Source organism: Mobula hypostoma, chromosome 8, assembly GCF_963921235.1.
Source record: "Mobula hypostoma chromosome 8, sMobHyp1.1, whole genome shotgun sequence".
Lineage (NCBI taxonomy): Eukaryota > Metazoa > Chordata > Chondrichthyes > Myliobatiformes > Myliobatidae > Mobula > Mobula hypostoma.
The window spans coordinates 150,552,772-150,624,696 of NC_086104.1; the positions used below are offsets into that span (position 1 = coordinate 150,552,772).

Here is a 71,925-nt window from a genome sequence, read left to right on the forward strand (position 1 = left end):
GCTTATTCAGAAAGTTAGAAGGCATGGGATCCAGGGAAGTTTGGCCAGGTGAATTCAGAATTGGCTTGCCTGCAGAAGGCAGAGGGTGGTGGTGGAGGGAGTACATTCAGATTGGAGGATTGTGACTAGTGGTGTCCCACAAGGATCTGTTCTGGGACCTCTACTTTTCGTGATTTTTATTAATGACCTGATGTGGGGGTAGAAGGGTGGGTTGGCAAGTTTGCAGACGACACAAAGGTTGGTGGTGTTGTAGATAGTGTAGAGGATTGTCAAAGATTGCAGAGAGACATTGATAGGATGCAGAAGTGGGCTGAGAAGTGGCAGATGGAGTTCAACCCGGAGAAGTATGAGGTGGTACACTTTGGAAGGACAAACTCCAAGGCAGAGTACAAAGTAAATGGCAGGATACTTGGTAGTGTGGAGGAGCAGAGGGATCTGGGGGTACATGTCCACAGATCCCTGAAAGTTGCCTCACAGGTAGATAGGGTAGTTAAGAAAGCTTATGAGGTGTTAGCTTTCATAAGTCGAGGGATAGAGTTCAAGAGTCGCGATGTAATGATGCAGCTCTATAAAACTCTGGTTAGGCCACACTTGGGAGTACTGTGTCCAGTTCTGGTCACCTCACTATAGGAAGGATGTGGAAGCATTGGAAAGGGTACAGAGGAGATTTACCAGGATGCTGCCTAGTTTAGAAGGTATGCATTATGATCAGAGATTAAGTGAGCTCGGGCTTTACTCTTTGGAGAGAAGGAGGATGAGAGGAGACATGATAGAGGTGTACAAGATAATAAGAGGAATAGATAGAGTGGATAGCCAGTGCCTCTTCCCCAGGGCACCACTGCTCAATACAAGAGGACATGGCTTTAAGGTAAGGGGTGGGAAGTGGGATATTAGAGGAAGGTTTTTTACTCAGAGAGTGGTTGGTGCGTGGAATGCACTGTCTGAGTCAGTGGTGGAGGCAGATACACTCGTGAAGTTTAAGAGACTACTAGACAGGTATATGGAGGAATCTAAGGTGGGGACTTATATGGGAGGCAGGGTTTGAGGGTTGGCACAACATTGTGGGCCGAAGGGCCTGTACTGTGCTGTACTATTCTATGTTCTATGTTTGCCTCCCAGGCGCCAGGGTCAGGGACATCTTGAATCAGGTCCATAGCATTCTAAAGGGGAGGGTAATCAGCCAGAAGTCGTGGTACATATTGGTACCAATGACATGGGTAGGAAGTGGGAGGAGATCCTGAAGAGAGAATATAGGGAGTTGGATAGGAAGCTGAAAAGAAGGACCTCCAGGAGAGTAATATCTGGACTGCTGCCCGTACCACACACCAGTGAGGGTAAGAATAGGATGATTTGGCAGATGAATGCGTCACTGAGGGGCCAGATGGACTACACCCCAAGGTTCTGAAGAGGTGGCTGAAGAGACTGTGAAGGCATTAGAAGGCACTAGATTCTGGAATGGTCCTGGAGGACTGGAAAATTGCAAATGTCACTCTGCTCTTTAAGAAGGGAGGGAGGCAGATGAAAGGAAATTGTCGGCCGGTTAATCGGATTTCGGTGGCTGGGAAGATGTTGGAGGTTATTATTAAGGTTGAAGTTTTGGGGCACATGATAAAATAGGCCAAAGTCACCATGGTTTCCTTATGGGGAAATCTTGCCTGAAAAATCTGTTGGAATTCTTTGAAGAAACAACATGCAGGATAGACAGAGAGTCAGTGGATGTTGCTTTCTTGGATATTTAGGGGACCTTTGACAAGGAGCCATACATGAGGCTGCTTAACAAGATAAGTGCCCATGTTATTACAGGAAAGATACTTGCATGGATAGCAGATTGGTACCCTGGCAGGAGGTAAAGAGTGGGATTAAAGGGGGCTTTTTTCTGTTTGGCTGTCGGTGTCTAGTGATTTTCCACTAGTTGTTGGGACTGCTCCTTTTTATGTTATATGTGAATGATTTGGCTGATGGAATTGGTAGCTTTGTGGCCAAGTTAGTGGATGATATGAGGGTCGGTGGAGGGGCAGGTAATGTTGAGGAAGCTGGGGGTTGTCAGAAGGACTTAGACAAATTAGGAGAATGGGCAAAGAAGTGCCAGATGAAATACAGTGTAGGGAAGTGTATGGTCATGCACTTTGGTAGAAGGAATAAAGGCGTAGACTATTTTCTAAACAGAGAGCAAATTAAAAAATCAGAGGAGCAAAGAAACTTAAGAGCACTCGTACCGGACTCCCTGAAGATAACTTGCAGGTTGAGTTGGTGATCAGAAAGGCAATGAATGTTAGTATTCATTTTGGGAGGACTTAAATATAAGAGCAAGGATGCCATGCTGAGTCTTTGTAAGGTATTTATCAGACAGCACTTGGAGTATTGTGATCAGTTTTGGGTCCCTTATCTAAGAAAAAATGTGCTGGCATTGGAGTGGGTCCAGAGGAGGTTTACGAAAATGAAAGGGTTTAAATATGAGGAGCTTTTGATGGCTCTAGGCCTGTACTTGCTGGAGTTTAGAAGGAGAGGAGATCTCATTGAAACCTATTGAATATTGAAAGGGCTAGATAGAGAGGATGTGGCGAGAATGTTTTCAATAGTGGGTGGATCTAGGATCAGAGGGCACAGCCTCAGAATAGAGGGTTGTTGATTTAGAACAGAGAAGAGGAGGAATTTCTTTATCAAGGGTAATGAATCTGTGCAATTCAGTGCTACAGATGGCTGTGGAGGTCAATATTTAAAGCGGAGGTTGATAGGTTCGTGATTAGTCAGGGTGTCAAAGGGAGAAGGCAGGAAATGGGGTTGAGAGAGATAATAAATCCCCCTCCACCTGCTTTTTTATTCTGCTGTTTTCCTTCTTCCTTTTCAGTCCTAAAGAAGGGTCTGGGCCTGAAACATCAACTGTTTATTCATTTCCATAGATGCCACCTGACCTGCTGAGTTAATCCAGCATTTTGTGGGTATTGCTTTAGGTTTCAAGCAGATGTAGACTTTCTCATGTTTTTAAATAAGCCATGATGAAATGGTGGAGCAGACTCGATGGGCTGAATGGCCTGATTCTACTTCTATGTCATATGGTCTTATTCTTCAGTACATGAGTGTAAAGGAAGATGAAATGATTGCGACTCTGAATCCAATCCAGCATAAGAAATAATAAAAAATAAATTATAAAAGCAATCCTATAAAACACAATGTACAGTTCCGATGAAGGGTCTCGGCTTGAAATGATGACTCTTTATTCCTCTCCTTTGATGCTGCCTGACCCTCTGAGTTTCTCCAGCATCTTGTGTGTGTGTGTTGCTGTGGAGTGTGGTGGTATATACGTAGACTGGTTGCATGTACAGTATTGTGAGCAGCTTGGGGTCTCTTTTCTCAGAAAAGATGTGCTGGCATTGGAGCGGGTCCACAGGAGGTTCACGGGAGTGAAAGGGTTAACATATGCCTCCATGGTATCCAAGACATCTTCAAGGAGTGGTACCTCAAAAAGGCACTGTGCATCATCAAGGATCCCAGTCACACAGGACATGCCCTCTTGTCCTTGTTACCATCATGGAGGAGGTACAGAAGCCTGAAGGCACACCCTCAGCGATTCAGGTCAGGAACAGTTTCTTCCCCTCTGCCATTCAATTTCTGAATGAACATTGAACCCATGAACACGACCTGACTGCTTTTTTTTAAATTTCTGATTTTGCATTATTTATTTAACTATTTTATATATATATTAGTAATTTGCAGTTTATTTTCCTATATTATCATGTATCACATTGTATTGCTTCCCTAAAGTTAACAAATTTCATGATACACGGCGGTGATATTAAACCTGATTCTGATATGAAGAGCGTTTGATGGGTCGGAATTTGTTCCCGCTGGAGTTTAGAAGAATGAGTGGCAGGGGGGTCTCTTTGAATCCTATTAGATATTGAAAAAGGCCTAGATAGAGTGGATGTGGAGAGAATGGTTCCTATAGTAAGGGAGTCTAGGACCAGAGTGCACACCCTCAGAATAGAGGGACGTTTATTTACTGTAGAACAGAGATGAGGAGGAGTTTATTTAGCGAGGGCGGTGGTTCTTATCTGAACATAAGGTGACTCTGATAGGAAAGTGGCTCTTGGCCGGAGGAACATTTAGTCCTGACGAAGGGTCTCGGCCTGAAACGTCGACTGCGCCTCTTCCTAGAGATGCTGCCTGTCCTGCTGCGTTCACCAGCAACTTTGATGTGTGTTGCTTGAATTTCCAGCATCTGCAGAATTCCTGTTGTTTGGAACATTTCCAGCTAGCAGCACGGCCGATGAAAACAGTAGGACAGTGACTGTGTCAGTGGATTCAACTACTGTCTGTCTGTCTGTCTGTATCTTGTTTTACGGCGGTTAGGGAACGGGGCTGGCGGAGTTAACCCGGAATTGATCGTCTGGCCAGGACGCACGTTGTGTGCGGAGCTGGGTCCCTGTAGTACCATGCAAGCCCTATAGCTGGCAATGGCTGCAGCCACCGTCGGCATTAGAGCAGCCGTCTTCCTCGGGGTCTCGTCTCGTCCTGTTTCCAGCAGAGCGGTGGGTGGGCGCTCGCCGCTCACACGCCCCCTTTGTCTCTGCGATCCTCCGGCGTCCGGAGCCGCCGCTTCCCGGCGCAGACTTCGTCCAGCGGCGATGACCACCGAAGCGGAGCGGTCGCGGTTCCTATCCAGCGCTGGCTCGGCCGGGGGACCGGCAGTTACCAGGATATCGGTGGAAGGAAACATCGGTAAAGTAATAACGCCGGCCAACTTGTATAACGGGCGAAGCGTGCCTGCCCGGGAATTGGAACGCTTAACATGCGTGGTTCGTGGGCATGTGAGGTGTAGGATTCACCCTGTAAGGCAACACACACACACACAATGCTGGATGAGCTGGCAAGTCAGGCAGCGTCAATGTAGGGGATTAAACAGTTGCTCAAGATTCCCAGCATCTGCAGAATTCGATTTGCTGCTCCACTGTGAAATCAGAATCTGACTTGCTTCAGTATTTACCAGTGAAAAGCACTTTGGCAATTGTAGGGACGACTGAAACGCTTGAGCATATAGACATTATGAAAGAGGATGTGCTGGAGCTTTCGTAAGGTGTTATATAAATCGCCGGGAGCGGACGTGGCTACTGTGGGGAAGCGAGGGGGAGATTGTTAAACCTCTGGCGATGATCTTTGCATTATCAATAGGGACGGGAGAAATACCGGAGGATTGAAAGGTCGCATTTGTTGTTCCCTTGTTCAAAAAAGGAGGTAGAGTAACCCAGGCAATTATAAACTAGTGAGTCTTACTTCAGTGCTGGGCAAGTTGTTGGAGAAAATCCTGAGAGGCAGGATTTATGAGCATTGGGAGAGACATAATCTGATTAGGGATAGTCAGCATGGCTTTGTCAAGGGCGGATCATGCTTTACAAGCCTGATTGAATTCTTTGAGGATGCAACAAAACACATTGATGAACACAGTGGATGTAGTGTATATGGATTTCAGTAAGACATTTGATAAGGTTCCCCATGCAAGGCTCATTCAGAAAGTAAGGAGACGTGGGATCGGAGGAGACCTTGCTTTGAGGATCCAGAATTGACATGCCCACAGAAGGCAAAGAGTGGTTTTTGGATGGTTCGTATTCTGCATGGAGGACGGTACCAGTGGTGTTGCATGGGGATCTGTTCTGGGACCCCTTCGTTTTATGATTTTTATAAATGACCTGGATGAGGAAGTAGAATGGTGGATTAATAAGTTTGCTGATGACAAAAAAGTTAGGGGTGTTGTGGTAGTCTGCAGAGTTGTCAGAGGTTACAGTGGGACATTGATGGGATGCAGAACCGGGCTGAAAAGTGGCAGATGGAGTTCAGTGTGAAGTGGTTCATTTTGGTTGGTCAAATTTTTTTAATTAATTTTTTATGTGTTTCTACACTACAGCAACAAAAAAAAACATCAATGAAATGGAGATTTATAAGGTGAGAAACAAACATGTCCGATATATAATTCATAACAATAGGGAAAAGGTACCCAAAATAAATTCATATAAAATTAGTGTCCTCCCCACCCTCCCACTATAAAACCCCAGGCCAACCATTTCTAGTAGTAGTAGTAGTAGTAGTAGTAGTCATACTTTATTGATCCCGAGGGAAATTGGTTTTTGTTACAGTTGCACCATAAATAATTAAATAGTAATATGTAAATTATGCCAGGAAATAAGTCCAGGACCAGCCTATTGGCTCAGGGTGTCTGACCCTCCAAGGGAGGAGTTGTAAAGTTTGATGGCCACAGGCAGGAATGACTTCCTATGACGCTCTGTGTTGCATCTCGGTGGAATGAGTCTCTGGCTGAATGTACTCCTGTGCCCAACCAGTCCGTTATGTAGTGGATGGGAGACATTGTCCAAGATGGCATGCAACTTGGACAGCATCCTCTTTTCAGACACCACAGTCAGAGAGTCCAGTTCCATCCCCACAACATCACTGGCCTTACGAATGAGTTTGTTGATTCTGCTGGTGTCTGCTACCCTCAGCCAGCTGCCCCAGCACACAACAGCAAACATGATAGCACTGGCCACCACAGACTCGTAGAACATCCTCAGCATCGTCCGGCAGATGTTAAAGGACCTCAGTCTCCTCAGGAAATAGAGACGACTCTGACCCTTCTTGTAGACAGCCTCAGTGTTCTTTGACCAGTCCAGTTTATTGTCAGTTCGTATCCCCAGGTATTTGTATACCTATTTCTATGTATAAAAGAAAAATTAATCAGAGCATTCAACCCCACGGAGCTGTAAATATATATATAAAAAAGAAAATATAATGCCGACTACCAAAACTATAATGTACAAATGTAATTCACAACAAAAAACCGTAAAACTTACAGAAAAAAAAGCTGAAAGCAACAGATTGTAGTACAAAAAAAGGATAAACTTAATCTAAAGAGAAGTTATGAAAGTATTCAAGAAAAGGTCCCCACACCTTATGAAACTTTTATGTCCGATTTAAGAAGTGAATAATGAATCTTTTCAAGGTCTAAGCAGGACATAATATCATTAAGTTGATAGGTCAAATTTGAAGACAGAATATAATATTAATGGTAAGACTCTTGGCAGTGTGGAGGATCAGAGAGATCTTGGGGTCTGTGTCGATAGGACACTCAAAGCTGCTGTGCAGGTTGACAGTGTTGTTAAGAAGGTGTCTGGTGTGATGGCCTTCGTCGACCATGGGATTGAGTCCAAGAGCCGTGAGGTAATGTTAAAGCTATATAAGACCTTAGTTAGACCCCACTTGGAGTACTGTGTTCAGTTCTGGTCACCTCACTACAGGAAGGATGTGGATACTATAGAGAGTGCAGAGGAAATTTACAAGGATGTTGCCTGGATTGGAGAGCATGCCTTATGAGAATAGGTTGAGTGAATTTGGCCTTTTCTCCTTGGAGCGATGGAGGATGAGGTGACCTGACAGAGGTGTATAAGATGATGAGAGGCATTGATCGTGTGGATAGCCAGAGGCTTTCTCCCAGGGCTGAAATGGCTAACACGAGGGGGCATCGTTTTCAGGTGCTTGGAAATAGGTACCAAGGGAATGTCAGAGGTAAATTTCTCATACAGAGTGGTGGGTGCGTGGAATGCACTGCCGGCGACGGTGGTGGAGGTGGATACAATAGGGTCTTTTACAAGACTCTTAGATAGATGTACCTATTGTACCCTATTGAGCTTAGAAAAATAGAGGGCTATGTGTAAGGTAATTCTAGGCAGTTTCTAGAGTAGGTTACATGAAAGTTGGCACAACATTGGGGCTGAAGGGCATGTAATGTGCTGTAGATTGCTATGTCCTGTGTTCTATGTCTCTTTGAGATATGACCACCCAGAAGGAGTTTAAATCTTCTCCTGGACGGAGGCTCAGTGAGACCCACTCTCACTGCTCCCCCTTTGTGATTTGTGCTGCTCTCTTACTCTTTGAACTGTGCTCTCTCTCCACCTTCTTGTTTTGACTTCCTTTCCAGTCCTGATGAAAGGTCTTGGCTGGTAATGTTGTCTTGTTTATTCCCCTCTATAGATGCTGCCTGTCCTGTTGTGTTCCTCCAGCACTGTGTGTGTGTCAAGATTTCCAGCATTTGCAGAACCTCTCGTATTTATAGCCTGTAAGGGATGGGTAGCCACACAGAGAAACTGCTCCAGATTCCAGCATCTGCAGTCTCTTGTGTCTCCTGTTCCTTCCTTTCTAGTCCTGATGACATCGACTGTTTATTCCCCTTCACAGATGCTGCCTGACCAGCTGGGTTCCTACAGTATTTGTGTGTGTGTGTGTGTGTGTGTGTGTGTTGTAAGGGATTTACGCCTAGCTCAGGTAGCACTCCCTCCCATTGCGAAGACACACCAGACTACAGATGCTAGAAATCAGCATCAGCGCGCAAGTAGTTATACTTTATACTTTATTATCGCCAAACAATTGATACTAGAACGTACAATCATCACAGCGATATTTGATTCTGCGCTTCCCGTTCCCTGGAGTACAAATCGATAGTAAATATTAAAAATTTAAATTATAAATCATAAATAGAAAATGGAAAGTAAGGTAGTGCAAAAAAACCGAGAGGCAGGTCCGGATATTTGGAGGGTACGGCCCAGATCCGGGTCAGGATCCGTTCAGCAGTCTTATCACAGTTGGAAAGAAGCTGTTCCCAAATCTGGCCGTACGAGTCTTCAAGCTCCTGAGCCTTTTCCCAGAGGGAAGAGGGACGAAAAGTGTGTTGGCTGGGTGGGTCGTGTCCTTGATTATCCTGGCAGCACTGCTCTGACAGTGTGCGGTGTAAAGTGAGTCCAAGGACAGAAGATTGGTTTGTGTGATGTGCTGCGCCGTGTTCACGATGAGTAACTGGAAGAACTCAGTGGGTCAGGGAGCATCTGTGGAGGGGAATGAAACAGCGCTGGCCCATTTCCCTCCCTGGACCCACTGAGTCCCACCGGCATTCCAAACGCTGCTCTGCCCTTTGCCAAATCAGACTCAATACCCCTCGTACATTTTGTGATGTTGGGATGATAGAGGGCAAGGGTGCTCAACGTGGGCAAATTATTTTTGCAGTTCTGTGGGAGAGTAAATCTAAAATTCATGACAGGCAGCTTTGAGTTTTGACATTTAGGGGCATAAAACCTGTGGGAAGCTCTCTGGGACTGGAGCATTTTTTTCTCCTGGTTGGTCGATGTTGCTGTTGGAATTGGTTTGCTGTTAGCAAACCTTCTAAAAATCATGTCAAAAGGTTTTGTCGTGCATGTTATCCGATCATTCAATACATGAGTACATTGAAGTAGTTAAAAGAAAACAACGTAGGTACGGTGTCGCAGTTACTGAGAAGGTGCAGTGCAGGTAGACATGTAAAGTGCAAGGGCAACAAAGAGACTGGGCCAGATTGTAAAGGTCAGAGTGTCAGGGCCAGAGGCGAGGGACGGGTCGGTTCAGCTGCTGCTCCACAAGGTTTACACATCTTTGCGCTGAACTAGGACTGACTTTGCGGCAGAGGACTCGCTTCTGTGGACTTCATTTGCCTGCATGATTTGTTTTTCCTTCTACATGTTGGGTGTTTGATGGCTGCCTTCTGTTAAACTGAGTTCCATTGGGTTTCTTTGTTGTGTGGCTGCCTGTAAGGAGATGAACCTCAAGGTGGTATGTGTTGTACATACTTCAATAATAAATGTACTTTGACTTTGACTTTGAGGTGGATTGAGAGATCTGGACTTCATCATTTAGCTTATGAATGGTCCATTCAAAAGTCTGATAACAGTGTTCAAACATTTATAGAGAGGGAGAGGGAGGGGAGAAGAAAGATTGACACGGATGTGAGCGGTCTTTGATTGAGTTGGCCACTTTCCGAAGGCAGCAGGAGTTGTAGATGGAGTCAATGGATGGAAGAGCTGGAATCACTGATACGCTTCCGAACTAAAATACAGATTAACGGATATTTGAGGGATGGGAAGTAGGTTAATCCTGCTGATTGGCAGACAAAGTACAAAGAGGCTGAATGGACTAATACCCCTACTATCTCTTACCTTCTTGTGTTCAGTGTTAGCTCGTGAAATATCCACGCAATGCACCAAGCAAGCTGCAATCCAATTTCTAAGCAATAACTTGCAATCATAAATGTTTCATTATCGTTTTAAGAGAGAATGAGTCAAAACAGTTTGTAAATACATTTGGTTGAAAAATGCAGGGAAACTCAAATCTCAAATATTGAGATTCTTACCGAAATTCTTCTAAAGTGCTCAATTCCAAAATCTGCTTTCTGTGGTTGTAAATCTTTGCATATTATAGTTCAGTCATATCCTCTGCAAATACAGTGGATTCCAGTTAATTGGGACACACCAGGACCAGTACATTTTGGCCCAATTAAGTGGCTGCCCAATTAGCTGAAGTTTCATGGAAATAGTTAAAAAGGTATATAAAAAAGACAAACTGAGTAACAAGATATGCACTTAAATGAGATACAGAACAAATTAGAACACCGACCAATACTACTACAGTACTACAAAATTGTGTATTAGCTCCTAATAGTTATTGATGTAAAAATTCATTCCAGTATACATTCCAGCATTCCAATTCTTTTAATTGACTGTAAATTAGCAAGGTCAGTGCAGACACCTAGTGGAGATAATGGACTGACTTTATACGATTTGTTCAACAATTGCATCCTCCAAATCTTCATTTTTATTGTAACATTCAAGATAATTCTTGAAACCTTCAAATTCTTTGTAGGTCCTAACTTGATGAAGTAGTGAAATCATTTCATTTTCATTCCTGGTCGTTTCTGTGACCAGCTGAGGAATTTAAAGTTGCTTACCCTTTCCACTTCTGATGAGGACTGGCTCATTGACTTATGTTTCCGCCTCCTGAAGTTAATAATCAGCCCTTTGTTCTGCTAACATTGAAGAAGAGATTGTTATTGTAGCACCACTCAGACAGATTTTCAGTCTGCTTCCATATGCTGATTCGTCACCACCTCTGATTTGGCCGAGCTTGAACATGGCATTGGAGCTAGGTTCAGCCACGCAGTCATGAGTGTAAAGCCAATAGGTGATCCAAGGCCACATGGAGAGCAATTAAGATTGCGTCTGCTGTAGACCTGTTGTGGCAATAGGCAAATTGCAGTGGGACAAGGTTCTTGCTGAGGCTGGAGTCGATTCTAGCCATGACCAATCTCTCAAAGCATTTCATCGCCATCGATATGAATTCTTCTGGACGATAGTCATTAAGGCAGCTCACACTGCTCTTCTTGGGCACTGGTATAATTGTTGCCGTTTTGAAGCAGGTGGTAACTTACAAGTATCACAATGAGAGATTGAAAATGTCTTTGAGTACCCCTAATGTCATTATAGGAAGGATGTGAAGGTTTCAGAGAAGATTTACCAGGATGTTGCATCAACTAGAGCACATCTTATACAAACACGAGAAAATCTGCAGATGCAGAAGGGTTTCAGCCCAAAACATCGACTCTACTTTTTTCCATAGATGCTGGCTGGCTTTCTGAGTTCCTCCAGCATTTGGTGTGTATTGATGTGTCTTCTACATAAGTTGAATGATGTAGGGCTTTTCTCTTTGGAGTAAAGGAGAATGAGAGGCGACTTGATAGAGGTGAACAAGATGATAAGAGGCATAGATAGAATGGATAGCTAGAGACTTTTTTTTCCAGAGGGGAAATGGCTAATATAAGGGGGCATATCTTTAAGGTGATTATAGGGGGGATGTCAGAGGTAAGTTCTTTACACAGAGGGGAGTGGATGCATGCTAATATTTAAAAATGTGAAGTCCTCCTTTTCCACCAGTATTGCGTATTATACAACAGATTTATACGAGCAGTTCCGTGCTCCATTAGGACTGATCACTGTGAATGACAAGAGGATATGCAACTTCAAGGATTGAACCTGCGTCTGTGGAGCTATGAGATAGCAAAACTAGCTGCTACAACACCAAAATCAAGTGTTGACGAAACCTATTAACCATATTTTGAATGTTGCTTTTAAGCTGAACCATGTTTTCCGCTTTGATTTAGCTGTCGGAAAATCCACATTCGCGAGATTGTTGCAGCAGGTGAATGACGACCAATGGGAGGTGGTTCCGGAGCCTATAGCCAAGTGGTGTAATATCTCCACGACCAGCAGCAACAAGGTGAGTGTTGTCGAGGTTGACCGAGTATCTTGAGGCATATCAGTCAGAGTCCAAGGAATATGAAAGGCCTTGTGAGGAGTACTGAACAAGTTCATGAGAGGGGCTTTGGAAATGAGCAATTTTAGTTACAAATATTGGCTGGAGAATTGGGGTTGCTCTCCTCGGGACAAAAGAGTTTGCGACTAGATAAAGGCCCAAAACATCAACTGCTTATTCACTTCCATCGGTGCTGCCTGACCTGCTGAGTTCCTCCAGCATTTTGTGTGTGTTGCTAAAGATTTCCGGCATCTGCAGAATCTCTTGTGTCTTGAAACAAGACTCACTGGAGAGATGTTCAAGATCATGTCTGAAAAGGGTCTTCCAAGGAGCATAGAATCCATTTTGAAGTTTGTGGGGACTGGGAATGAGCTGTGATTAGCACCGATGTTTTGCTAGGAGAAGGAGTTTCTCAAAAACTGTGTTGATGCTGGAATACGTGTTGACACTTGTGGACTGCTGCAGCACACCCTCGGATGTGTTGGTTGTTAACATAAATGAAGCATTTCACAGAAGTCCACATGATAAATTTGGATCTTGAATCATGAAATGCTATTGGTTAGTGAAAAAACTGCAGACTGGGACACCACTCTTTGCATTAACTTTGGTTACAATTATTGTGCTATAAACATTCTGAATGCTTTTATATATTTATTGAGATACAGCGTGGAACTGGCCCTTCTAACCCTTCGATCTGCACCGCCAAGAGCCTCCGGTTTAACCCTAGCTTAATCGCGGGACAATTTACAATGACCAGTTTACCTACCAACTTGAACTTGTTTGGACTGTGGGAGGAAACCAGAGCACCCAGAGGACACCCACGTGGACGCACTCCTTATGAGCAGTGGTGGGAATTGAACCTGGGTCACCTGTACTGTAAAGCATTGTGCTAACCACTATGCTACCATGCTCCCATGGCTTCATATGACCCCGATGTGGGGGTGGGTGAGGGAGGTGGCCAACAGTCTAACTACACTTTGGCCAAGGGTGGCCTGCAGGTTGGTGGAGGGAAGGAGCACTTTACGCCTCCTTTGGTAGAGACGTATCTCCACCCCGCCATCCAGGTAGAACTTCAGGATCAAAATTAGTTGCAATTTCAGTTTTGTTCTTCACTGTGACGTATCCTGAAGGGTCTCAGCCCAAAACGTTGGCCTCTTATTCCTTTCCATGGATGCTTGTCTCACCTGCTGAGTTCCTCCAGCATCTTGCGCGTGTTCCTCTGGATTTGCAGCATCTGCAGAACCTTGTGTTGACAGATACCAGAGTCAGTTACATCTATGGCACGTGGTTACCTGTCACTGTAGACGGATCGCTCAAATATCTGCACGGCTTCCATTACCCTCAGGAGCCTGGGCGACAATGGTGCTAGGTGTCAGTAGGTCACCTAATCAGGACGTGATTTGCACCAGTTGTTCATAGAACCATCCAGCGTCTGTTCCCATGGCTTCATGTGACCCTGATCGGGGGTGGGGGGGGGTAGCTAAGGAGGTGCTACACCTTGCCCAAGGGTGACCTGCAGTCGAGCAGAGGGAAGGAGCGCCTTGCACCTCCTTGATAGAGACGTATCTCCACCCCACCATCCGAATGAAGGGCATAGATCGGGTAAATGTGCACAGTCTTTTTCCCAAGGTTGGGTAATCAAGAACTGGAGGGCATAGGTTTAAGATAAGAGGGAAGAGATTAAATAGGAAAGGGTGAATCAGTTACCAGAGGGGGTGGTTGAGGGAGGTACATTGACAAAATTTAAAAGACACCTGGATAGGTACATATATAGGAAAGGTTCAGTGGGATATGGGCCAACCGCGGACGAATGAGATTATCTTAGTTGGGCATCTTGATCAGCATGCACTAGTTGGGCTGAAGGGCCTGTTTCTATGATCTATGACTGCATTTGCATCTGACTCTGAATGCAATTGATCTGGTTGGCTGTTTCTTTCTGTTACACTATGGCCTTGAGATTTCACAGGGATATCTCTGAGGACCTAACTTGGTCCTAACATATCAATGCAGCTATAAAGAATGCTAGACAGTGGCTATACTTCATGAGTAGTTTGAGGAGATTTGGTATGTCACCTAAAACTCTCAAAAATTTCAACAGATCTGCAATGGAGAGTATGGGGGTGGGGGTGACTACTGCACAGGATCAAAGTTAGCTCCAGAGAGTTATAAAATTAGTCAGCTCCATCATGAGCACTAGCCTCTAGCCTCCGTAGTGTCCATGACATCTTCGAGGAACGGTGCTTCAGAAAGATGGCGTCAATCATTAAGGGCCGACATCACCCAGGACATGCCCCCTTCTCATTGCTACCATCAGGAAGGAGGTACAGAAGCCTGAAGGCACACACTCAACGATTCAGGAACAGCTTCTTCCCCTCTGCCATCTGATTTCTAAATTGACTATGAACACAACCTCACTACTTTTTTATAATTTTTGTTTTTCCACTTCTATTTAATATACATATATATTTACTGTAATTCAGTTTTTTCCCTGTATTTATCATGTATTGCATTGTACTGCCGCCACAAAGTTAATAACTTTCATGATACATGTTATTGATATTAATTCTGATTCGGAAGTAGGGAACTGGGTTTGAAGGCTATAGTCGTAAATACTAGAGCACAAAATCCCAGTAGACCCCACAACGGTGAGAGACTGCTGCAGCTCCGTAGGTAGCATCCTTAGTGCAAGGGTTTAACGAGGAGTACAGTTGGATTGTGGTTAATACTCTCCAGATGCTTGGAGTAAAGTTCATACCACGTGTTCTCACCAAGGCCGATGAGGAACTTAAATTCAGTTAATAAAAGCTCAATTTTTTGCAGCTGAGAGATATAGTGGGGACAAGCTCCCACTACCTGCTAAATGCTCCCAATGGCGCACACCGCACATAGCCTCTGACAACCAGGTCCAGCTCCTGGACTTCACGTGTGGCTTAGCTACTAAGCCCGGCGGAAATGCTCCTACAGAAAGGAGGGGCAAGGGCGGGTTACTGGGACCTTAAAACCAGTCACTTCAGGCAGATGGGGCTCGCCAGCCGCTGTTGGCAGCTCCTCTAAGAGAAGGAAAGTTCTGATCTCAAACCTCCGCTGACTTGCTGCTATACCCACTCATGGGGAAGGCTTTGGGAATAAACCCTGAGGGAAGAACCTGGAGCCCTTGAGTTCAATGTGACTCTGCAGGTGCCAAACTTTATCGGTCTCTGCCGTTCCTTTGGGCTCGACAGCTGCGTGGGGAGGTGGAGCTTGCTACACGGGCAACAGCCTGCTCCCCATATTGTGCTGAGGCTTGTGTATCTGGACAGCCACAGCACAACATCTCTGATCGACCCCGACCACCAGAGGCCTCATCCCAGTCTTAAAAATGCGGGCAGTATGGTTGGCATAATGCTATTCCAGTGCAGGCGACCCAGGCTCAATTCCTGTTGCTGTCCGTAAAGAGTTTAAATGTCCTTGACGTGACCGTGTGTGTTTGCTCCAGGTGCTCTGGGTTCCCCCCACATCCCAAAGACCTGGGTTAATTGGTCACACGGCTGTACTTTGGCAGTACAGACTCAGTGGGGCTGAGGGAGCCTGCTACCGTGCTACATCTCCAAATAAAAATAGAATAAACTGAGGTTGTAAGGCTGCAAAACCATCTAGTATCTATTCCAATTTCCCAATACTTAATTCTTACTTGGGTCCTTAGTTCCCAGTGGAGCCCAGGCCATCACTGACCTCCCGTCTCCATCGTTCAAAGTCGATGGTCTGGTTGGAGTTCATCAATGTCTCTGGAATCGCTTGCATCCACTGAACACGGGATCGTCCTGTACAGCTTCACCAAAGCCCAGTTGGCCGGCCTTACCCGTTTCCACCTCTCACAACGGGGACGTAGGGTTGGACTTTGGAAGGCAATTTCCCAGTACTTGGTCTGCAATCGGCCGTGTGATTCAAGTGCTTGTTCAGATACTGCTTCAGTGTGAGAGTTTCTGCCACCACCCTCTTGTGCAGTGCCTGCCACGACTCAATCACACTCTGGGTGGAAAAGAAAAATAACTCGTAGATACAGATTTACTTCCTAATGTTAATAGTCAGTGTGATAGATGTAAAACTGAGACAGCTACATTGACACGTATGTCTTGGTCGTGTTCTGTATTGAAACAGTTTTGGAAATCTATTTTTTCTACAATTTCTAAAGCTTTAAAAATTAATTTACAACCTAATAAATTGACAGTTTTGTTTGGTATAATTCCTCAATATATTCATAGTATTTCTATATCAGACCAACATGTAATTGCATTTGTTACATTATTGGCTAGAAGGACTATTTTATCAAAATGGAAAGATGCTTCTGCCCCTACTTTGATACAATGGTTCTGTCAGGTGATGCTATGTCTTAGTTTGGAAAAAATCAGAAGTCGAACTTTTGATCCTCAATTTGACTTTGAGAAAAGCTGGGGCTCCTTTGCCTGCTACTATCATTTGATTTGAGTTAATTAAGATGGTCCCCTTCTGATTCTTGGGTAAATGGATTTGGCTGGCGGATTGATGTCTTTTTTTATGGAAGCTTGTATGGCGTATGGCTCCGGGTTTATGCTCCAAATGGGTTGTTTTTTTTCTCTTTTTTTTTGTTAGCAGGGGTTCTTTTTTCCAAAAAAAATAGCTTTAACATTTTGTTTTTTTTTTACTATTATTATTGATATATTGTTTAGCTTGGTTAATAGTTTGAGTCTTATTATATATATTGATATATTGACTTGATTATTTTAATTTTTTTGTTGTAGATTTAATATAATAATTAATAAAAAGGTTTAAAAATGGAATGAAAATGATGCAGATTTACACACACAAAATGCCAGAGGAACTCAGCAGGTCAGGCAGCATCAATGGAGAGGAAGAAACATTGGACGTTTTGGGCTGAAACCCTTCATCAGGTCTGGAAAGGAAGGGGGAGGGAGCTGGAATAAGAAGGTGGAAGGAGTAGCAGATAGAAGGTGATAGGTGGAGCCAGGCGGGGCAGAAGGTAGGTGGTTGGGGAAGTGGGGTGAAGTGAGAAACTGGGAGATGATAGTTGGAAGAGAGAGAAGGCTGAAGAAGAAGGATTTTGATAGGCGAGGAGAATCGACCATGGGAAAAGGGAAGGAGGATGGTCACCATGGGGAGGTGATGGGCAGGTTAAGAGAAGCATCTCATTAGCCAGAGCGAGAAAAGGCTAATATAAGGGGGCATAATTTTAAGGTGATAGGAGGAAAGTATAAGGGGGATGTCAGAGATGAGTTTTGTACATAGAGATTGGTGAGTGCATGAAATCCCCTACCGGGGTAGTGGTAGTGACAGACACATTTTGGGACGTCTAAGAGATTTTTAGATAGGCAGGTGGATGACAGAAAAACAAAGGGTTATGTAGAAGAGAAAGGTTAGATTAATCTAAGAGTGTACCTAGTGCCCTCCTTTCTCCCTTAATTTCTACATACTCTGTGTTCCTGAAGAGCCTCCCCAATATTCAGTGGGCTAGATCCGTCATCTTTCAAGTTTCACCAGAAGGGCTGCTTATCTACAGTTGTTGGATTTGACATTAGGTTTTAATGGCTTGACTGCAGTCTCCCATCACTGCAGGGGTTGTACATGCCCAGGACAAAAAAGCAGGCAGGCTAAATCATTGAGGACGCCCTACCCACCCAGCAGATCGTAACTGCAAGAGATTCTGGATATTCAGAGTAACACACACAAAGTGTTGCAGGAACTCAGTAGGTCAGGCAGCATCTATGGAGAGGAATAGTCTTCATGAAGGTTCATGGCCCAAAACGTTGGCTCTTTATTCCTCTCCATAGATGTTCCCTGACCTGCTGAGTCTCTCCGGTATTTTGTGTGTGTTACCCACCCAGCAAGCTGTCTTCTCCAAAATCTCCCTTCTGGAAAGTGGTATAGCGTAGTTAAAACAAAAAAAAACTTCATGGCATCTTCAAAGTGTCTTGCCCCAGGCAGTTCATCTGATCAACCATTCTAGTTAGCCACCCCAACTCTCTCTATCTATTAGCCTTGTCAATGCGCTGCACTGTAAACACCTTAATCCACTTTTTATAACACTATTTACATTGTAAACACATGCTGGGATTTATGTATTTATACACATTTTATTCCATATCCGTCCTTTAATGTCTAAATTTATTTGTTAAATGATTATGTATTCTTATAATTGTTGAATTTTCTCTTATTGCATGTTGTGCCAACACACCACAGCAAATTCCTAATACACGTAAATGTATCTGACAAATAAAGTTAATCCTTGATCCTTGGAACCACATGAATGATTGTGGATACCACACACAAAGTACTGGAGGAACTCAGCAGGTCAGGGTACCTCTATGGATAGGAATATACAGTTGACATTTTGGGCTGAGGTCCTTCATTGGACCAAAATACCAACAGTTTGTTCCTCTCCATAGATACTGCCTGACCTGCTGAGTTCCTCCAGCATTTTGTGTAAACTGCACTGGACTGATAGACCACTTGGCTTCCCCTATCAGCTTCTAGCTTGTATTCCTTCCCCCTTCTTTTCCAGTCCTGATGAAAGGTCTGGGACAAAACGTTGTCTGTTTATTCTTCTCCATAGATGCTTCTGACCGTCTGAGTTCCTCCAACGTCTTGTATATGTTCAGCGGGCCGACTCTGAACCGCCGTTCAGCTCTTTATGACACCCCGGGCAGCTACTTACGTGACTATGTTCCGCTTTTTCCTTTCTCGTTATTTTGAATGTGTGTGTATGTTTTTGCACCTTGGCTCCAGGGGAACGCTGTCTTATTCGGCTGTATCTATGCATGGTTCGAATGACAATTAAACTTGATTTGATTGGATTTTCCTCTTAATTTCCGGCATCTGCAGAAATCTTGTTTTGATGCTGGTGGTTTGTTATCTCCCCAGGAAACGGCTGGGCAGAAGAGCGTCGGCAACCTGCTTCAGATGCTGTATCAGGATCCCCAGCGATGGTCCTACACCTTCCAGTCACATTCCTGCATGAGCCGCATCAAGACCCATCTGGCACCGTTGTCGCCCAGGCTCCTGAGGGCAACGGAGCCCGTGCAGATATTTGAGCGATCCGTCTACAGTGACAGGTAACCACGCGCCATAGAAGTAACTGACTCTGGTATCTGTCAGCACAAGAGATTCTGCAGAGGAACACATGCAGTATGCTGGGGGGTCAGGCAGCATCCATGGAGAAGAATAAGTAGCCAACGTTTTGGGCCAAGGTCCTTCAGGACACATCACAGTGAAGGGTGAAACTTAAATTGTAACCAATTTTGTTCCTGACGTTCTCACTGCGTGGTGGGATATAAATACATCTCTACCAAAGGAGGTGTATGGTGCTCCTTCCCTCCACTGGCCTGCTGGTCTCCCTTGGGCAAGGTGTAGCACCTGCTTAGCCCCCCAGCGAGGGTCACGTGAAGCCATGGGAGCAGGTGGCGGATGGTCGTATGAGCAGCTGGTGCATATCACAAGTCCTGGTTATGCGACCACTGACGCCAGGCAGACAATCCCTGAAGAGTATTGATCATGGCTGGGGTCGCCCACCTTGTAGAGACACTGCCCAGAAGAAGGCAATATCAAACCACTTCTGTAGAGGAATTGGCCAAGAACAATCATGGTCACGAGACGATCATCGCCCACATCATACAATACGCCACATAACTCTGGTGAAGTTCCACGCTCATGTAAGGAAGTACGACTCTGCAGCACCAGTCGCTTAACAGTTCAGAGTTTAAGCTGAGTTTATTGCCATCTGCACTTGTGCATGTGTGCACGGGCGACATGGAAAGCTTACTTGCAGCAACATAACAGGCACATGGCAACAGATGAGCAGCGTTCGCAAGTCCGAAACGCTGACTGTTTATTCCTCTCCATAGATGCTACCTGGCCTGCTGAGTTCCTCCAGCATATTGTCCGTGCTGATTGCAAGGAAGTAGCTGTTCCTGAACCTTCAGGCTCCTGAGCATCTGCCTGATGGTTACCGCAAGAACATTCAGATTCAGACTCATGATATACATTGAAACATACAGTGAAATGTGTCGCTTGCGTTAACAGCTAACACAGCTGAGGATGTGCTGGGGGCAGCCTGCAAGTGTTGCCACACGTTTTGGCTCCAACAGTGTTCAGCACAAATGTATGATTAGGCGGTGATATCCCACTGTGGTACAAGGTTTCTGTTTTTCTTTGTTCCCTCTCACCGCCACTTCTATTGTATCGATCAGCAGCCTTAATTATTGCTCATAATCACAGAGTGACACGGTGGCATGGCCTAAATGGTAGAGATTTTTGATGATAGATGTTGCCTTCCCTGAACAGGAGTCTTAACCCAGTGGAAGGGAAACAGGAATACAAGAGACTGCAGATATCCACAATGGTCATCCTGATCTCCTGGTTGGAAGTCCCTTTTCCACACCAGTCTGTCCGTCCTTGCCCTTTTCCAGTGCTAGGGTGGGGTCAGAAGTGGAACAAGCTCCTATAATCCAGCTGGGTGGACTACAACCCAGGAGTATGAAAGATGAATTTTCCAATTTTGGGTAATCTCTCCCTCTGTGTTCCTTTCTTTCCTGATCTATCCATGTTCTCTCATACCCCCTCCCCTTCTGTCCAGCCTCTCCCGCCACCCCACCTGATTCCCAGTTTCTTGGGGTCTCTTCCTCCTCACCTTCCCCCACCACTGGTTCCAAACGTCCATCATAAACTCCTTCATTTTATTCCACCTACCATCTAACCTACTCGGCAGATTTCTGAATCTGCAGCCCTCTGTTGCCCCCGTTTATGTCCCTTCCGTTGCCCCCAGTTATCCCTCCCCAACCTTTGACTGTGGAAGGTGCAGAAGAGATTCACAAGAATTATCCCGGGAGCGAAAGGGTTAACATGAGGAGCGTTTGCTGCCTCTGGGCCTGTACTCACCGGAATTTAGACGAATGACACATTGGAGCCTATCAAATTTTGAAAGGTCTAGATAGAGTGGACTGGGAGAAGATGTTTCCTATAGTGGGGAGTCTAGGACCAGAGGGCACAACTTCAGAATACAAGGACATCCCTTTAGAACAGAGATGAGGAGGAATTTCTTTAGCCAGAGAGTTTGAATCTGAGGAAATCATTGTCACAGGTGCCTGTGGAGGCCAAGTCACTGGGTATATTTTGGTGATTGATAGATTCTCGATTAGTAAGGGTGTCAAAGGTTACAGGGAGAAAGCAGGAGAATGGGGTTGAGATGGATAATGAATCAGCCACGAGGGAATGGCGGAGCAGACTCGATGAGCCAAATGTCCTAATTCTGCACCTGTGTCTTTTGGTCCAGTCTCCTATTCAACTGGCTCCATCTGCCCATCGTCCCCCTCCTCACCTGGATCCCCCCCTTATCTCACCTCCTTACCCTGGCTATCTCCCCTCCGCACTCATAGTCCCAACGCAGGGTCTTGACCTGAAATATCATCCATCCCTTTGTCACGATAGATCATCTCCCTGACCGCTGAGTTCCTCCAACAGTTTGTTTTTATTGTTCTGATGGAGAGAAAAGAGATTTAATCAAGAAACCATTCTGTCCACAGCTCAATGTATTCTCTGGTTTGTCTTCACTTGTGTACTGAATGAGATCCAATGTCAGGTTCATTGTCAGTTCAGGTCCTCTTCTTATAGGAAGCTTTAGGGAATGTGCAGAGGGATTTACCCGAATGCTGTCTGGATTTGAGAGCATGTTTTATGAGGGTAGGAACTTGAAGCGAAGGAGGATGAGAGGTAAACACAAGGAATTCTGCAGATGCTGGAAATTCAAGCAACACACATCAAAGTTGCTGGTGAACGCAGCAGGCCAGGCAGCATCTCTAGGAAGAGGTACAGTCGACGTTTCGGGCCGAGTCCTGACGAAGGGTCTCGGCCCGAAACGTCGACTGTACCTGCTCCTAGAGATGAGGATGAGAGGTGACTTGATTGAGCTGTCGAATATGCCAGGACTCTTTCAATTTTGGGTTTTACATTCTGCGTCCTTCGCTTGGTTTTGCCGTTGCACGATTTGTTTTTTGCGCACTAGGGGGTGGTTGATGTTTTTCTTCAAAAGTGTCCATGGTTTTCTTTGTTTCGTTGCTTTCTGTGGGGAAGACAAATTTCAGGGTTGTATACTGCATGCATACTTTGATAATAAATGTACTTCCAATCTATGAGAAGATGATTAGAGGCATAGATCGTGTGTGTAGCCAGAGACTTCTTCTCCAGGGAGATAGGACTAAAATGAAGGGGCATAATTTAAAGGTGATTGGAGGAAAGTTTCGGGGGATGTCAGAGGTAAGCTTTCTACACAGAGAGTGGTGGGTGCGTGGAATGCCCTGACAGTGGTGATGGCAGAGGCAGATACATTTGGGACATTTAAGAAGCTCTAATTAGATAGGCACACAGATCATAGAGAAACAGAGGGAAGGGTTATATCAACCTTACAGTAGGTTAAGAAGTTGGCATAACATTGTGTGCCAAAGGACCTTTATTGTACTGTTCATAGACACAGGGTATGAATGCCATGAATACTGCTTTTTGTACGAGCAGCACAGCACATGATACATATTAACATAATTTATGTTAAATTAACATAAATTATACATAACTTACACAACAAAATAAAATGACATTAATGTAAGGAGAGAGAGAAAAAGATATATTGTCCACAGAGGGTGAGGGTTTTCAGGTCAGTCCAATAACCCGATGGCTGTGGGGATGAATTGTGGCTGACTTGTTTTCCTCTCTTCTAACTAACCCCACTGTTCCCTCAGCTGAAGTGAGCTCTCACAGTTAGGTGACTGAATCTGAACCCTTGTGACTCAAGATGGTGCCAAGCTGTCGTCTTTATTGGGGTTGCAGCTCAGGCAGATTTTTTTCAGACATTCTTTAGGTTCGTAGGTATGGATTTTGGGGCAGAGAGGGGAGTTATGGGTCAGGTTGGGATTTAGGGACAGGGATGTCAGGGAAATTAGAGGACAGACCAGAGTCTAAACTCTGTTTCACGTTCAAAGGCCGGTAGCAAGGACACGGTTGGGGCCAGCAGACTGGTGAAGATGTTTGGGGTCCCATCATCAACAAGACTAGAGTTTGAGATCTCGTTTTTGGGGTTTTATCATTGGTAGGGTGGAGGTGAGAGGAGGTGTAAGGCACTCCTTCCCTCTACTAGACTTCAGGTCACCTTTAGGCAATGTGTAGCACCTGCTTAGCACCCACCCCCTGCCCGATCAGGGTCACGTGAAGCCATGGGGGATGGTCGTCTGAGCAGCTGATACATACCATGCCCTGGTTATGTGTCCACTGACGCCAGGCTGAAGAGTACTGAAAATGGCTGGGGCCACCCTTCAGGTAAAGACAGTGCCCAGAAGAAGGCAATAGCAAATTACTTCTGTAGAAAAAGTTGCCAAGAACAATCGTGGTCTTGGAAAGACCATGATCACCCACGTCATACTACATGACACATAATGAACTAAAGCCATTGATGAGACTGGCATTCAAGGCCTAGAATTTAGGCCCTCATTCGTTACTATCTGCGAGTACTGGGTTTACACTGAAGATCAAAGCTTGAAGGTCGATTGGAAGTCCAGATCAAAGCCCGAAGGTTGATCGGAGTTCCAGATCAAAGCCCGAAGGTTGATCGGAGTTCCAGATCAAAGCCCGAAGGTTGATTGAAGATCAAGATTGAAGCCAAAGGTCAATAAGAAGCCCAGAAGTTGATGCCCGATAGCTGGAGTCCGCAAATCTCTGTGAGTCTGCTGGGTAATCCAGCCCAGTATCTATGAATCTATGAATCCACTGGAGGCCGGAACCCAAAGGAGACCTAACCTGGGATTAGAGGGCTGTGTATGTGCATGAGTAGAGGGAGGCAGGAAGATACGGGGCTCGTTTCACTGTGATTGTTTTGTTGCTTGGTACGTCCTGTTTCCTTGTGTTCTGTGTTGTGTCGATTCAGCCAGGCGGGGCTCGCCAGCCTCGGACGGCAGCCTGCCCAGCAGAAGGACTCTGATTTTAGACCTCTGTTAAAACTTGCAGCCATACCCACCCATGGGAAACCACGTGGAAGAAATCCAGAGCCAGGGTCCCTTGGCGGTTTGATGTTGTTTTTTATAGCTTCACTCTGGCTACCTCTGCAATGACACCAGTGCCAAGCTGTACTGGCGTTTGCCCTTCCCTTGGACTACATCAGTGACGTGGAGAGGGGGAACCCACTGCAAGGGCAACAGCCGGTTCTTCAAATCTTCCTGCCCAGGCTTGCGGCCTGGAGAGGACACAGTCCACCAGAGGCACAAACCCACGATCCCCTGAGATCAATGGCTGCCTACTGCATGTTGTGCTGAGCATCGTGGCCATGCTGTATTGGTGCCCGAATACACACACGTACCTATCTCAGGTGCGGGCACATTATTGGCTGTGTTGACTGTTATTACAAATGACACATTTCACTGTATCTTTCTTTCTTTCTTTTTTTTGGCGTGTGCACGTGCGTGCGTGCGCGTCTGCGTGTCCCTGTGATGACATCTTTTTCATGGCCTTCACAAGGCGTGGAGCGAGAGAGAGACTGTGTGTCACGCCACTCCTCACACAAACATTTTCGCAGTATTTTCCCTTTATTTTACGAGGTCGAGTTGCGATCTCAACACTCAACCCGGCACGGATGGAAAGCGTACTCGGGAGCGGACTGGACTGGTTTCGAACCCAGGAACCTCCGCTCCCGGGTCTGGTGCTGATGTCATTGTGCCACCAGCCGGCCCTCACTGTATCTTTCAATGTACATGTAATAAATAAATCTGACTCAGAACCTTTACAACTGAACAATAAAGCCATTGAACTTTGACAAAATCTTCACTGCTGCAACCCACTCTCCAGCCTGCTTTTAAATTCACCAGCCTGCTGTTATAAAGGTGGTTGCATCTTTAGCAGAATTTAATCACAAATTTGCAGAAGCTCCTTGAAAGAACCTGAAATACCTGTTGTTCCACTACAGAGAGCGCCGCACGTCGGCATGGCAACTGCTCCACCCGGGACTGCAAGAAATGGCAGAGAGTTGTGAACGCAGCCCAATCCATCACAAAATCCAGCCTCCCCTCCGTGGACTCTGTCTACACTTCCCACCGGCTCAGCAAAGCCCCTTACATCAGAGAACGTGGTTCAAGCCATTCGGCCCACAACTTTCTACCAACCTTTTAATCTAACTCCTCCCTTCTCCATAGCCTCCATTTTTCTTTTGTCCATGTGTCTATGTACTCGTCCCTAATATATCTGCTTCCACACTACCTTTGGCAACACGTTCTACACAGCTAATGCTCTCTGTGTGAAAATAAAAACTATCTCTTACATTCCCCCCTATACTTTGCTCCAGTCATCTTAGAACTATGCCCTCACATATTCGCCATTTCCACCTTGGGGAAAAGTCTCTGGCTGTCCACCCTAAATATGCCTCTTATAATCTTCTACACCTCTGTAAAATCACCTCTTATCCTCCCTCACTCCAAAGAGAAAAACCCTAACTCACTCACCCTATCCTCATAAGACATGCTCTCTAATCCAGGTAGCTTCCTGGTAAATCTCCTCTGCACCTTCTCTAAAGCTTCCACATCCTTCCTATAATAAAATTTCTAAACAGGCACCACCAGGCTCAAAGGTAGATTTTACTTACTTAATTATTCGTTATTATTTGGGCTTTTTTTGTATTTGCACAGTTCGTCTTTTTTTGCACATTGGTTGCTTGTTGGTCTTTGTGTGTCGTTTTTTTCATTGATTCCATTGTGTTTCCTTGTTCTACTGTGAATGCCTGCAAGAAAATGAATCTGAGTGTAGTATTTAGTGACGTATACATACTTTGATAATATATCTACTTTAAACTTTGAATTTACCCTGCTGTTGTTAAACTCCTGATTGCTCAGTCTACCTCACCGTGGCCCTTGTGCTGTACTTGCCTGCCTGCACTGCACACTCTCTGTAACTAACACCATATTTTGCATTCTATTTTTGTGCTACACACAAGATTCACTAACAAGCGAAAATCTGCAGATGCTGGAAATCAAAGCAACACACACACACGCAAAATGCTGGAGGAACTCAGCAGGCCAGGCAGCGTCTATGGAAAAGAGTAAACAGCCGACCAGTCCTGAAGAAGGGTCTCGGCGGAAACGTTGACTGTTCACTCTTTTCCTTTGAAGCTGCCTGGCCTGCCGAGTTCCTCCAGCATTTTGCTGCTTATAAGTCTGCTCCGCCATTCCACTAGCTGATTTACTATCCCTCTCAACCCCATTCTTCTGAAATCTCCCTGTGACCTTTGGTGCCCTTACTAGTCAAGAATGTATCAACCTCTTCTTTAAGTATACCCACTGACTTAGCATCCAAGTATTCATGATTAGATTGATCTGGATGGCATGCAAGCAAAAGTTTTTCACAGTATCTGGGTACATGTGACAATAATAAACCAGTAACCTTTGGGCAAAACTCTCAATTTTGACCCTTTTTTACAGGTATGTATTTGCTTCCAGTCTTTATGAACTGGGTTGCTTAAATGCAACGGAATGGGCTGTCTATCAGGACTGGCATACTTTTCTCCTCAATCAGTTTGGTGTTCGAATTGCTCTGGAAGGAATCATCTATCTTCGGGCATCCCCTGAGGTAAGTGGCTCCGGTTTACCTGAGGGCACTAAAGCCTTTGGATCATTGGTGGTGTGTGGGTGTGGTAAGATCCCCGTCTGAAAGGTTTGCAATTTCCGCTGCTTATGTCCCTGCAGAAATGTTTAGAAAGGCTTCAGCAAAGGGGGAGAGCTGAAGAGAAGAACGTCCAGCTGGATTACCTGGAGAAGCTCCATTCTCAGCATGAGAACTGGCTGGTGAACAAGTCCACTGAGTGAGTGAAATAGCTCAGAATTCTGCTGACCTTGGAGTGCACATTTAAGGCAAATTGTGAATTCTGGCAAATGGAGATCAAAGAGATTGAACATAAGATTATAAGAACATTAAAAAAATAGAAACAGGAGTAGGCCATGGGCCAACTGGCCCTTGAACCTGCTCAGTAAGATCATAGCTGACCTGGCCGTGGACCTACCTGCCTTTTCCTCATAATTCCCCTGCAGTGCAAAAATCTATCTAACTGAGTCATAAATATACCTAATGAGGTACTGTAGTGTCTGCTGGTTCCCTGTGCAGAGAAATCCAAAGATCCACAACTCTCTGGGAAAAGTAGTTTTTCCCCATCTCTGTCCTAAATCTACTCCCCTGAATCTTGAGACTATGCCCCCTAGTTGTCATCTCACCTACTAGCAGAAACAAATTTCCTGCTGCTATTGTATCTATCCCTTACGTAATTTCTGCAAGACCCTCTCACATCCAGCAAGTACAGTCCCAAACGACTCAATCTCTCCTCGTAGGCTAACCCCCCCCCGGATCTCCCCCCCTCCCCCACCGGGGGAACCTCCTTTGCACCACCTCCAAAGGTGATGACAATCTTAATACCTGGCTGGGTCAAGGGTTGAGTTGTTCTCTGATCTAAGCAATTTACTTGTAAACGTTCCGTCACCATACAAGGAGACGTCGTTAGTGCATTGTTGATTGTAGATTGTTCTTGGCAAGTAAATTGCCAAGATCAGAGAACAACTCAGTCCAACCATCAATCACCTGAGCTACACATTTTCCGAATTATTTCCGATCTTAATACCGGCTCTGTTGAAGGGTCTTTGACCTGAAGCATCAACTCATTTTCTTTCTCCACAGATGCTGCCCAGCCTGCTGAGTGTTTCATAACATTTTCTGTTTTTATTGTGCATTACAATGTCAGATGCTCTCTGCCTTTTTCCTTATTGTTTAATTAGTTCTAGTGAGTCTAGGACTGCAGCTTGTCACCTTTCCTTCGACTCATTGAATCTTCCAACATGGAAACAGGACCTTTGGCCCAACTGGTCTGTATTGACCAAGATGCCCATTCATGCTGGTCCCATTTGCCCACGTTTAGCCCATATCCCTCTAAGTCCGGGGTTCCAAGCCTTTTTTAAACCATTAACTGAGGGGTCTGTGGACCCCAGGTTGGGAACTCCTACTCTAAATCTCTCTTATCCACGTACTTGTCCAAATATATTTGATGTCCTTTCCAAATCCCAATTCATAACAATGGAAGCTCACTGCTCTGGCTTCAGCATAGGCTGCTCTTCTTCCCAACGGAGCAGAAATCTTGAGCCTGTGGCTTGAGCTGGCTAAGTACTCGAAAGCTGCTGATGAAAGGGGGTTGGCCTTCGTCGAGCCAGCAGTGAACAGAGAGGGCAGAATGCTGTTATGTGGAGCACACTTGATCAAGGTTGCCATGGTCACTATTCAGAGCCATTAGGCCCACGTTGATAGTGTCCCCACTGAGATCCAAGTTATCAGGTTAAAGCTGGCTAACTTGCAGGAGTTAGATCTTTATTCAGGACAGTGGTTTCTTTCCACACAAGGCACTGTATTTCTGGTCTTTGTAGTGAATCGGTGTGTTACACCACATTCTGAAAAGTTTGGGACTTCCGTTGGTTATTTTCACCCAGAAATGCTTGAAGGATTTAACAAATCAGTTGAATTTGGACCTTTAACAGATCAGTTGGATCTGGAGATGTTTTCATCCAGGGGTTCTTCAGAAGTTTTAAGACTGAGTTTTAAAACTTGCTGGTTATGGCTGTTTTATCAAGTACTCATAACAGAAAAACAGACTGTCTCCACTATCTCTGCCAAATCATTATTCCCAGTACTAAAATAGTTTCCTTAATCAATAATACAACCCCACTTGTGCACCACTATCCTCCCATCTGATCTGCCAATTGGCAGGGATGCGAAGTTTCAATCTTCCTCTGTGAGACAGAACTTACTGATTATTGTCCTGTTTCAGTCCAACACAGTGATTGTTATCCAGAAACTAGGAGTACTCCTCAACCTCTTTAACCACCTAATGTCTCATTCTTTGTATTTCTGAACTAAACATAGATCACAGATCAATAAATCACAGGAACAGGCCCTTTGCCCCACATTATCTGTGCCAAACATGAGGCCAAATCGAATTAAATCTCTTCTGCCTGCACATGATCCATATCTCCCCATTTCCAGCATACTCATGTGTCTAACAGCCTCGAAACAGAGATCAAAAAGTGCAGAGTACATTTTTCATCGACTTATGTGTACATTGTACAATTGTGAGGTTTGTCTCCTTTCAGGCAGCCACAGCACAAGAACCCATTAAAAAAAAAGACCGACAAATGCTCACATGTGCAGAGAGAGAGAAAAGAAAACAAATCACGCCAGCAGTAAAAGTGAGCAGGTGGCATTTAGAATGAAAGTGAGTCCTTAGACACAAAGTCTGGAGGAGCTGGAGCAGGCTCACGGCCTCAGTTCAGCACATAGTGAGGTAAACATCATGGATTAAATATCTTATTCACGGACATTAAACCAGAAATTACATATCTATGACTCTATAGCTGACTCTAGGACAGGCGATGAACCAAGTACTGATGTGTGGACTATTTAGGTAGTTTCTTGGTCAGCACAGATAGGATGGGCTGAAGGGCCTGTTTCTGAGGTGGTGTAGTGGCTAGCTTTTTCACGACGCTTTGCAGTACAGGCCACCCGAGTTCAATTCCCACTATTACCTGTAAGGAGTTTGTACGTTCTCCCCGTGACTGCGTGGGTTTCCTCAGGGTGCTCTGGTTTCCTCTGAGGACATACTGGTTGGTAGGTGAATTGGTCATTGTAAATTGTCCTGTATTTAGGCTAGGATTGAACTGGGGTGTTGCTGGGTGAAGTGGTCTCAAGGGCCGGAGGGTCTGGTCCACCTTGTATCTTAATGTTTTTTTTAAATGAGATGCGTGAATGTTGGAAATACTCAGCAGGTCAGGCAGCATCTGTGAATAAAGAAGCAGAGTTAATGTTACGGGTCAGAGTATTTTCTGTGTTATTTCAGATGTCCAGCAACTGCATTTGTGTTTTACAAATCTCCCAGGTGGGGGTGGTTGGACACAACTACTTCTAGGAGTTGATAAAATGACCAGCCGTGAACGAAAGAATCCGTCCACGGCTACTCCACTCCTCCGTGCTCCTCGAGACCGCTCAGGGATCCCTGCCGGGTTTTCCAGATCACCGAGCGAAGGCGTGGCCCCACCCACAGCCCGTCAGCCTTCCTGAGCTGGCGTGGCCACCACGGCTGACTGCTGTGTGGCAGGGCCTCGCCCTCCGGCACCTGTGCATCTTATGCGGGAGTTTCACCTGTGCAATGCGCAAACATTACCTGATTGTATGCATGTTTATGCAGCAAAGGTAGAATTTCACCTGACCTCGTTTAGAAGCTATAATTAGTTCTGCACATCACAAGAAAAGGAAGTGTCATGACCGAGCCCCAGTGTACTAGACATAACTAGCATCAAACCCTCTACCTTTCCCTCAATATTGATTTTAGACCATAGCATGTAGGAGCCACTTAGGCCATTCAGCCCATCAAGTCTGCTCCACCATTCCACCATGCTGATTTATTTTTGCTCTCAACCCCATTCTCCTGCCTTCTCCCATAACCTTTGACACCGTATTAATTAAGTACCTATCAACCTCTTTTTTTAAATATACCCAGTGACGACCTCCACAGCCATCTGTGGCAATGAATTCCACAGATTCATAGCCCTCTGGCTGAAGAAATTCCTCCTCATCTCTGTTCTAAAGGGATCTCCTTGTATCCCGAGGCTGTGTCCTTTGGACCTAGATTCTCCCGCTACTGGAAACATCCTCTGCACGTCCATTCTGCCTAGGCCTTTCAGCATTTAGTACACATTTTGTTCAATTCTAAACTTTTTTGTGAGGTCTACTATTTATGTCGCAAATTATTTAAGTGGAATTGGCTCCTACATTTCCAATATATTTTAATTCCTGACTCCAGTAGGTCTTTCTGGTTAGTTCATCCTGCCCTCCTGCATAGTGACCCAACTCATTTTGCATCTTGTGTCTCAGTCCCAAATGTCACCTATGTTGTCAACCATAAAATGCAATCTGAGAAGATGCAGCTCCCCACAGGAGAAGGAAGGCAAGGAGTATTGCCCCATCAGGTATCCATCTTGAGTTGGTCATGTGACCATAAGACATTGATTGGAGCCACATTAGGCCATTTGGCCCATCAAGGCTGTTCCGCCATTCTGTCATCGCAGATTTATTATCCTTCTCAACCCCATTCTCCTGCCTTCTCCCTGTAAGCATTGACGCCCCGACTAATCCAGAACCTATCAACACCCACTTTAAATATACCCAATGACTTGGCCTCCACAGCCATCTGTGGCAATGAACTCCACAGATTCGCCACCCATTGGCTAAAGAAATTCCTCCTCATCTCTATTCTAAAGGGACATCCTTTTATTCTCAGGCTGTGCCCTCTGGTTTTGGTTCCCCCACCATAGGAAACATCTTCTCCATGTCCACTCCATCCACGGACCTCTTGCTTAATGGAATTGGTCCGTGGCGTAAAAACGGGTTGGGAACCCCTGAAATAGGCTTTTCAATATTTGGTAGGTTTCAATGAGATCCCCCCCCTCATTATTCTAAACTGCAGTGGGTACAAGTCCAGAGCCATTGAACACTCCTCGTATGTTAACTCTTTCTTTCCCAGGATCATTCCTGTGATTGTCCTCTGGACCCTATCCAATGCCAGCCCATCCTTCCTTAGAAAGGCCTCCAAACTTCTCGCCATATTCCAAGTGTGGTCTGACCCAGTGATTTAGAAAGCCTTGGCACTACGTCCTTGCTTTTATATTCTAGTTCTTTTGAACTGTGTGCATCTAGGAATGATCAGAAAACATGAAAGTGCAGAGTGGTTTTTGGAAGAAAAACGAGGATTTTATGTGGACACACTCACAAAATGCTGGAGGAACTCAGCAGCTCAGGCAGCATCTATGGAGTGGAATAAACAGTCTATGTTTTAGGCCAAGACCCCCAACAGGACTGGTGAAGGGTCTTGACTAGAAACACCAGCAGTTTGCTCCTTACCACAGGCGCTGCCTGACCTACTGAGCTCCCCCTGCATTTTGTGTGTGTTGCTCTGGATTTCCAGCTTCTGCGGAAACTCTTGGTTTTATTCGGATAGTGATTAAACTCAAGCTTCCCTTGTTTCCACCAGACTCCACTTTGATCATCTGAAGACCGTTCCAGTGTTGGTGTTGGATGTTAATGAGGAGTTTGAGAATGATAAAACACGACAAGAAGCGCTTCTGAAACAGGTGCTCTCTCCTTGTGCTTTTCCTCGCTTTTCCCTTCACTGCCATACAGCTCTGCAAACAACCTTGGAGCTCACTTTCAAAGACTCGACAACTCATGTTCTCTGTATTATTTATTTATTTTTAACCCCCTTTTTAATTATTTATGCTATCTTGTCTTCTTTTGCACTTTGGTTGCTTGTCATGAATTCTATTGGACTTCTTTACTTTGCAGGAAATTGAATCTCAATGTAGTATATGGTGATATATATATACAGAACTGTGTGAAAGTCTTTGGCACATATATGTCTCAGGTGCTGAAGACTTTGGCACAGTTCTGAGTTTGTCCACATGGACTGGAGAGCTAATTTGTAAATCGGTGGGAGCAAAGGACGTTGGGAATGGCGAAGGTGGAGCACCGTGGGAGGGATGTGGGGCAGGTGGCAGAGCGGGAGTGGCAGGCTTGGGGGGGTGCGGGTGCAGACACACCCAGCATGGAGACACCGGACAAGGTCATTTGATTCCAAACAGTTGGCTTATTCGTCATTACAGAATGTTTCTCTGGTGCCTCCCACTCCCCTCCCCTCCCCTTTCCCCTTTCCCCTTTTCCCAACCACGATTCGCCTCTCCCTGCCCCCTCCAAAGGTACATTTAATGTCAGAGAAATGTATATAATGTACGTCCTGAAATGCTTTTTCTTCACAACCGTCCACGAAAACAGAAGAATGCCCCCAAAGAATGAATGACAGTTAAATGTTAGAACCCCGAAGTCCCCCCCCCTGAGTTCCCCCTCCCTCCCGCGTGTAAGCAGCAGTGAGCAACAATCCCCCCTCCCCCCACAGGCAAAAAAAAACCTTGGGCACTGACACCAAGCACTCAAGCGTGGGCAAAGCAACAGCAAGAACACAGATTGCTGTACTCCAAAGACTACTTGTTCACCCAGTATTCGACATACCACGGGCTTTCTCTCTCTCTCCCTAATAAGGGAGAAAGAGGCATCTCCATTTCACAGCGAGAGGGGAGACATAACAAACAACTTGCTGGTTTACGATGTTAAAAGTCCATTGCATCGCTTTTTCCAAGCTCTGTGCCCAATGATCTCAGGCCTCTGGGCACACAGCCAGAGATCTTCCATCTCCCACGACACAACGATCTCCTGCCCAGACACCGACCTTCAATCCGCCCGTCTCCAGAGCCACGAGATCGCGACCCTCCAAAGGTGAGCTGAGTTCTTAGGCCGAGCCCTTGGCATGCCGAGTAACGGCCAGTCGTGAAACCATTCCCGCAAAGAACCGTGGTCAGCGTGTAACTCCAGGTCAGGGTCTTCAAAAGAAACCCTGAAAGGGAAAAATAAAGATATTAAAGATGGAAATAGAGCTGTTTCCAAAGACGCAAGCAAAGGAGTCGCCGTTAGGCGCCATTAACCCTCCTAAGCTCCTCCTCCTGTTGTCACCCTCGGTCCACGACAGAGACCCATATCAGAATCAGGTTGATAATTACTCACATATGCCATGAAATTTGTTTTATTTTTGCGGCAGCAGTGCAATGCAATGCTTAAAGTACGACAGTACTGTGCAAAAATCTCAGGCACCCTAGCTATATATGGACATATTTTGTCAATAACTTTTTATGGCTCTGAGGAATGCTGAGAGAGACCTAAGGCCATTGTTTCCTGAACGTGGCGGCACTGGTGATAAATAAAACATCTGACATGCTTTCCCTCCTAGGCTGGGGCATAGAATAAAAGGGTTAGGCTGTTATGTTGAAATACTGGTTAGGTAACACTTGGGGTATTCTGTGAGGTTCTGGAAGGATGTTATTACACTGGCTTGGGGGATTTTAGTTATGGTGGGGTTGGGTGTTGGGAGATTGGTTAGGCAGGGCTTGTATTCCTTGAGGCAAGAAAGGCTAGGGGCTGACTTGATACACGCCTACCTGAAACACTGTCGTAGGAAGGCAGCATTCATCATTAGGGAACCCCACCACCCAGGTCGTTGTTGCCATCAGGAAGAAAGTACAGTTAGGGCCATTTTGTTGAAGTGGAAGGATACATCAGCTCCCACTTTGTCACAATGGTTCTCTCAAGTGATGCTATGTCTTAGTTTGGAGAAAATTAGAAGTCGAACCTTTGAACCTTTATTTGATTTTGAGAGAAGATGGGGCTCATTTGCTGGTTATTATCATTTGAGTTAATTGATATAATTTTTCCACAATCTAATTGTAAATTTTTTTAGTATATTTTCTTTTCTTGCTGGCGGTTTGATGTTTATTTTTAGAAGCTTTTTGTATAACGCATGGCTCCGGGGTTGTACACCTAATGGGTTCTTTTTTTTCTCTCTTATCTGCTTAGTAGGTTTTTTTTGTTATCACAAAATTTTTTTTTCAATCTTTAAGATAATGTTTTTTTTGAGCTATTGTAAGTGTTGTTACTTCAATGTACTCATGTTATTTTTTCCTGTATATAACAATAAAAAGATTTGAAAAAGAAAGGAAGAAAGTACAGGAGCTTTAGGACACTCACTACCAGGTTCAGGAACCATTATTACCCCTCAGCCATCTGGCCCTTGTACCAAAGGGGATAACTTCACTCAACTTCATTTCCAGAGGAAGTAACAAATACAGGGTGAGGGTCCTCAATGACGGACACTGCCCTCTCGAGGCACAATCTTTTAAGATCTCCTCGAAGGTGAGGAGAACATCATTGAACCAAAGGGGTTAAGTTCACACAACTTCACTTGCCCCATCACTGAAATGTTCCCACAATCACTGGACTCACTTCCATCTCATGTCCTCTCTATTTATTGCGTATTTATTTATTATAGGTGTTCCTTTCTTTTTGTATTTGCGCAGTTTGTAGTTTTCTGCACTCTGATTGAACGCCCCAGTTGGGCATTTATTGATTCGCTTAAGGTCATTATTCTATAGATGTATTGAATATGCCTGCAAGAAAATGAATCTTGAGGTGATATATGGTGGCATATATGTACTTTGATGATGAATTTAATTTGAACTTTGATAGTGGTGTGTAAGATAATGGGAGACATAGATGGGGTGGGTCATCAAAAATTTTTTCCCAGGTTGGAGGTGTATCAGAAACAAGAGGGCATAGTTGAGAGGGAGGAATTTTAAAGGGAGTCAGTGGAGAAAATATTTTTTTTTTAACACAGTGAGTGGTTCAGCTGGAATATACTGCCATGGGAGCTAGAGGAAATAGATACCATCACTCCGTTTAAGAATCAAAAACAGCAGAGATTCTGCAGATACTGGAAACCCAGAGCCCCCCCCCCCGCCACACACACACACACACACACACACACACACACACACACACACACAATGCTGGAGGAACTCAGCAGGTCAGGCCGCAGCATCTATGGAGAGGAATAAACGGTCCCATAGATGCTGTATGACCCGCTGAGTTCCTCCAGCATTTTGTGTGTGTTGCTTCGGGTTTTCAGCATCTGAAGAATCTTCTGTGTTTATGATTCTTAAACGTAGAAACTGGATCTAAATCCAGGCAGGCACATAAGATAGACAAGGCATAGAAGGATTTGGATGTAATGCGGGTAGATGGGCAGAAGGAACTGTTTATCTGATATCAGCTCTGTGTTCCAACTCCTGAAATTACTGAGTGTATGATCCATACAGCCTCCAAGAAGATCGCAAGCTTATTGTCGTTTGGGAGTTTGCGTGCCTCAATGACCAGGAGTCAGGCCTTTATGCTTTGGCCCTTGGTAGGGTCACCCATGCCAAACAGGTCAAAGGGTAGGTTCGGGGGTTCAGCTCAGGGCTAACAACCCTGACTCGTAAAACAAAGTTGTTATGGAAACGGCAATGAAGAATCCTTCTACATCTGAGTGGCCAAGGACAGATGAAGGACCTTCATTGCTGTCCTAAGCACCAGCAGGCTAAACGGGCAGTACGTATTGACACACAATTCTCCACAGAATTCCCCCGTCCATAGCTGCAAAGTGTTACAGCAGGGACAGGGTAATGACTGATTACATTAATGCGACAGCTCTCCTGAACTGTCATAGTTCTAGCTGGTGTCGTATTGGTGTTATCTGCTCTGGTAGGTGAGCTTGTGAACTTAAAATATGTCCTTCGATGATGACGAAGTCATTTTTTCCTCCTCTTCCAGGTAAAGGACTTTGCGAGTACACTAAAGCTGGGAAATTGAAACACGCTGTGCATTCTTTGCAGCAATGTCGCTCAGGCCAAGAAAAGATTTAGTTACCGTGTTGGTGCACAGCTGGGGAGAGGCACCTCTGTCTGGGAAAAGGCCGTGCGGGAGTAGATTCTTGCAAGTCACCAATAGCACCTTCTACGGAAACCGGACAGTAACAATTTCACAGTGGTTCACAAGATCACTGACAACCCTGTTACATTATTTGATACGTTTTGTTTCTGATTTTCTCATCTATCGTTACATTTTGGCTGGCAGGGCAAGAGGTGAAGAAAATATTTAAACTGTGCATTTTCCCTTATCCAGCCCTTTCCACGACATACTTAGAACAGTTTGGTAGAGTTGCCATAGAAATCCATAAATGGATAAAACAAGAAGTAACTGGGGTTGATGTTTTCTAATATTTATAATACTTTCCTAATGGTCTGTACATCAATTTTGAGTTAACATCATTTAATAGTTCCTCTTAGCTCTTTATCCTTTTTTTCCCTCTCCAATTTACAGTGTTAAAGCAGTAAAGGCTATGAGGATCCACTCCATTCAATGCAATTTGCATTCTCAAGATCTCGTTATATTTAATTTATAATTGCTGCCGGCAGGAACCTCAGTAATCCACAAGTGACCTTCATAACGTTCCTTTGTATCGTACCTCAGGACCTGCACCAGAGCCTGTCTAGTGTCCCCTCCCCATTCTACCTTGTATCCTTAAGCCCTGCACACACGCGGAGCTCAATCTCCAGCGTGGATGTTAACCGATACCAGCAGACGTGTAACGTATCAGTATTGTCCTTATCAAGACCCCTTTGTAGTAGCCCTTAACGTTCCGTTTTGTTGTAGTGATGTGCATTCCATTCCTCTTTAAAGAAGAATGTGTATCATACAGTCTTTTCTTGGCGATTGGTTGCATGTTGTGCTGTGTAGTGTTACAGATGGCTGTTTAGAATGTGCTTTGAGCACAGAGGTCAGATTAGATAAACTGTAAGTAGACTAGAAAATACTACTGAATTAAGCAAAAGTATAGATCATCATGTCCTGCTTTGTAACTATCTCCAAGAATGACAATAAACTTTCTATGATTAACCCATTGTGCAGATTCACAATCCTGTCAATGACTGTAACTCACACAAAATGCTAGAGGAGCTCAGAAGGTCAGGCAGCATCTGTGAATGGGAATAAATACTCGACGTTTCGGACTGAGACCCCTTCATTGGACCTCCATCCTGATGAAGGGTCTTGGCCTGAATTGTCAACTGTTTATTCCCAACCATAGACGCTGCCTGACCTGCTGTGTGTATTGTTCTAGATTTACAGTATCTGCATTACCTCTTGTGCCTGTCATCGACTGGATGCGCAGAGGTCAAGTGCAACTGTACGGACGGAATACGAAGCAGAAAGATTGCAATGGCACTGTTTCAGTAAGGTCTTAGATCTGAAATGACAACTTTGTTTCCTGCTCCAGAGATGCTGCTCGGCCCGCTGAACATTTTCACCATTGTCTGTTTCACTCATGCAACAGATCACGAGGCATTCATAACTAAAGATGTTGCTTTTACTTAAGTATCATTTTGTTTAGTTCCCACGTTAATGGAATGGTTCATCATACTAACAATAACAAAGTGGCATGGTAGTTTAGCGATTAGTATAATGCTATAACAGCGCCAGCAATCTCCAATTGGGTTTAATTGGTGGTAAGAATGGGAAGGCAGGTTATTATCTAAATGGAGTCAAGTTAGGAAAAGGGGAAGTACAACGAGATCTAGGTGTTCTTGTACATCAGTCACTGAAAGTAAGCATGCAAGTACAGCAGGCAGTGAAGAAAGCTAATGGCATGCTGGCCTTCATAACAAGGGGAATTGAGTATAGGAGCAAAGAGGTCCTTCTGCAGCTGTACAGGGCCCTGGTGAGACCACACCTGGAGTATTGTGTGCAGTTTTAGTCTCCAAATTTGAGGAAGGACATTCTTGTTATTGAGGGAGTGCAGCGTAGGTTCACAAGGTTAATTCCTGGGATGGCGGGACTGTCATATGTCGAAAGATTGGAATGACTGGGCTTGTATACTCTGGAATTTAGAAGGCTGAGAGGGGATCTTATTGAAACATATAAGATTATTAAGGGATTGGACACGCTGCAGGCAGGAAGCATGTTCCCGTTGATGGGTGAGTCCAGAACCAGAGGCCACAGTTTAAGAATTAGAGGTAGGCCATTTAGAATGGAGTTGAGGAAAAACTTTTTCACCCAGAGTGTGGTGGATATATGGAATGCTCTGCCCCAGAAGGCTGTGGAGGCCAAGTCTCTGGATGCTTTCAAGAAAGAGATGGATAGATCTCTTAAAGATAGTGGAATCAAAGGTTATGGGGATAAGGCAGGAACTGGATACTGATAGTGGATGATCAGCCATGATCACAGTGAATGGCGGTGCTGGCTCGAAGGACCGAATGGCCTACTCCTGCACCTATTGTCTATTGTCTAATTCCTACCGCTACCCTTTCACTTCATGACCGCGTTGGTTTGCTTCAGGTGCTCTGGTTCCCTCCCACATTCCAAGGATGAACGGTTAGGGTTAATGAGTTGTGTCATGGTATATTGGATGACACTTGCGGGCTAACCCAGCACAATCCTCACTGACACAAAGACTTACTCCCACGGATGTTTCAATATCCGTGTGACAAACAAAGCTAATCGTTAATCACTGTCATTGAAAGTGGGTGCATTTTCAGGGAGCCATTGAGAGATAAAGGACAATCAAACATTGCAGAATAAACTGCATCCATAGTTTTTTTGTGCATCTGTTCGACATCTAAGGAATTTAGAGTAGGGGGTCCCAACCTTGGGTCCACAGAACCCCTTGCTTAATGCCATTAGAAAGGTCGGGTGCCTCCGATTTAGAGTGTTCTTGGGTATGTAAATGGGACTAACCCATGGGATTTGTTAAGACATATTAATCCCTGCGTACAAATCTGTATCAGCAAATCATTGAGATTAGCAACAAATCAATATCGGGCCAACAGAGGTGGGATAGGGGTTAGCGTAACGCTTTACAGTGCCGGCAAACTGGGTTCAATTCCCACTGGAAGTTTGTATATTAACACAAAATAATCTGCAGATGCTGGGATCAAAGCAACACTTTCAGTACGCTGGATGAACTCAGCAGGTCGGGCAGCATCAGTCAGAAACGACGAGTCAACTTTTCGGGCCGGAACCCTTCGTCAGGACTGAAGAATGAAAGATTGGGAAGGATTTGAAGAATGCTTGTAGCTTCAGTTGAAAGACCAGTAATTTGAAAGACAAAGGGGTGGGGGAGGGATAGCATTGACGTCATAGCCTTGAAAACAATGGGTAGTAGAAGGAGGAGGCGGAACCATGAGGGAGCTGGGGGAGGGGGTAGAGTGACATAGGGATAGAGGAAGGGAGGGGGAGGGAATTACCGGAAGTTGGAGAATTCTATGTTCATACCAAGGGGTTGGAGACTACCTAGACGTATATGAGGTGTTGCTCCTCCAACCTGAGTTTAGCCTCATCATGGCAGTAGAGGAGGCCATGTATGGACATATCTGAACGGGAATGGGAAGCAGAGTTGAAGTGGGAGAGAGATGGGCCTCTTTCTTCTACCAGCCATTGTTTTCAGGGCTATGACATCAATGCTTCCCCTCCCCCACCCCTTTGTCTTTCAAATTACTGGTCTTTCAACTGAAGCTACAAGCATTCTTCAAATCCTTCCCCATCTTTCATCCTTCAGTCCTGACAAAGGGTTCCGGCCCGAAACGTCGACTCATCATTTCTAACTGATGCTGCCTGACCTGCTGAGTTCATCCAGCGTACAGGAAGTTTGTATGTTCTCCCCATGGCCATCGAGCTCTGGTTTCCTCCCAAAGTTCAAAGGTGACGGTACAGCTTTTGGTTAACTGATCACCTGGATGTAAGTGGGTGGCACGTGCTCAGTGGGCTGGAAGGGCCTGTCACCTTGCTGTATCTCCAAACAGAAATGGGAGCCAGTGATAGGAAGGTGAAATGGATTAATGTTGGATTAAATGTGTGGTTGATGAGACTAGATGGGCTTCCGAGCTGTTTGACATTTTGAGCATTTGTTTGCAGTTCAATATCATCGACATCTCATTGACCATCACCATCATCATCATCATCATCATGTGCTGTCGTATGACATCATCATTATGTACCGTGTCATATGACATCACCATTATGTGCTGTGTTGTATGACATGGGCGATCATGGTCTTTCCATGACCATTTTATGTGCTTGGCCAATTTTTCTACATAAGTGGTTTTGCCACTGCCTTATTCTGAGCAGTGTCTTTACAGGACGGGTGACCCCAGCCATTATTATCGTCTGCCTGGCATCAGTCGTGGCGTAACCAGGGCTTGTGCTATGCACCAGCTGATCATATGACCATCCACCACCTGCTCCCACGGCTTCACGTGACCCTGATCAGTAGGGGCTGGGGGTGCGGTGCCAAGCAGGTGCTATACCTTGCCCAAGGGTGACCTGCAGGAGAGTTGAGATAAGGAATGCCTTACACCTGCTTTGGTAGAGATGTACCTGCCTTCCACCACCCACTCCCATTGAGTATCCCCTGAAAAAAGGGGCAGATGTGGAGGGGAGCCTATTTTTGTTGCTAGTTGAAGCCTTCTTGTGTTTCCTGTGGTGGGGGAGTCTAAGACCAGAGGACGCAGCCTCAGAATAGCCGGACGACCTTTTAGAACAGAGATAAGGAGGAACTTCTTTCACCAGAGGGTGGTGAATCTGTGGAATTCGTTGCCAAGGGCGGCTGTGGAGGCCAAGTCACTGGGTATTTAAGGCAGAGGTTGATAGATTCTTGATTAGTCAGGGGATGCAAGGCTACGGGGAGAAGGCAAGAGATTAGGCTGAGAGGAAAAATAGATCAGCCATGGTGAAATGGCAAAGCAGACTCAGTGGGCAAATGGCCTAATTCTGTGCTTATATCTTATGGTCTTCTCCAGTTCCTACTTCTGCAGAAGCTCCATACAGTGGGAGTGGTAAGTAGTCACACGCACCATGTTGCATTGAAAATATTTGTTCTGTGTGTCAATCATACAAACCATTTCATCACAACATTACATTAAGGTGGTACAAGTGAAAAGTAATTACAGAATGCAGACTGTAGTGCTGCAGTCTGGCATTCATAGCAAGAGGATTCGAGTACAGGAGCAGGGAGGTACTACTGCAGTTGTACAAGGCCTTGGTGAGACCACACCTGGAGTATTGTGTGCAGTTTTGGTCCCCTAATCTGAGGAAAGACATTCTTGCCATAGAGCGAGTACAAAGAAGGTTCACCAGATTGATTCCTGGGATGGCAAGACTTTCATATGATGAAAGACTGGATCGACTAGGCTTATACTCTCTGGAATTTAGAAGATTGAGGGGGGATCTTATTGAAACGTATAAAATTCTAAAGGGACTGGACAGGGTAGATGTAGGAAGATTGTTCCCGATGTTGGGGAGGTCCAGAACAAGGGGTCACAGTTTGAGGATAAAGGGGAAGCCCTTTAGGACCGAGATGAGGAAAAACTTCTTCACACAGAGAGTGGTGAATCTGTGGAATTCTCTGCCGCAGGAAACAGTTGAGGCCAGTTCATTGGCTATATTTAAGGAGTTAGATGTGGCCCTTGTGGCTAAAGGGATCGGGGGGTATGGAGAGAAGGCAGGTACAGGTTTCTGAGTTGGATGATCAGCCATGATTGTACTGAATGGCGGTGCAGGCTTGAAGGGCCGAATGGCCTACTCCTGCACCTATTTTCTATGTTTCTATAGAAAGAGCCATGCACGTAAATGATGAGGTGCAAGCCCACAACGAGGTAGATTGTGTGGTCAGGAATCCAGGTTATTGTATCGGGGAACCATTCAATAGACTTATGACAGCAACACAGAGACTGTCCTTGAACCCGGTGGTCCGTGCTTTCAGGCTTTTGTCTCTACTACCTAACGGGAGAGGGGAGAAGAGAGAGTGCCTCGAGTGGGTGACGATACAGGATGGTGACAGGGCCCAAAACCATCCGATGAGTACTACTGGGCATTGTCCTGCCCAACAGCTCCATCAAGAGGTTAACTTGAAGATGCCAATTGCACTCTTTCAGAGCTGCAGTGATAATTCTTGTGGACTTTACTATATGTTTCGATGTGCGCATGATAAATAAATATGAATCTTGAATTCTTGTCTCTTGCCCAGACAGGAACCAAACTGGATTGAGAGAAAGCCATGTCTAACAAGATGCACCCACCAGCCCAAAAGATTCCCAGAATCAATGGGTCAAGTATCGTCAAATATGACGCATCTAATTGATTGATTTATCTACCTACCTACCCACCCAGTGTTGAGTAGGACCTTCCATCTCTTCCAGCCACACCACCCCAGAATCTCCCAGCAACCCTGACTTAACCCTACCCTAATCACAGGACAATTTACAATGACCAAGTAACCAACCCAGTACGTCTTTGGACTGTGGGAGGAAACCGGAGCACCCGGGAAAAATCTGCACATTCCATAGGGAGGACGTACAAACTCCTTACATATGACACCTGAATTCAATTCTGAATACTTTATACTTTATTGTCGCCAAACAATTCATATTAGAACGTACAATCATCACAGCGATATTTGATTCTGCGCTTCCTGCTCCCTGGAGTACAAATTGATAGTAAATATTAAAAATTTAAATTATAAATCATAAATAGAAAATAGAAACATGGAAAGTAAGGTAGTGCAAAAAAAACCGAGAGGCAGATCCCCGTCTGAAAGGTTTGCAATTTCCGCTGCTTATGTCCCTGCAGAAATGTTTAGAAAGGCTTCAGCAAAGGGGGAGAGCTGAAGAGAAGAACGTCCAGCTGGATTACCTGGAGAAGCTCCATTCTCAGCATGAGAACTGGCTGGTGAACAAGTCCACTGAGTGAGTGAAATAGCTCAGAATTCTGCTGACCTTGGAGTGCACATTTAAGGCAAATTGTGAATTCTGGCAAATGGAGATCAAAGAGATTGAACATAAGATTATAAGAACATTAAAAAAATAGAAACAGGAGTAGGCCATGGGCCAACTGGCCCTTGAACCTGCTCAGTAAGATCATAGCTGACCTGGCCGTGGACCTACCTGCCTTTTCCTCATAATTCCCCTGCAGTGCAAAAATCTATCTAACTGAGTCATAAATATACCTAATGAGGTACTGTAGTGTCTGCTGGTTCCCTGTGCAGAGAAATCCAAAGATCCACAACTCTCTGGGAAAAGTAGTTTTTCCCCATCTCTGTCCTAAATCTACTCCCCTGAATCTTGAGACTATGCCCCCTAGTTGTCATCTCACCTACTAGCAGAAACAAATTTCCTGCTGCTATTGTATCTATCCCTTACGTAATTTCTGCAAGACCCTCTCACATCCAGCAAGTACAGTCCCAAACGACTCAATCTCTCCTCGTAGGCTAACCACCCCCCGTATCTCCCCCCATCCCCCACCTGGTGAACCTCCTTTGCACCACCTCCAAAGGTGATGACAATCTTAATACCTGGCTGGGTCAAGGGTTGAGTTGTTCTCTGATCTAAGCAATTTACTTGTAAACGTTCCGTCACCATACAAGGAGACGTCGTTAGTGCATTGTTGATTGTAGATTGTTCTTGGCAAGTAAATTGCCAAGATCAGAGAACAACTCAGTCCAACCATCAATCACCTGAGCTACACATTTTCCGAATTATTTCCGATCTTAATACCGGCTCTGTTGAAGGGTCTTTGACCTGAAGCATCAACTCATTTTCTTTCTCCACAGATGCTGCCCGGCCTGCTGAGTGTTTCATAACATTTTCTGTTTTTATTGTGCATTACAATGTCAGATGCTCTCTGCCTTTTTCCTTATTGTTTAATTAGTTCTAGTGAGTCTAGGACTGCAGCTTGTCACCTTTCCTTCGACTCATTGAATCTTCCAACATGGAAACAGGACCTTTGGCCCAACTGGTCTGTATTGACCAAGATGCCCATTCATGCTGGTCCCATTTGCCCACGTTTAGCCCATATCCCTCTAAGTCCGGGGTTCCAAGCCTTTTTTAAACCATTAACTGAGGGGTCTGTGGACCCCAGGTTGGGAACTCCTACTCTAAATCTCTCTTATCCACGTACTTGTCCAAATATATTTGATGTCCTTTCCAAATCCCAATTCATAACAATGGAAGCTCACTGCTCTGGCTTCAGCATAGGCTGCTCTTCTTCCCAACGGAGCAGAAATCTTGAGCCTGTGGCTTGAGCTGGCTAAGTACTCGAAAGCTGCTGATGAAAGGGGGTTGGCCTTCGTCGAGCCAGCAGTGAACAGAGAGGGCAGAATGCTGTTATGTGGAGCACACTTGATCAAGGTTGCCATGGTCACTATTCAGAGCCATTAGGCCCACGTTGATAGTGTCCCCACTGAGATCCAAGTTATCAGGTTAAAGCTGGCTAACTTGCAGGAGTTAGATCTTTATTCAGGACAGTGGTTTCTTTCCACACAAGGCACTGTATTTCTGGTCTTTGTAGTGAATCGGTGTGTTACACCACATTCTGAAAAGTTTGGGACTTCCGTTGGTTATTTTCACCCAGAAATGCTTGAAGGATTTAACAAATCAGTTGAATTTGGACCTTTAACAGATCAGTTGGATCTGGAGATGTTTTCATCCAGGGGTTCTTCAGAAGTTTTAAGACTGAGTTTTAAAACTTGCTGGTTATGGCTGTTTTATCAAGTACTCATAACAGAAAAACAGACTGTCTCCACTATCTCTGCCAAATCATTATTCCCAGTACTAAAATAGTTTCCTTAATCAATAATACAACCCCACTTGTGCACCACTATCCTCCCATCTGATCTGCCAATTGGCAGGGATGCGAAGTTTCAATCTTCCTCTGTGAGACAGAACTTACTGATTATTGTCCTGTTTCAGTCCAACACAGTGATTGTTATCCAGAAACTAGGAGTACTCCTCAACCTCTTTAACCACCTAATGTCTCATTCTTTGTATTTCTGAACTAAACATAGATCACAGATCAATAAATCACAGGAACAGGCCCTTTGCCCCACATTATCTGTGCCAAACATGAGGCCAAATCGAATTAAATCTCTTCTGCCTGCACATGATCCATATCTCCCCATTTCCAGCATACTCATGTGTCTAACAGCCTCGAAACAGAGATCAAAAAGTGCAGAGTACATTTTTCATCGACTTATGTGTACATTGTACAATTGTGAGGTTTGTCTCCTTTCAGGCAGCCACAGCACAAGAACCCATTAAAAAAAAAGACCGACAAATGCTCACATGTGCAGAGAGAGAGAAAAGAAAACAAATCACGCCAGCAGTAAAAGTGAGCAGGTGGCATTTAGAATGAAAGTGAGTCCTTAGACACAAAGTCTGGAGGAGCTGGAGCAGGCTCACGGCCTCAGTTCAGCACATAGTGAGGTAAACATCATGGATTAAATATCTTATTCACGGACATTAAACCAGAAATTACATATCTATGACTCTATAGCTGACTCTAGGACAGGCGATGAACCAAGTACTGATGTGTGGACTATTTAGGTAGTTTCTTGGTCAGCACAGATAGGATGGGCTGAAGGGCCTGTTTCTGAGGTGGTGTAGTGGCTAGCTTTTTCACGACGCTTTGCAGTACAGGCCACCCGAGTTCAATTCCCACTATTACCTGTAAGGAGTTTGTACGTTCTCCCCGTGACTGCGTGGGTTTCCTCAGGGTGCTCTGGTTTCCTCTGAGGACATACTGGTTGGTAGGTGAATTGGTCATTGTAAATTGTCCTGTATTTAGGCTAGGATTGAACTGGGGTGTTGCTGGGTGAAGTGGTCTCAAGGGCCGGAGGGTCTGGTCCACCTTGTATCTTAATGTTTTTTTTAAATGAGATGCGTGAATGTTGGAAATACTCAGCAGGTCAGGCAGCATCTGTGAATAAAGAAGCAGAGTTAATGTTACGGGTCAGAGTATTTTCTGTGTTATTTCAGATGTCCAGCAACTGCATTTGTGTTTTACAAATCTCCCAGGTGGGGGTGGTTGGACACAACTACTTCTAGGAGTTGATAAAATGACCAGCCGTGAACGAAAGAATCCGTCCACGGCTACTCCACTCCTCCGTGCTCCTCGAGACCGCTCAGGGATCCCTGCCGGGTTTTCCAGATCACCGAGCGAAGGCGTGGCCCCACCCACAGCCCGTCAGCCTTCCTGAGCTGGCGTGGCCACCACGGCTGACTGCTGTGTGGCAGGGCCTCGCCCTCCGGCACCTGTGCATCTTATGCGGGAGTTTCACCTGTGCAATGCGCAAACATTACCTGATTGTATGCATGTTTATGCAGCAAAGGTAGAATTTCACCTGACCTCGTTTAGAAGCTATAATTAGTTCTGCACATCACAAGAAAAGGAAGTGTCATGACCGAGCCCCAGTGTACTAGACATAACTAGCATCAAACCCTCTACCTTTCCCTCAATATTGATTTTAGACCATAGCATGTAGGAGCCACTTAGGCCATTCAGCCCATCAAGTCTGCTCCACCATTCCACCATGCTGATTTATTTTTGCTCTCAACCCCATTCTCCTGCCTTCTCCCATAACCTTTGACACCGTATTAATTAAGTACCTATCAACCTCTTTTTTTAAATATACCCAGTGACGACCTCCACAGCCATCTGTGGCAATGAATTCCACAGATTCATAGCCCTCTGGCTGAAGAAATTCCTCCTCATCTCTGTTCTAAAGGGATCTCCTTGTATCCCGAGGCTGTGTCCTTTGGACCTAGATTCTCCCGCTACTGGAAACATCCTCTGCACGTCCATTCTGCCTAGGCCTTTCAGCATTTAGTACACATTTTGTTCAATTCTAAACTTTTTTGTGAGGTCTACTATTTATGTCGCAAATTATTTAAGTGGAATTGGCTCCTACATTTCCAATATATTTTAATTCCTGACTCCAGTAGGTCTTTCTGGTTAGTTCATCCTGCCCTCCTGCATAGTGACCCAACTCATTTTGCATCTTGTGTCTCAGTCCCAAATGTCACCTATGTTGTCAACCATAAAATGCAATCTGAGAAGATGCAGCTCCCCACAGGAGAAGGAAGGCAAGGAGTATTGCCCCATCAGGTATCCATCTTGAGTTGGTCATGTGACCATAAGACATTGATTGGAGCCACATTAGGCCATTTGGCCCATCAAGGCTGTTCCGCCATTCTGTCATCGCAGATTTATTATCCTTCTCAACCCCATTCTCCTGCCTTCTCCCTGTAAGCATTGACGCCCCGACTAATCCAGAACCTATCAACACCCACTTTAAATATACCCAATGACTTGGCCTCCACAGCCATCTGTGGCAATGAACTCCACAGATTCGCCACCCATTGGCTAAAGAAATTCCTCCTCATCTCTATTCTAAAGGGACATCCTTTTATTCTCAGGCTGTGCCCTCTGGTTTTGGTTCCCCCACCATAGGAAACATCTTCTCCATGTCCACTCCATCCACGGACCTCTTGCTTAATGGAATTGGTCCGTGGCGTAAAAACGGGTTGGGAACCCCTGAAATAGGCTTTTCAATATTTGGTAGGTTTCAATGAGATCCCCCCCCTCATTATTCTAAACTGCAGTGGGTACAAGTCCAGAGCCATTGAACACTCCTCGTATGTTAACTCTTTCTTTCCCAGGATCATTCCTGTGATTGTCCTCTGGACCCTATCCAATGCCAGCCCATCCTTCCTTAGAAAGGCCTCCAAACTTCTCGCCATATTCCAAGTGTGGTCTGACCCAGTGATTTAGAAAGCCTTGGCACTACGTCCTTGCTTTTATATTCTAGTTCTTTTGAACTGTGTGCATCTAGGAATGATCAGAAAACATGAAAGTGCAGAGTGGTTTTTGGAAGAAAAACGAGGATTTTATGTGGACACACTCACAAAATGCTGGAGGAACTCAGCAGCTCAGGCAGCATCTATGGAGTGGAATAAACAGTCTATGTTTTAGGCCAAGACCCCCAACAGGACTGGTGAAGGGTCTTGACTAGAAACACCAGCAGTTTGCTCCTTACCACAGGCGCTGCCTGACCTACTGAGCTCCCCCTGCATTTTGTGTGTGTTGCTCTGGATTTCCAGCTTCTGCGGAAACTCTTGGTTTTATTCGGATAGTGATTAAACTCAAGCTTCCCTTGTTTCCACCAGACTCCACTTTGATCATCTGAAGACCGTTCCAGTGTTGGTGTTGGATGTTAATGAGGAGTTTGAGAATGATAAAACACGACAAGAAGCGCTTCTGAAACAGGTGCTCTCTCCTTGTGCTTTTCCTCGCTTTTCCCTTCACTGCCATACAGCTCTGCAAACAACCTTGGAGCTCACTTTCAAAGACTCGACAACTCATGTTCTCTGTATTATTTATTTATTTTTAACCCCCTTTTTAATTATTTATGCTATCTTGTCTTCTTTTGCACTTTGGTTGCTTGTCATGAATTCTATTGGACTTCTTTACTTTGCAGGAAATTGAATCTCAATGTAGTATATGGTGATATATATATACAGAACTGTGTGAAAGTCTTTGGCACATATATGTCTCAGGTGCTGAAGACTTTGGCACAGTTCTGAGTTTGTCCACATGGACTGGAGAGCTAATTTGTAAATCGGTGGGAGCAAAGGACGTTGGGAATGGCGAAGGTGGAGCACCGTGGGAGGGATGTGGGGCAGGTGGCAGAGCGGGAGTGGCAGGCTTGGGGGGGTGCGGGTGCAGACACACCCAGCATGGAGACACCGGACAAGGTCATTTGATTCCAAACAGTTGGCTTATTCGTCATTACAGAATGTTTCTCTGGTGCCTCCCACTCCCCTCCCCTCCCCTTTCCCCTTTCCCCTTTTCCCAACCACGATTCGCCTCTCCCTGCCCCCTCCAAAGGTACATTTAATGTCAGAGAAATGTATATAATGTACGTCCTGAAATGCTTTTTCTTCACAACCGTCCACGAAAACAGAAGAATGCCCCCAAAGAATGAATGACAGTTAAATGTTAGAACCCCGAAGTCCCCCCCCCTGAGTTCCCCCTCCCTCCCGCGTGTAAGCAGCAGTGAGCAACAATCCCCCCTCCCCCCACAGGCAAAAAAAAACCTTGGGCACTGACACCAAGCACTCAAGCGTGGGCAAAGCAACAGCAAGAACACAGATTGCTGTACTCCAAAGACTACTTGTTCACCCAGTATTCGACATACCACGGGCTTTCTCTCTCTCTCCCTAATAAGGGAGAAAGAGGCATCTCCATTTCACAGCGAGAGGGGAGACATAACAAACAACTTGCTGGTTTACGATGTTAAAAGTCCATTGCATCGCTTTTTCCAAGCTCTGTGCCCAATGATCTCAGGCCTCTGGGCACACAGCCAGAGATCTTCCATCTCCCACGACACAACGATCTCCTGCCCAGACACCGACCTTCAATCCGCCCGTCTCCAGAGCCACGAGATCGCGACCCTCCAAAGGTGAGCTGAGTTCTTAGGCCGAGCCCTTGGCATGCCGAGTAACGGCCAGTCGTGAAACCATTCCCGCAAAGAACCGTGGTCAGCGTGTAACTCCAGGTCAGGGTCTTCAAAAGAAACCCTGAAAGGGAAAAATAAAGATATTAAAGATGGAAATAGAGCTGTTTCCAAAGACGCAAGCAAAGGAGTCGCCGTTAGGCGCCATTAACCCTCCTAAGCTCCTCCTCCTGTTGTCACCCTCGGTCCACGACAGAGACCCATATCAGAATCAGGTTGATAATTACTCACATATGCCATGAAATTTGTTTTATTTTTGCGGCAGCAGTGCAATGCAATGCTTAAAGTACGACAGTACTGTGCAAAAATCTCAGGCACCCTAGCTATATATGGACATATTTTGTCAATAACTTTTTATGGCTCTGAGGAATGCTGAGAGAGACCTAAGGCCATTGTTTCCTGAACGTGGCGGCACTGGTGATAAATAAAACATCTGACATGCTTTCCCTCCTAGGCTGGGGCATAGAATAAAAGGGTTAGGCTGTTATGTTGAAATACTGGTTAGGTAACACTTGGGGTATTCTGTGAGGTTCTGGAAGGATGTTATTACACTGGCTTGGGGGATTTTAGTTATGGTGGGGTTGGGTGTTGGGAGATTGGTTAGGCAGGGCTTGTATTCCTTGAGGCAAGAAAGGCTAGGGGCTGACTTGATACACGCCTACCTGAAACACTGTCGTAGGAAGGCAGCATTCATCATTAGGGAACCCCACCACCCAGGTCGTTGTTGCCATCAGGAAGAAAGTACAGTTAGGGCCATTTTGTTGAAGTGGAAGGATACATCAGCTCCCACTTTGTCACAATGGTTCTCTCAAGTGATGCTATGTCTTAGTTTGGAGAAAATTAGAAGTCGAACCTTTGAACCTTTATTTGATTTTGAGAGAAGATGGGGCTCATTTGCTGGTTATTATCATTTGAGTTAATTGATATAATTTTTCCACAATCTAATTGTAAATTTTTTTAGTATATTTTCTTTTCTTGCTGGCGGTTTGATGTTTATTTTTAGAAGCTTTTTGTATAACGCATGGCTCCGGGGTTGTACACCTAATGGGTTCTTTTTTTTCTCTCTTATCTGCTTAGTAGGTTTTTTTTGTTATCACAAAATTTTTTTTTCAATCTTTAAGATAATGTTTTTTTTGAGCTATTGTAAGTGTTGTTACTTCAATGTACTCATGTTATTTTTTCCTGTATATAACAATAAAAAGATTTGAAAAAGAAAGGAAGAAAGTACAGGAGCTTTAGGACACTCACTACCAGGTTCAGGAACCATTATTACCCCTCAGCCATCTGGCCCTTGTACCAAAGGGGATAACTTCACTCAACTTCATTTCCAGAGGAAGTAACAAATACAGGGTGAGGGTCCTCAATGACGGACACTGCCCTCTCGAGGCACAATCTTTTAAGATCTCCTCGAAGGTGAGGAGAACATCATTGAACCAAAGGGGTTAAGTTCACACAACTTCACTTGCCCCATCACTGAAATGTTCCCACAATCACTGGACTCACTTCCATCTCATGTCCTCTCTATTTATTGCGTATTTATTTATTATAGGTGTTCCTTTCTTTTTGTATTTGCGCAGTTTGTAGTTTTCTGCACTCTGATTGAACGCCCCAGTTGGGCATTTATTGATTCGCTTAAGGTCATTATTCTATAGATGTATTGAATATGCCTGCAAGAAAATGAATCTTGAGGTGATATATGGTGGCATATATGTACTTTGATGATGAATTTAATTTGAACTTTGATAGTGGTGTGTAAGATAATGGGAGACATAGATGGGGTGGGTCATCAAAAATTTTTTCCCAGGTTGGAGGTGTATCAGAAACAAGAGGGCATAGTTGAGAGGGAGGAATTTTAAAGGGAGTCAGTGGAGAAAATATTTTTTTTTTAACACAGTGAGTGGTTCAGCTGGAATATACTGCCATGGGAGCTAGAGGAAATAGATACCATCACTCCGTTTAAGAATCAAAAACAGCAGAGATTCTGCAGATACTGGAAACCCAGAGCCCCCCCCCCCGCCACACACACACACACACACACACACACACACACACACACACACACACACAATGCTGGAGGAACTCAGCAGGTCAGGCCGCAGCATCTATGGAGAGGAATAAACGGTCCCATAGATGCTGTATGACCCGCTGAGTTCCTCCAGCATTTTGTGTGTGTTGCTTCGGGTTTTCAGCATCTGAAGAATCTTCTGTGTTTATGATTCTTAAACGTAGAAACTGGATCTAAATCCAGGCAGGCACATAAGATAGACAAGGCATAGAAGGATTTGGATGTAATGCGGGTAGATGGGCAGAAGGAACTGTTTATCTGATATCAGCTCTGTGTTCCAACTCCTGAAATTACTGAGTGTATGATCCATACAGCCTCCAAGAAGATCGCAAGCTTATTGTCGTTTGGGAGTTTGCGTGCCTCAATGACCAGGAGTCAGGCCTTTATGCTTTGGCCCTTGGTAGGGTCACCCATGCCAAACAGGTCAAAGGGTAGGTTCGGGGGTTCAGCTCAGGGCTAACAACCCTGACTCGTAAAACAAAGTTGTTATGGAAACGGCAATGAAGAATCCTTCTACATCTGAGTGGCCAAGGACAGATGAAGGACCTTCATTGCTGTCCTAAGCACCAGCAGGCTAAACGGGCAGTACGTATTGACACACAATTCTCCACAGAATTCCCCCGTCCATAGCTGCAAAGTGTTACAGCAGGGACAGGGTAATGACTGATTACATTAATGCGACAGCTCTCCTGAACTGTCATAGTTCTAGCTGGTGTCGTATTGGTGTTATCTGCTCTGGTAGGTGAGCTTGTGAACTTAAAATATGTCCTTCGATGATGACGAAGTCATTTTTTCCTCCTCTTCCAGGTAAAGGACTTTGCGAGTACACTAAAGCTGGGAAATTGAAACACGCTGTGCATTCTTTGCAGCAATGTCGCTCAGGCCAAGAAAAGATTTAGTTACCGTGTTGGTGCACAGCTGGGGAGAGGCACCTCTGTCTGGGAAAAGGCCGTGCGGGAGTAGATTCTTGCAAGTCACCAATAGCACCTTCTACGGAAACCGGACAGTAACAATTTCACAGTGGTTCACAAGATCACTGACAACCCTGTTACATTATTTGATACGTTTTGTTTCTGATTTTCTCATCTATCGTTACATTTTGGCTGGCAGGGCAAGAGGTGAAGAAAATATTTAAACTGTGCATTTTCCCTTATCCAGCCCTTTCCACGACATACTTAGAACAGTTTGGTAGAGTTGCCATAGAAATCCATAAATGGATAAAACAAGAAGTAACTGGGGTTGATGTTTTCTAATATTTATAATACTTTCCTAATGGTCTGTACATCAATTTTGAGTTAACATCATTTAATAGTTCCTCTTAGCTCTTTATCCTTTTTTTCCCTCTCCAATTTACAGTGTTAAAGCAGTAAAGGCTATGAGGATCCACTCCATTCAATGCAATTTGCATTCTCAAGATCTCGTTATATTTAATTTATAATTGCTGCCGGCAGGAACCTCAGTAATCCACAAGTGACCTTCATAACGTTCCTTTGTATCGTACCTCAGGACCTGCACCAGAGCCTGTCTAGTGTCCCCTCCCCATTCTACCTTGTATCCTTAAGCCCTGCACACACGCGGAGCTCAATCTCCAGCGTGGATGTTAACCGATACCAGCAGACGTGTAACGTATCAGTATTGTCCTTATCAAGACCCCTTTGTAGTAGCCCTTAACGTTCCGTTTTGTTGTAGTGATGTGCATTCCATTCCTCTTTAAAGAAGAATGTGTATCATACAGTCTTTTCTTGGCGATTGGTTGCATGTTGTGCTGTGTAGTGTTACAGATGGCTGTTTAGAATGTGCTTTGAGCACAGAGGTCAGATTAGATAAACTGTAAGTAGACTAGAAAATACTACTGAATTAAGCAAAAGTATAGATCATCATGTCCTGCTTTGTAACTATCTCCAAGAATGACAATAAACTTTCTATGATTAACCCATTGTGCAGATTCACAATCCTGTCAATGACTGTAACTCACACAAAATGCTAGAGGAGCTCAGAAGGTCAGGCAGCATCTGTGAATGGGAATAAATACTCGACGTTTCGGACTGAGACCCCTTCATTGGACCTCCATCCTGATGAAGGGTCTTGGCCTGAATTGTCAACTGTTTATTCCCAACCATAGACGCTGCCTGACCTGCTGTGTGTATTGTTCTAGATTTACAGTATCTGCATTACCTCTTGTGCCTGTCATCGACTGGATGCGCAGAGGTCAAGTGCAACTGTACGGACGGAATACGAAGCAGAAAGATTGCAATGGCACTGTTTCAGTAAGGTCTTAGATCTGAAATGACAACTTTGTTTCCTGCTCCAGAGATGCTGCTCGGCCCGCTGAACATTTTCACCATTGTCTGTTTCACTCATGCAACAGATCACGAGGCATTCATAACTAAAGATGTTGCTTTTACTTAAGTATCATTTTGTTTAGTTCCCACGTTAATGGAATGGTTCATCATACTAACAATAACAAAGTGGCATGGTAGTTTAGCGATTAGTATAATGCTATAACAGCGCCAGCAATCTCCAATTGGGTTTAATTGGTGGTAAGAATGGGAAGGCAGGTTATTATCTAAATGGAGTCAAGTTAGGAAAAGGGGAAGTACAACGAGATCTAGGTGTTCTTGTACATCAGTCACTGAAAGTAAGCATGCAAGTACAGCAGGCAGTGAAGAAAGCTAATGGCATGCTGGCCTTCATAACAAGGGGAATTGAGTATAGGAGCAAAGAGGTCCTTCTGCAGCTGTACAGGGCCCTGGTGAGACCACACCTGGAGTATTGTGTGCAGTTTTAGTCTCCAAATTTGAGGAAGGACATTCTTGTTATTGAGGGAGTGCAGCGTAGGTTCACAAGGTTAATTCCTGGGATGGCGGGACTGTCATATGTCGAAAGATTGGAATGACTGGGCTTGTATACTCTGGAATTTAGAAGGCTGAGAGGGGATCTTATTGAAACATATAAGATTATTAAGGGATTGGACACGCTGCAGGCAGGAAGCATGTTCCCGTTGATGGGTGAGTCCAGAACCAGAGGCCACAGTTTAAGAATTAGAGGTAGGCCATTTAGAATGGAGTTGAGGAAAAACTTTTTCACCCAGAGTGTGGTGGATATATGGAATGCTCTGCCCCAGAAGGCTGTGGAGGCCAAGTCTCTGGATGCTTTCAAGAAAGAGATGGATAGATCTCTTAAAGATAGTGGAATCAAAGGTTATGGGGATAAGGCAGGAACTGGATACTGATAGTGGATGATCAGCCATGATCACAGTGAATGGCGGTGCTGGCTCGAAGGACCGAATGGCCTACTCCTGCACCTATTGTCTATTGTCTAATTCCTACCGCTACCCTTTCACTTCATGACCGCGTTGGTTTGCTTCAGGTGCTCTGGTTCCCTCCCACATTCCAAGGATGAACGGTTAGGGTTAATGAGTTGTGTCATGGTATATTGGATGACACTTGCGGGCTAACCCAGCACAATCCTCACTGACACAAAGACTTACTCCCACGGATGTTTCAATATCCGTGTGACAAACAAAGCTAATCGTTAATCACTGTCATTGAAAGTGGGTGCATTTTCAGGGAGCCATTGAGAGATAAAGGACAATCAAACATTGCAGAATAAACTGCATCCATAGTTTTTTTGTGCATCTGTTCGACATCTAAGGAATTTAGAGTAGGGGGTCCCAACCTTGGGTCCACAGAACCCCTTGCTTAATGCCATTAGAAAGGTCGGGTGCCTCCGATTTAGAGTGTTCTTGGGTATGTAAATGGGACTAACCCATGGGATTTGTTAAGACATATTAATCCCTGCGTACAAATCTGTATCAGCAAATCATTGAGATTAGCAACAAATCAATATCGGGCCAACAGAGGTGGGATAGGGGTTAGCGTAACGCTTTACAGTGCCGGCAAACTGGGTTCAATTCCCACTGGAAGTTTGTATATTAACACAAAATAATCTGCAGATGCTGGGATCAAAGCAACACTTTCAGTACGCTGGATGAACTCAGCAGGTCGGGCAGCATCAGTCAGAAACGACGAGTCAACTTTTCGGGCCGGAACCCTTCGTCAGGACTGAAGAATGAAAGATTGGGAAGGATTTGAAGAATGCTTGTAGCTTCAGTTGAAAGACCAGTAATTTGAAAGACAAAGGGGTGGGGGAGGGATAGCATTGACGTCATAGCCTTGAAAACAATGGGTAGTAGAAGGAGGAGGCGGAACCATGAGGGAGCTGGGGGAGGGGGTAGAGTGACATAGGGATAGAGGAAGGGAGGGGGAGGGAATTACCGGAAGTTGGAGAATTCTATGTTCATACCAAGGGGTTGGAGACTACCTAGACGTATATGAGGTGTTGCTCCTCCAACCTGAGTTTAGCCTCATCATGGCAGTAGAGGAGGCCATGTATGGACATATCTGAACGGGAATGGGAAGCAGAGTTGAAGTGGGAGAGAGATGGGCCTCTTTCTTCTACCAGCCATTGTTTTCAGGGCTATGACATCAATGCTTCCCCTCCCCCACCCCTTTGTCTTTCAAATTACTGGTCTTTCAACTGAAGCTACAAGCATTCTTCAAATCCTTCCCCATCTTTCATCCTTCAGTCCTGACAAAGGGTTCCGGCCCGAAACGTCGACTCATCATTTCTAACTGATGCTGCCTGACCTGCTGAGTTCATCCAGCGTACAGGAAGTTTGTATGTTCTCCCCATGGCCATCGAGCTCTGGTTTCCTCCCAAAGTTCAAAGGTGACGGTACAGCTTTTGGTTAACTGATCACCTGGATGTAAGTGGGTGGCACGTGCTCAGTGGGCTGGAAGGGCCTGTCACCTTGCTGTATCTCCAAACAGAAATGGGAGCCAGTGATAGGAAGGTGAAATGGATTAATGTTGGATTAAATGTGTGGTTGATGAGACTAGATGGGCTTCCGAGCTGTTTGACATTTTGAGCATTTGTTTGCAGTTCAATATCATCGACATCTCATTGACCATCACCATCATCATCATCATCATCATGTGCTGTCGTATGACATCATCATTATGTACCGTGTCATATGACATCACCATTATGTGCTGTGTTGTATGACATGGGCGATCATGGTCTTTCCATGACCATTTTATGTGCTTGGCCAATTTTTCTACATAAGTGGTTTTGCCACTGCCTTATTCTGAGCAGTGTCTTTACAGGACGGGTGACCCCAGCCATTATTATCGTCTGCCTGGCATCAGTCGTGGCGTAACCAGGGCTTGTGCTATGCACCAGCTGATCATATGACCATCCACCACCTGCTCCCACGGCTTCACGTGACCCTGATCAGTAGGGGCTGGGGGTGCGGTGCCAAGCAGGTGCTATACCTTGCCCAAGGGTGACCTGCAGGAGAGTTGAGATAAGGAATGCCTTACACCTGCTTTGGTAGAGATGTACCTGCCTTCCACCACCCACTCCCATTGAGTATCCCCTGAAAAAAGGGGCAGATGTGGAGGGGAGCCTATTTTTGTTGCTAGTTGAAGCCTTCTTGTGTTTCCTGTGGTGGGGGAGTCTAAGACCAGAGGACGCAGCCTCAGAATAGCCGGACGACCTTTTAGAACAGAGATAAGGAGGAACTTCTTTCACCAGAGGGTGGTGAATCTGTGGAATTCGTTGCCAAGGGCGGCTGTGGAGGCCAAGTCACTGGGTATTTAAGGCAGAGGTTGATAGATTCTTGATTAGTCAGGGGATGCAAGGCTACGGGGAGAAGGCAAGAGATTAGGCTGAGAGGAAAAATAGATCAGCCATGGTGAAATGGCAAAGCAGACTCAGTGGGCAAATGGCCTAATTCTGTGCTTATATCTTATGGTCTTCTCCAGTTCCTACTTCTGCAGAAGCTCCATACAGTGGGAGTGGTAAGTAGTCACACGCACCATGTTGCATTGAAAATATTTGTTCTGTGTGTCAATCATACAAACCATTTCATCACAACATTACATTAAGGTGGTACAAGTGAAAAGTAATTACAGAATGCAGACTGTAGTGCTGCAGTCTGGCATTCATAGCAAGAGGATTCGAGTACAGGAGCAGGGAGGTACTACTGCAGTTGTACAAGGCCTTGGTGAGACCACACCTGGAGTATTGTGTGCAGTTTTGGTCCCCTAATCTGAGGAAAGACATTCTTGCCATAGAGCGAGTACAAAGAAGGTTCACCAGATTGATTCCTGGGATGGCAAGACTTTCATATGATGAAAGACTGGATCGACTAGGCTTATACTCTCTGGAATTTAGAAGATTGAGGGGGGATCTTATTGAAACGTATAAAATTCTAAAGGGACTGGACAGGGTAGATGTAGGAAGATTGTTCCCGATGTTGGGGAGGTCCAGAACAAGGGGTCACAGTTTGAGGATAAAGGGGAAGCCCTTTAGGACCGAGATGAGGAAAAACTTCTTCACACAGAGAGTGGTGAATCTGTGGAATTCTCTGCCGCAGGAAACAGTTGAGGCCAGTTCATTGGCTATATTTAAGGAGTTAGATGTGGCCCTTGTGGCTAAAGGGATCGGGGGGTATGGAGAGAAGGCAGGTACAGGTTTCTGAGTTGGATGATCAGCCATGATTGTACTGAATGGCGGTGCAGGCTTGAAGGGCCGAATGGCCTACTCCTGCACCTATTTTCTATGTTTCTATAGAAAGAGCCATGCACGTAAATGATGAGGTGCAAGCCCACAACGAGGTAGATTGTGTGGTCAGGAATCCAGGTTATTGTATCGGGGAACCATTCAATAGACTTATGACAGCAACACAGAGACTGTCCTTGAACCCGGTGGTCCGTGCTTTCAGGCTTTTGTCTCTACTACCTAACGGGAGAGGGGAGAAGAGAGAGTGCCTCGAGTGGGTGACGATACAGGATGGTGACAGGGCCCAAAACCATCCGATGAGTACTACTGGGCATTGTCCTGCCCAACAGCTCCATCAAGAGGTTAACTTGAAGATGCCAATTGCACTCTTTCAGAGCTGCAGTGATAATTCTTGTGGACTTTACTATATGTTTCGATGTGCGCATGATAAATAAATATGAATCTTGAATTCTTGTCTCTTGCCCAGACAGGAACCAAACTGGATTGAGAGAAAGCCATGTCTAACAAGATGCACCCACCAGCCCAAAAGATTCCCAGAATCAATGGGTCAAGTATCGTCAAATATGACGCATCTAATTGATTGATTTATCTACCTACCTACCCACCCAGTGTTGAGTAGGACCTTCCATCTCTTCCAGCCACACCACCCCAGAATCTCCCAGCAACCCTGACTTAACCCTACCCTAATCACAGGACAATTTACAATGACCAAGTAACCAACCCAGTACGTCTTTGGACTGTGGGAGGAAACCGGAGCACCCGGGAAAAATCTGCACATTCCATAGGGAGGACGTACAAACTCCTTACATATGACACCTGAATTCAATTCTGAATACTTTATACTTTATTGTCGCCAAACAATTCATATTAGAACGTACAATCATCACAGCGATATTTGATTCTGCGCTTCCTGCTCCCTGGAGTACAAATTGATAGTAAATATTAAAAATTTAAATTATAAATCATAAATAGAAAATAGAAACATGGAAAGTAAGGTAGTGCAAAAAAAACCGAGAGGCAGGTCCGGATATTTGGAGGGTATGGCCCAGATCCGGGTCGGGATCAGTTCAGCAGTCTTATCACAGTTGGAAAGAAGCTGTTCCCAAATCTGGCCGTACGAGTCTTCAAGCTCCTGAGCCTTCTCCCGGAGGGAAGAAGGACGAAAAGTGTGTTGGCTGGGTGGGTTGTGTCCTTGATTATCCTGGCAGCACTGCTTCGACAGCGTGCGGTGTAAAGTGAGTCCACAGACAGAAGATTGGTTTGTGTGATGTGCTGCACCATGTTCACGATCTTCTGCAGCTTCTTTCGGTCTTGGACAGGACAACTTCCATACCAGGTTGTGATGCACCCTAGAAGAATGCTTTCTATGATGCATCTATAAAGATTAGTGAGGGTTTTAGGGGACAGGCTAAATTTCTTTAGTTTTCTCAGGAAGTAAAGGCGCTGGTGGGCCTTCTTGGCAGTGAATTCTGCTTGGTTGGACCAAGTCAGGTCATATATGATATTGTGATACTGACGCCCCAAGCAGTAATATCGTCCCGCTAATCGCTCTGCTACCATGGTGTCCTTCTTACTGAGGAAGTAGGAAGTCTGTAGAAGGACTTAGATAGGTTAGGAAAATGGGCAAAGAAGTGGCAGATGGAATATAGTGTAGGGAAGTGTATGATCTTACACTTTGGTATAACGAATAAAGGCATAGACCTTTTTAAAATGGAGATAAAACTCAAAAATCAGAGGTGCAGAGGATCTTGGGAGTACTCATGCAGGATTCCTTAAAAGTTAACTTGTAGGCTGAGTCAGTGGTAAGGAAGGCAAATGCAATTTTCGCATTCATTTTGAGAAGGTGAGAATATAAAAACAAGGATATATTGCTGAGAATTTATAATGCAATGGTAAGACCACACTTGGAGTATTATGAGTAGTTTTGGGCTCCTTATCTGAGAAAAGATGTGTGGCATTGGAAATGGTCCAGAGGAGTGTCGCGAGAATGATTTCTTCATTCACTTTTCAAAAGCCTAAAAGCATGCAGTTGCTAAGCGAATTAAAAGCGATGTAAAATCGAATCTGGGAGGAGGAAACTGTGGGATCCATTTAGTTCCAGTCCCAATTTGCTCTGGTTACGTGTCAGCTGGAGTCATACAGAACAGAGGCAGGCCTTTCTGCCCATCAGGGAACAGGCAAAATCTCTGTCTAAGGAATCAGAGCTGACCATCTTCCAAAAATGTTTTCCTGTGTTCCATGGTAATTTTGAGCAGAGATTATCATTGATTAATGAATTAGTAACAATAATTATGGGTTTTGTTAAGGAAAAAGGGTGAGTCCTGTTATTTATGCGTATTCGTTGCTTTGCTATTAATAGAAGTATAACAAAGATACATTGAAATAAATGAAGCACTTTAGAAATCTAATTCAAAATTATGAATATTACTCCTTTAAAAAGCCAATTGAAAAATAGCCTCATTTCAAAATAGTATTGTTATTGTAACCATTTACTATCCAAATACAAGCGAGGAGGATTTTAAAAGGTATGATCCATCTTCATATGTTCCTAGTGCCAAGCTACTGTGAGACATTTCCTGCCAAAACATCTCACTGGTTTCAGGTTGTAAAATAAAATCATTTGTTACTTTATTTGACAGTAAAGATAATCATTATCATCATCAGCATCAGGTGCTGTGCCCAGTTTGAGCTTTGACTGCCACGACCCACACACTCCTGTTTCGGGTCAAGTGGATCAATTCATTGGTATTCATTTCCAATTCTCTGGCTGCTGTCTCCATCATCATTTGTCTTTGTCTTCCTCTTGCTTTCTTCCCTTCAATCTTTCCCATAATTACTATGCATTCTAACTCCTCTTTCCTAATCACATGTATAATGAAGTTACGTTGCCCTTTCATGATCTCATACATTATTTCTCTTTTTGTGTTTGCTCTGTTCATGACATCCTTGTTAGATATTCATTTCGTCTATGATATTCTTTGCATCCTCCTCAAAAACCACATCTCTGCTGCTACAATTTGTTTCCTCATATTACTAGATATTGTCCAACATTCTGACCCATATAACATAACTGGATAATCGTAACATTTTAGTGCTCTGAGGTGGGTTGTCATATCTAGTTTAGTATTGGTCAGTATACTCTTCATTCTCGTAAAAGTGTCTTTTGCCATCCCTATTCTTCTTTTGATGTTCATGTCGCACCTGCCATCTGATGTCACCCAGCTTCCTAAGTAGCAAAAGTTCTGGACTTGTTTTATGTCTTTCCAGTTTATTCTCAGCCTGCAGATAGGATTCTCCATCTTTTTGGATATCACCACACATTCTGTCTTTTTGCAATTGATAGATAGACCCATATCTGCACTTTCTTCAACAATTATACCAATTAAGTTTTGTAGTTCTTCCTTTGCACTTGCAATTAACACAATGAATCATTATGTATCTTCTTATTATGGGTGGGATTTAAAGGGCTGAGGAGTGGCACCACTTTTCCACAAGCCCACAAAATTTTTTTGTCCATGCCACCTTGGGCACGCACATCATAGGTTCCTCACACCTGTTGCTAAATCATCAAACTGAATTCTTTGTTTCAGCGCAGTACATTGAGCTTGACCTGTATAATAGTCGTATAGTGTTTATCCATCACCACCTGAGGTGGATGTAGGGTAAGGACAGACCAAGGCTGTGACCTATGCTGGCCAGGGACAGTGGGCAAAGCTAAAGACATGGCAAGGCATGCGTCTCAGTCATTGTGTTATAACCGGATTCAGCATGTCAAGTCTACACCAGCTGACCCAGGAAAAGGAAAAACTATGTGTCGAAGGTGGGAGTCTTTTCTTCACTTTCCACCAGTAACATCAAATGTGGAAATAGTCCATACTCTTTAAATGAAACCTCCAGGTTGTCAGGTACTGTGTGCAATTCGGAATGATTGCAAGCTCTTAACAGTCTTCAGCAGACGTTATCCAGATGGCCCCAGACAAGGGAATTTGGTCAGCGGTATCAGAGAAAGGTGGGATTTTTCGTGGAACAGCGAAGTTTCAGAAGTGATCAAATACAGTAGAACTCAGCTAATCCAAACTCCCCGAAACATTGTGCTGAGCAGTCCGATTTTCAGGATAACTGAGCCAAAATGTTTCTGCTCACTTCCCCAGGTTAACTCAAAACTGAATACTACACAACAGACACAAAATGCTGGAGGAACTCAGCAGGCCAGGCAGCATCTATGGAGAAGGGTAAACAGCCAACATTTCAGGACGAGACCTTTCATCACACCTTAGGATACCCTGAAAATGGTTTAGTTTGCTTTTTTTTAAAAGATGTTACCCAGAAGAGTGATAAATTTTCCAATGAACCTGGTGAGTCTAAATGTACTACAGGAAACAAAAACATTGCGGGCATAAGCAACATTGAATGTGATGAGGCAAAGTGGGAAAGCAGAAAGTAAGTCAAACGCCAAATTAAACAGGTCACCTTTTTTTTGGACGCGTTAACTAAAATTGTAATAAGTAAGTATAAAATCGAAGCTTGATTGTACGGAACTAGCTCTGATGAAAAGTTAGCCAGTGAATTTATAAAAAAATTATGAAAATTACCCTAGTGTGCTTATAAGGAGAATAGAAAGGGGCTCGCCAACCCTGCCCCCAGAAAATCGATCTGAATTCTATGTTGAAGTCCTGATTCACAGCAGTGCCATTGAGTTCTGGTTTGTATAATTACCATCTTGTGTTTGCCCTGTGACGGATGTAGGGTGTGGACGAGCCCAGACTGTGGGCAGGCTAGTTCATAATGAGTGTGAGCAGTGGGTCCCAGCAGTCTATCAGGAAAATGGGAAATGGGGCCCAGATGCGACAGGTGCCGAACTATCATGTTTTCTGAACGTTCGGATCACGGATAATCGGAGTTTTACCGCGGCAGAGTGCAGGATGAAACGTGCTTTTAATACAGGGTGGGCTATCGAAAGCGAAAGGTCAGAAATATTTAAACTCAGTTATTGGGAGTGTGAAAGACCAGCCTGAAAGGACGGGGGAAAGTGATTCCATGGAAATGAGTGGCTGGGTACTCCAGGCAAGGGGAATCAGAATCAGGTTTAATATCACTGGCATATGTCGTGAAATGTGTTGTTGGATGTAAGGAGAAGGGGGAGCCTATTCAGCCCCTCAAAACTGGTCTGCCTTTCAACAATATCATGCAAAATCCTCTACCCCATCATTTCCCGGCACACCCTTGTATCCTTTAAGATCTCCACACTGTATCTTTATTTCAAGCAAACTCAATGACTGAGTCTCCACTGTCATTGGCAGTAGAGAGCGCCAAGGATTCATCAAACTCCAAGTGAAGATGTTTTTTCATTTCAGTGCTAACACCATAAGACATAGGAGCTGAAGTAGGCCATTCAGCCCATCGAGTCTGCTCTGCCATTCAATCATGGCTGATCCCAGATCCCACTCAACCCCATACAGCTGCCTTCTTGCCTTATCCTTTGATACCCTGACCAATCAGGAAATGATCAACTTCCGCCTTAAATATACCCACAAACTTGGCCTCCACCACAGTCTGTGGCAGAGTATTCCACAGATGCACTACTCTCTGGCTAAAAAAAATTCTCCTTATCTTTGTTCTAAAAGGTCACCCCTCAGTTTTGAGGCTGTGCCCTCTAGTTCTGGATACCCCCACCAGAGGAAACATCCTCTCCACATCCACCTTATCTAGTCCTTTCAACATTCGGTAGGTTTCAATGACATCCCCACGCATTCTTCTAAGTTCCAGTGAGAATACGCCCAAGGTTGCCAAATGCTCCTCATATGTTAACCCCTTCATTCCTGGATTCATCCTCTGGACTCTCTCCAATGACAACACATTCTTTCTGAGATATGGATCCAAATACTCCATGGCCTGACTAGTGTCTTATAAAGGCTTGGCATTATCTCCTTGCTTTTATATTCTATTACCCTTGAAATAAATGCCAACTTTGCATTTGCCTTCTTTACCACAGACTCAACCTGTAAATTAACCTTTTGGAAGTCTTGCACAAGGACTTCTAAGTTAGTCTGCACCTCTGATGTTTGAACCTTCTCCCCATTTAGATAATAGTCCACACGATTGTTCCTTTTACCAAAATACATTATTGCACATTTCCCAACACTGTATTCCATCTGCCACTTTTTTGCCTATTCTTTCAATTTTTCTAAGTCCTCTTGCAATGGCATTGCTTTCTCAACACTACCTACCCCTCCACCTATCTTCGTATCATCCACAAACTTTACCAGAAAGCCATCATTCCATTATCCAAATCATTGACAATGGGAAAAGTAGGGGTCCCAATACTGACCCCTGTGGAACACTAGTCAGCAGCAGCCAACCAGAAAAGGCCCCTTTTATTCCCACTCCCTGCCTCTTGCCTGTCAACCATTTCTCTATCCATGCCAGTATCTTTCCTGTAATGCCACAGGATTTTATCTTATTAAGTAGCCTCGTGTGTGGCACCTTATCAAATGCCTTCTGAAAATGTTAAGTGGCTTACTCTTTATTTTGGGACAAGGTCCTCAGTTCTAAAGTCCCTGACACACGGACATAGAACAGGACAGTGCAGCACAGTTCAGGCCCTTCAGCCCACAATGCTGTGCTGACCTTTTAACCTGCTCTAAGGTCAATCTAACTATTCCCTGCTTAGATAGACAATTTTCTTTCATCCTTGTGCCCATCTAAGAGTCTGTTAAATAACCCTAGTGCATCTACTTCTACCACCACCCCTAACAGCATGTTCCATACACCCATCAATAACTGTGTAAAAAAATCCCCCCATACCTTCCTCCAAACACCTTAAATTATGCCCTCACATACTAGCTATTTACATGCTGGGAAATAGTCTCTTGCTGTCCGCTTCTATTAATTCACCTCCCGTTCTCCTTCGCTCCAAAGAGAAAAGCCCTAGCTCAATCAACCTATCATCACAAGATATTCTCAATAATCCAGACAGAATCCTGGTAAATCTCCATACCCTCTCTAAAGCTTCGGCATTCTTCCTATCCCCTTTCATCAGGACTCAATCAGGTCTCAGCCCGAAGCATCGACTGTTTATTCCTCTCCATAGAAGTCGCCCGACCTCCTGAGTTCCTCCAGCATTTTGTGTGTGTCGCTCTGGACTTCTAGCATCTGCAGTATCTGTGTGTTTATGATATGTCTTCCTAACCACCCTATCAACATGCGCTGTGACTGAGGGATCTATGGACGTGGACCCCTGTTAGAATCCTGTCGTTAACCCTGTATTCTGCCTTTAAGTTCGACTTTCCAAAGTGAATATTAGACCATAGAACAGTACAGCACAAGAATGGGCCTTTCAACCCACAATGTTGGGCCAAACTAGTTAAAAAGTAAATCAAAGGAACCCAAAAACTAATCCATCTGACCTACACAATGTCCATATCCCTCCATCTTCCTGATATTCATGTGCCTATCTAAACGTCTCCTGAAAACCTCTAATGTATTTGCCTTCACCACCACACTAGGCAGCACATTCCAGGCATCCACCACTCTCTGAGTAAAAAACTTACCCCTCATGTCCCCTTTGAACCTACCCACTCTCACCTTCAACGCATGCCCTCTGGTTGCAGCCAGTTCAACCCTGGGTAAATGATACTCCCTGTATGCTCTCACGATGCTTCTCGTATTTTATAAAACTCTGTCAGATCTCCCCTCAGCCTCCACTGCTCCAAAGAAAGTAACCCAAGTTTGTCCAGCCTCTCATGATGGCACATGCCAACTCAACCAGGCAGCATCCTGGTAAACCTCTTCAGCGCCCTCTCCAAATTCTCAACATCCTTCCTGGAGTGGGGTGGCCAGAACTGTGAGCAACACTCCAGATGTGGCCTATAAAGTTGCAACATAACCTCTTGACTTTTTGAACTCAATGGCACTTGAACTCCATCTGCCACTTCTCGGCCCAGCTCTGCGTCCTACCACGAATAAAATGTACTGAAGAAGAACTCGGTATGATTGTCCGTATAAAACCAAGATTTGGGAATGTTGTTTTGATGTCTTAAATGTAGATGATAGTACAACTTCTAGCCTATGTACAAAGGCCAGCTAGAAATTGTAGACATGATAGCTTCTAATGGAGTGTGTGCTTCAATGGTTAACAGTAACACCCGAGGCAATTAATTCTTTGAGTATCCCATCGGTAGCATGAAGAATTGCATTCTGTCAGAAATTAAATGATGATGTGCGTGTGCGTGTGTGTGTGTGTGTAACCTGCCGTCCTTAAGTCATTGTGGGTCCCTAATTATAATGTTATCTTTGAAACCCATAAAGGAAGCACATTTTCTGAGGGAGTATGCTCTCGAACCAAAGTGTGAAGGTCATAAATTAGACGTCCTTGGAGAGCGAGTGGCGTGTTTAGTGACTGATGCTACGCTAGGGCTGTTGTTAGTTCAAACGGTCGCTCACTAACCACAAAGAAAGAACGTGTGGCTTAGCTGGAAGACGTTCCCACTCACGGGAGTAAAGCACTGGCAGGAAAATATATATTTATGAGCAATTTATGCCTGCTAGCTGGGGTTTTGAGTGTATAAAGTTAACATTTCACTTGTCTAAAAAGACAATACCCCCAAAAGTGAATTATGACACATTCCTGAGAAGTGCAATAAAGCCTTTTATTAAAAATCTTTTTTATGGAGTCAGGTATCGCAGGCAAAGAAAGTACTTATTGTAAACACAAGGGATTCTGCAGAAACAAGAGAAAATCTGCAGATGCTGGAAATCCAAGCAACACAGACACAAAATGCTGGAGGAACTCAGCAGGCCAGGCAGCATCTATGGAAAAGAGTACAGTCGACATTTCAGGCCGAGAGCCTTTGGCAGGTCTGGAGAGAAAGAAGCTGAGGCGTAGATTTAAAAGGTGAGGGAAGGGGGAGAGAGAAACATTAGATGATAGGTGTAGATTTAAAAGGTGGGGGTCACCTTGTGTTTCTCTCTCCCTTACCCCTACCTTTTAAATCTACTCCTCAGCTTTTTTTTTTCTCCCTTCCTGCCGAAGGATTCTCCAGATGCTGGAAATCTTGAACGACACACAAAATGCTGGAGGACCTCAGCAAGCTGGGCAGCATCTATGGAAAAGGATCAACAGTCAACGCTTCGTCTCGAAATGCAGGCTGTTTATTCTCCCTCCATAGATGCTGCCTGACTTGCTGAGTTCCTTCAACATTTTGGAAGTATCTTTTGCCCGTCTCTGATTTCCCCTATAGGAGGCGGTGGTGAGCTACCTGCGTCAACCTCTGCCGTCTGAGTGGTGAAGATGCTCTCAAAAATCCTCAATAGTGCTTTACAATATCCTAATGGAACGATAAGGACACTGTTGGGGAGATATAACTTTCTCCGACTCAATCCAGATTGCGGCCAAAAACAGAACGAGGTTTTTTTCAGCAACACACATCAAAGTTGCTGCCTGGCCTGCTGCGTTCACCAGCAACTTTGATGTGTGTTGCTTGAATTTCCAGCATCTGCAGAATTCCTCGTGTTTGAGCTTTTTCAGCTTAATGTTTAGAGTAGCTAGCGAAATACAGGTGTAGCACCTCTGGTGAAGGGGCTTGCTGTGTCCACTCCGGGGCAGCTCACTCACCTTAGGTCGACACCCGACACTCAGCTCTTCGCCTGTGGCTCCAAGTAGCTGTTTGCAGGCGGCAGCGGCCACGGCCCCGGTACACCGCTTTGACAGGCGGGCTGAACCAGGTGACGGGAGCCGGCCGCCTCATACTCCTGTGAAGTAGGGACTTACCTGTCCCAGCACGCAAAGTCAGCTCCGGCAGACTGGGCGGATGCGAGATGTAACAGCCAGGAAGGTGCTACTGCAGTGCTCCGTGGAGAACGAAGGGCGCGACAAGGCTCAGGAGATGTCAGGGTCATCCACCGCAACCAAGGGAGACCCCAATTCGCGACGCTTACTCGTATCACTGGACCCAGACTTCTGAGGTCAAGAGAGTGGGTCTGCCGCACTGCAACGGCCTTTCCACTTTAAAAACTCTCCGGCACAGGTTTCCTGTCACCGTCGGACACGACGGACCACCACCACTTCGTTACCGAACGGTTTTTGTCGAGGATTTTGTCTGCAAGTTGGAAAGTGCACAAAGGTAACGGGAAACATGACTATGCCTCTGCATTGTAATGAATGGCATCAAAAGTAGACTGATAAGAAAGAACAATTACTAAAATTGGAGAAAGAAATGGGAAATTAGTTCTAAGCACAAGAGTTTCTGCAGATACTGGAAATCCAGAGCAACACACACAAAACGCTGGAGTAACTCGCAGGTGAGGCAGCTTCCATTGATTAGGCAAATCCATCCTTTTTTTTTGTTATGCAGGTTAGGCAAATCCATCATTGTTTTTAGGTTTTTTTTGCTTTTTGGTTCTTTGTAAACTCTAGAGACCGTTGTGCGTGAAAATCCCAGGAGATCAGCAGTTTCTGAGATACTCAAACCACCTCGTTTGGTACCAACAATCATGCCACGGTCAAAGTCACTTGGATCACATTTCCTCCACGTTCTGATGTTTGGTCTGAACAACAACTGAACCTCTTGACCATGTCTGCATGCTTTTATGCGTTGAGTTGCTGCCACATGATTGGCTGAGTAGATATTTGCTTTAATGAGCAGATGTACTGGTGTACCTAATAAAGTGGCCACTGAGCGTTCATCACTGATATAAGAAACTGGGTAGAGAGATATGGGGGCTAACCCTGAGCCTATGTACATAGATTGGACTTTTGAAATTAATAACATTACAGGAGCTCACTTGTATGCAGAAGTACCCATAAGATAGTGGTTAGTAACCCAGGGCAGCCTATGGCTGCATGGGCAGTGTAACTGGATTTGAAGGCCTAGACTAGTGTTCCAGAATCAAAGGTTTTGTGGGAGGGGAATTGGAATTAAAACAATTCAATAAATCCGGAATAGAAATCCATTAAACATGCAGCAGTCCAATTGTCAAAAAAGCCCCTCTCACTCACGAATGCCCTTTCCCTGTCTGGCCTGCATACCAATCTATATGCACTGATGCTAATTCCTCCTAAACTATGCAGGACAGTCGAGGCCTTTGTTCGCAGTGACATCCCCACTCTGAAAACTAATTAAAATGTCTAGGTGTTGCTGCCAGCAACTGTGAGGTGCCAGAGATTACATAAGCCTCATACTGGGTTCAATATCTGGAGCATCTGCCGAGCCTCACTGGAGAGATCTGATACGGAGTGGGGTGCAGGAGCCAACTACTCCGTGTTACAAGCATTGGATAGAAATAGGTGCAAAGCAGTTGTCAGGACTCAGAGTTAGAGGGTGCTACAGCACGGAAACAAGCCCTTCGGCCCATCTACTCCATGCCAAACAGTTATTCTGCCTACTCCCATTGACCTGCACCTGGACCATAGCCCTCCATGCCCTTCCCATGCAAGTACTTACCCAAACTTCTCTTAAACGTTGACATCAAACCCACCTCCACCGCTTCTCCTGGCAGCTCGTTCCACACCCTCACCACCCTACAAGGGAAGAAGCTCCTCCTCAGGAATCTCTGAACTATTTCACCTTTTCACCCATAATCTATGACCTCTAGTTCTAGTCTCACACAAAATCTTGCATTTACAATGCCTATACCCCTCATAATTTTGCATATCTCTATCAAATCTCCCCTCTATCTTCTATGCAACAGAAGATGAAGTCCTAATATAGAGCTAGGCAGCAGAGAAACCTTCTGCCCACCCCATCCTTGATGTATATCTAATTTATCCCTATTTGCTTGTATTAGTCTCTTATCAAACATTTCCATTCCTATCCAATCACCAAGCAAAATCAAAGTTCAAAGTACATTTATTACCAAAGTATGAATACAGTATACAACCTTAAAATTCATTTTCTTACAAACAGCCACAAAACAAAGATACAGAATAGAACCCATTTTTTAAAAACCCATGAAACAAAGACTGTCAAACACCTCGTGTGTGAAAATAAATCACGAATGGTGCAAACAATTAAAAAGTAAACTATCAACACACAGAATATTAACCTCAGAGTCCCTGAAAGTCAGACCACAGCCACGGAGCCAGTTCAGCACTATACCAGTGGTCACAGGCCACATCTGCTGAGACAGTTCCGTACTGAAGCATCTTGATCAAATTGCACAAATGTGCAATGAAATGTGAACAAAAACACATGGGACGTGAACTGCAGAGTCCCCGAAAGTGAGCCCATAGCTGCAGAACCCGTTCAGTGCAGAGTCGATTGAGTGACTGTTAAATTGTTTCTGTTTCTACCATCTTCACGGGCAGTTCATTGCAAAGCGCTTACTCCTGCTCTGTTGTATCCCTACCTTGCCCTCCAAGTCCTGCTGAGCAAAAATCAATATTAGCACGCCGATGCTGCCAATCTATAGGGAAGATAGAACTTAGGACAATGCACAGTACAGGACCTTTGACCAAGATGTTGTGTGGAATTTTTAACCTACTCTAAGATCAATCCAACCCTTCCCTCCCCTAATATGTCCCCTATTTGAAAAAAAACATATCCAGAATTAATAGAAAGCAACATTATTTGCAAGTGAACATTGAACTAAATGTGGAAAACTGTCAGATCAGCAATTTTAATACAAATAAGCACAAAAGGCAGAGTATTGCTTAAGCAGTGAGAGGCTGGGAAATGTTATTGTGCAAAAGTAGCAGGGAATCCTTGTGCAAACATCCCTGAAAGCGGACATACAGGTGCGGCAGGCTATTAGGAAGGCAAATGGTATATCGTAAACACAAGAGATTCTGCAGAACACAAACATGAGAAAGTCTGCAGATGCTGGAAATCCAGATCAACACACACAAAATGCCGGAGGAACTCAGCAGGCCGGGCAGCATCTATGGGAAAGAGAACAGTCAACCCCTCCTCAGGACTGTAAAGGAAGGGGGAAGATACTGGAATGAAAAGGAGTGGGGGGGAGGGGAAGGAGGATAGCTGGGAGGTAATAGGTGGATGGGAGAGGTCAAGGGCTGGAGGAGAAATAATCTGATATAAGAGGAGAGTGGACAATAGGAGAAAGGGTAGGGGGGCCAGGGAAAAGCAAATGGTCAGAGTGGGGAATAGAGGAAGGGGGAAACTGGAAATCACACAAAATTCTGGAGAAAATCAATAGAGGAGGAAAGGAATTCTGAATTGATGTTTAGGGTCAAGACCCTTCCCGAAAAGTCGACTCTTTATTCCTC

General features: G+C 44.8%; 2 protein-coding genes and 1 long non-coding RNA gene across 3 annotated transcripts; 2 read left to right on the forward strand and 1 right to left on the reverse strand.

Moving 5' to 3' along the window:
- The first annotated feature begins 4,096 nt into the window (after positions 1–4,096).
- LOC134351046 (deoxycytidine kinase 2-like) lies at positions 4,097–37,625 on the forward strand. Its single transcript, XM_063057049.1, has 7 exons — positions 4,097–4,719; positions 12,002–12,117; positions 19,048–19,238; positions 26,628–26,775; positions 26,892–27,007; positions 32,264–32,363; positions 36,481–37,625. Exons 1-7 carry the CDS (start codon positions 4,455–4,457, stop codon positions 36,517–36,519), a joined length of 975 nt encoding a protein of 324 aa, XP_062913119.1. The 5' UTR covers positions 4,097–4,454; the 3' UTR covers positions 36,520–37,625.
- LOC134351048 (uncharacterized) lies at positions 32,413–51,801 on the reverse strand. The gene is made up of 3 exons (XR_010019057.1): positions 49,950–51,801; positions 46,201–46,452; positions 32,413–33,676 (listed from the first exon to the last, which is right to left on the reverse strand). It is a non-coding gene; the product is annotated as an uncharacterized LOC134351048 (long non-coding RNA).
- Positions 43,302–54,068, forward strand: LOC134351047 (deoxycytidine kinase 2-like). The gene is made up of 3 exons (XM_063057051.1): positions 43,302–43,445; positions 48,702–48,801; positions 52,923–54,068. Exons 1-3 carry the CDS (start codon positions 43,318–43,320, stop codon positions 52,959–52,961), a joined length of 267 nt encoding a protein of 88 aa, XP_062913121.1. The 5' UTR covers positions 43,302–43,317; the 3' UTR covers positions 52,962–54,068.
- The last annotated feature ends 17,857 nt before the right edge of the window (positions 54,069–71,925 follow it).

What these genes read in the sequence shown, in the direction of transcription:
- LOC134351046 (XM_063057049.1), top strand. Translation starts at nt 4,455, where the DNA reads ATGGCTGCAGCCACCGTCGGCATTAGAGCAGCCGTCTTCCTCGGGGTC. An exon ending in CGATCCGTCTACAGTGACAG is followed by an intron (nt 19,239 to 26,627) that starts GTAACCACGCGC and finishes CCTTTTTTACAG; the next exon opens with GTATGTATTTGCTTCCAGTC. An exon ending in CTGGTGAACAAGTCCACTGA is followed by an intron (nt 27,008 to 32,263) that starts GTGAGTGAAATA and finishes TGTTTCCACCAG; the next exon opens with ACTCCACTTTGATCATCTGA.
- LOC134351047 (XM_063057051.1), top strand. Translation starts at nt 43,318, where the DNA reads ATGTCCCTGCAGAAATGTTTAGAAAGGCTTCAGCAAAGGGGGAGAGCT. An exon ending in CTGGTGAACAAGTCCACTGA is followed by an intron (nt 43,446 to 48,701) that starts GTGAGTGAAATA and finishes TGTTTCCACCAG; the next exon opens with ACTCCACTTTGATCATCTGA. An exon ending in AAGAAGCGCTTCTGAAACAG is followed by an intron (nt 48,802 to 52,922) that starts GTGCTCTCTCCT and finishes CTCCTCTTCCAG; the next exon opens with GTAAAGGACTTTGCGAGTAC.